This window comes from Sapajus apella, unplaced genomic scaffold (assembly GCF_009761245.1).
Source record: "Sapajus apella isolate SASKATOON/1434 unplaced genomic scaffold, GSC_monkey_1.0 scaffold20, whole genome shotgun sequence".
Classification (NCBI taxonomy): Eukaryota; Metazoa; Chordata; class Mammalia; order Primates; family Cebidae; genus Sapajus; species Sapajus apella.
Genome location: NW_022436960.1, coordinates 11,199,292 through 11,271,106, shown reverse-complemented (window position 1 = coordinate 11,271,106; position 71,815 = coordinate 11,199,292). Strand labels below are relative to the sequence as shown.

Genomic DNA, 71,815 nt, shown 5'->3' with positions numbered 1-71,815 from the left:
TATTTACTGGGGTCCACTTACGTACTAAACACTAAAGAGAATTCAGGAACATCATGACACATGAGGACACAGACTGTATTTTAAGGATTCAGAATAACATTAAACTATATAATAATATCTACTACCAGCACTGTAAGGCAAAGATAAATCAATTCCAAGGCAGCCATTTCAAACTAAAAAAACTCAAAAACATTTATAAGACAATTATAAGTAGATTATAATATACTTAATACTGTTTTTCCATGGAAAATCAAGCACTTGCCAATACAACAAATATTAGGCTTCATAATATCAGAAATTATAAGCAACAGATGCCTAAAGATATTTTATACAAAAACTTTTTCTTCTTCTTTTGGAACGAAAAAATTACACATCACATAGTTTGGTTTATATAATGTAAACTAGCCAGGTGTGTGGCTCACGCCTGTAATCCTAGGACTTTGGGAGGCCGATCACCTGAGGTCAGGAGTTGGAAGCCAGCTTGGCCAACATGGCGAAACCCCGTCTCTACTAAAAATACAAAACATAGCTAGGCATGATTGTGGACACCTGTAATCCCAGCTACTCAGGAAGCTGAGGCAAAAGAATGGCTTGACTGTAAAGCCCCGGGTAGGAGGAACTACTGTTCTATCCTAATTGAACCCGGGAGGCCTGCAGTGAACGGAGATTACACCACTGCACTCCAGCCTGGGCGACAGAGTGAGATTGTCTCAAAAACAAAAAAAAAAGTAAATAACGTAAACTTAATAGAAAACCTTATAAAGTTCTTATTAAATAAGGGATATCAAACTGAATTGAGATTATTAAATTTATCACCTTATTTTTATAGACCTGAATATACCTTGATCTATATTCTAACTCTAAAAACATACCTAAATACATTACAGTTAAATAAATATGAAGTAACTGTGATCACATTTACCTCTTTTTGTTGAAGTTGATTTCGGTAGCTTGTAGATTGTTGCTTTATTTGAAGCTCTGATGCTTCATGTTTCTCTTCTAGATCAGTACACAGTTTCTTAAGTCTTTCATTCTAGGAAAAAAAATGTATTTTCAACAAAAGACTGCAAGTAAAACATGCAATTAGTTATCTGCACAGCATTATGAAAACCATACTGCCTCCCCCTCAAAAAAAGTCAAATACAACAGGTCTCGGACAGAATTCCGGAATTTAAAATATGCTTTCAAAGTTAAAAATGCGCTGACCATGTTTATATAGAATATGCATAATTCTAAACCAAACGGGGAAAAATTAACATTTTGCTCAGATTGATTTTCTGCTAAGAAAAAGCCACTAATCAATGTTTCCCCATCTTTCTATACCCAGTTCTACCACATAGTAGTCAATACACATCTAGTAAATGAATGGAATACGTGTTTGAGCTTTTGTTTTCTCCCCAAACAGAACTTTTTTTTTGTAAGAAATCTTTCTGGTTGAAGTATAGGGAGGAGGCTAAAATCTCACATTGTTTGCTCGTCTTTCAGGCTCCCTGAAGCACCTCTGAAAACTCCAAATTTAAAAACCACTACTGGAACTGTTTGAAAAAAGTTAGAAGTACACAAAATACCCTAATTCAATGAACCTAGACATCACACACAGTCTTTTAAGATGTTGAAAAACATAAAAAAAATTACTCAAATTGTATGTACCTAAATATTAAATTATATTAACCTATTATTCATTCCTTATTTAATTGAAATAGTAAGAACATAATGGGGCAAGAGAAATGGACACTAAAACCCTCTACAGAAAAGAATTTACAAGTCATTGCAGATAACAATTTACTAAGCGTTCTACTAATATAACTACAAACACAGTTTAACAATGAATGAGAAAAAGGAGACTGATGGTGAGACAAAAAGCGCTTGCTAAGAGATGAAGACTTTTTCACTTTGGGGATGTCATTTGTTTTCTTCTTAGATTCTAGGAACTTCTGATGTCAATAGATCTGAAAATAATGATCCAGGGAAGATTACATAAATTCCCAGAGAAAACCAATTGAATAATCAAAGGAATAATTACAACATGTACAAATCCTAGTTTGGGACTCCATCCCTAGAAATCTAATACAGAACTTAATTATCTGGAAGAATCAGTAGTAATAAACAAGACCAATGGTCACAACAGCTGATTATCTTCTATCCTACTGGCTGCTTTTGCATGATTTTCTGTAAATTGTTAATATGAAAAACACCATACGTAACTGGGCAATATAATATACTTAAGTCAAAAACTGGTTGTAAAAGTTTACTTCAGGTTTTTTTTCCCCCCACAAAATTACCTAAGGTTATTTGTTTAACTCTGATTAGTAACTAGAACCTTAAAACTCAGCCAGTTGTGGTGGCTCACACCTGTAATCCCAGTGCTGTGGGAGGCCAAGGTGGGCGGATCGCAAGGTCAAGAGATGGAGACCATCTTGGCCAACATGGTGAAACCCCGTCTCTACTAAAAACACAAAAATTAGCTGGTTATGGTGGCACTTGCCTGTAACCCCAACTACTCAGGAGGCTGAGGCACGAGAATTGCTTGAACCCAGGAGGTGGAGGTTGCAGTGAGCCGAGATTGCACCTCTGCACTCCAGTCTGGTGACAGAGTGAAATTCCGTCTCCAAAAAAAAAAAAAAAAAGAAAAAAGAAAAAAGAAAGAAAAGAAAAGAAAGAACGAAAAAAAAGAACCTACCTTAAAACTCTGAACATAGTCAATATCTACTTGGTTGTCTCCCCTGATCTCCCTAGCCATATGAGAGTCAGAAAGGTTGAGAAAGGGCCAGGTGCGGTGGCTCACGCCTATAATCTCAGCACTTTGGGAGGCTGAGGTGGGAGGATCACTTCAGCCCAAGAGTTCGAGATCAGCCTGGGAAACATAAGGAGACCCCGTTTCTACAAAAAATACAAATATGAAAATTAGCTGGGCAAGGTGGCTTGCGCCCATAGTCCCAGCTACTCAGGAGGTTGAGGAGGGAAGACTGCTTGAGTCTGAGAGGTCATGGCTGCAGGGAGCCTTGATCACACTGCTGCACTCCAGCCTGGGTAACAGAGCAAGACCCTGTCTCAAAAGCAAAAGAAAGGCTGAGAGAGCAAACGAAGGACAAATTATCTTCACGTGGCTGAACTTATATAATACGAAGAGAGTTGCCAGAGACAATATTTTTAATTATGTGGGATATGAACAGAGGGGGCTGGTTTGAAAAAAGAATAAGCATAAATAGAAGACAAGAGAGTACAAATGAAAAGAGAGAGACTCCTGATGGCCTCCAGTTCTAGCTGAGTCCCTCTAAAGTCTGACTACATTTCTGCTGTTGAAGTCCATAGACACTCATATCTAAAATACTCCACCCTGCTTAATTACTTGGTTATACCATCCGGGTCCTCTAAAATCAACTTAATTTCTTTTTTAAGTAGTCCTAACTATTCATAAAACTTGATATTTATTTCTTTTATTCTTTCTTAGGGGTCTACCAACAAAGAGAAAATCTATGTATTTTTCAAAATAGAATAAAATATTCTATCAATCAATTATCATAAGGGTACCCTGAATACTTTCATCAATCTAAGAAAAATCATGGGATGACAATCAACTTGTATTTTCTTTATCTTTTTTATTTTATTATTATTTTTTTGAGACAGAGCCTGGCTCTGTCACCCAGCCTGGAGTGCAGTGGTGCGATCTCACTTCACTGCAACCTCTGCCTCCTGGGTTCCAGCGATTCTACTGCCTCAGCCTCCAGAGCAGCTGCAACTACAGGCATGTGCTACCATGCCCGGCTAATTTTTTTTTGTATTTTTAGTAGAGACAGGGTTTCACTGTGTTAGTCAGGTCAGGTCTGGATGTCCTGACCTCGTGATCTGCCCACCTTGACCTCCCAAAGCGCTGGGATTACAGGTGTAAGCCACTATGCCCGGCCATATTTTCTGTATTTTAAAACATTTTGTCCTTTTACTATCACAGGAATTTTTAAAACTCAATTTAAAAATTATTGGCAACTATTCTAAAACTGACAATAAGAAAATGGAAAACTTATGAAATCACCTAAGAGAATGAACTAGAAAATAACCAGTTTCCTAACTGGACTGCCCAAAATATTAAATCATCCTTTTTTTTTTTTTGAGACAGAGTCTCGCTCTGTTACCCAGGCTGGAGTGCAGTGGTACAATCTTGGCTCACTGCAACCTCTGCCTCCTGGGTTCAAGTGATTCTCCTGCCTGAGCCTCCTGAGTAGCTGGGATTGCAGCCGCATGCCACCATCTCCAGCTAATTTTTGTATTTTTAGTAGAGATGGGGTTTCACCATGTTGGCCAAGCTGGTCTTGAACTCCTAACCTCAAGTGATCTGCCCACCTCAGCCTCCCAAAGTGCTGGGATTATAGGACTGACCCACCATTTCCAGCCTATTACAAAAAATTTTTTAAAATTAGCTGGGTGTGGTGTCCCAAGCCTGTCGTCCCAGCTACTCAAGAGGCTGAAGCAGAAGGATAGCTTGAGCCCAGAAGTTCAAGGCTACAGTGAGCTATGATTCTGTCACTGTACTCCAGCCTGGGCAAAAAAGCAAGACCCTGTCTCAAAACAACAACAACAAAAAGAACTAGATGTAATAATAACGTGAAATCTATTAGGGAAGTAACTGAAATTTGGAATCAATTTTGACAAGATGGCCGGTTGCAGTGGCTCACGCCTGTAATCCCAGCACTTTGGGAGGCCGAGGCGGGTGGATCACCTGAGGTCAGGAGTTCAAGACCAGCCTGGCCAACATGGTGAAACCCTGTCTCTACTAAAAATACAAAAAATTACCTGGGCAAGGTGGCAGGTGTCTGTAATCCCAGCTACTTAGGAGGCTGAGGCAGGAGAATCGCTTGAACTGGGAAGGCGGAGGATGCAGAGAGCCGAGATCGCACCACTGCATTCCAGCCTGGGCAACAAGAGCAAAACTCCCGTCTCAAAAAAAAAAAAAAAATTACCAGATAAAGATATTCCAGGTTGTGCAATTAAGAGTTAAAAAGCAATTAACTAAATTCAAAGAACATTGCTTATTTTGAGTCTTTATGCTTTCAAAACCAGAAAAAAAAATAGAAATAAAAATTTGGATTTGCTATATTTAAATCATTAAAGTGTCTTTTTCTATTTTTGTTACAGGGTCTTTCTTTGTCGCCCAGGCTGGAGCACAGTGGCAGTAACACAACTCACTGCAGCCCTGACTTCCTGGGCCTTAAGATCGGGTGATCCTCCCACCTCAGCCTCCTAAGTAGCTGAGACTACAGGTACCCACCACCACACCTGACTAATTTTTTTATCTTTATTTTTTGTAATACGTCTCAAATTCCTGGCCTCAAGCCATCCTCCCACCTCCACCTCCCAAAGTTCTAAGATTACAGGCATGAGCCACTGCGCCCAGTCTAGACACTAATAATAAATAAAACAGTAAAATTAATTTGCTATTCCTATATTCTTTTTTTTTTTTTTTTGGAAAGAGTTTTGCTCTGTCACTCAGGCTGGAACACAGTGGTGTGATCTCGGCTCAATGCAATCCCTGCCTCCCAGGTTCCAGCGATTCTCCTGCCTCAGCTTCCCAAGTAGCTGGGATTACAGGTATGCACCACCATGCCCAGCTAATTTTTTGTATTTTTAGTTAGAAAGGTGGTTTCACCATGTTGGCCAGGCTTGTCTCGAACTCCTAACCTCAACTGATCCACCCACCTTGGCCTCCCAAAGTGCTGGGATTACAGGCGTGAGCCACTGCACCCACCTGCTATTCATATATTCTAAACTTCTTTGTATCCAAACATTATTATTTTAGTTAGGGAATTTAAAATCTCCAGATTAAACAGAATTGCATTCTTCATATTATACTTAAATGAACCACTGCAATTTAGTACACTGTTGGAACACAGTAAAGCCTGGATTATGATAAAGTATTGCTACTATTAATTTCTACATTTGGTAGTTCTCCTACTCATAGCATACAGAAATAAGAGATGGGAATATTAAAGAATAGGAAACTGCAACAACATGTAAATATATTTTTGATATACATAAGGTTGATAAAATCTCAAAAAACAACTGAGATTAAACAGGAAGTGAGAAAAAGTGATAATGCAGTACCTTTAAAAAGAAAGGATCAAAATAATATTTGAGTAACTTTCATGACTTCAAAAAAAGAAAAATTTATGTAGTTTTTTATTTTCCTTACCTCTGATCTCAAGATTACATGAATGGCTTCAATTTCCTTTGTCCTAGAATCAGGTAATTCTGCTACAAAAGAAAGAGCGAATGTTGAATATTTAATCAATACCATATGAATAAACAGGTATTTTCAGGAAAATATATTTCACAGAGTTTACACAGAATAGTAGGCTGATATAAGGGCATTCAGAAAAAATTCATCACTTCAGTCTCAAAAGAAAAAAAAAGCGTTCATTAAAATTTTGTTGTGGGAAATTAAGCTCTGCAAATTAAAACTATTTCTCTGTGGGCTTATGCTGCTATAATTTTAGATGAAACTTATTCAACTGTGGCTTCAGGCCTTATTTCTAACTTTAAGAATTAAAGAAAGAGGAGAGAAACACATAGGGTAGCTTGTCAGTTAAGACAGGTTTATTTTTGAGAAAACAAACCTGAGAGGGGCTGTTGGCTGAGTTAGGTTAGAGGCACACTCTTTCCCGGTCTAAGAGTTTTTAAGGATTTAGGGTGGGAGAGTTCATTAGAGGCTTGAGCTGCTTCTGTTTTTCTATAATGCTTAAGTGGGAGGGAGAGTTGTCTGTTTATTTCACATTTTCTGGAGCTGCAGGAATACCCCCCAAGTCTCCTTTAGTTTCCCGATTTTAGTATACCTGAAGGGAAAGGAATGTGCCTATTAAGGCCCACTGTTTTACTGGGGCCCACTGTATGAGAGTGAAGTTTGGCAGTTACCCAAGAGACTTTCCCCCCACCTCCCTTTGTGCCTGAGCTATCTTACTTGTGTTTTACTGTCTGCTTTTTCGGGCTGCTTATAGTTAGAAGAGAAGTGACTTCCTTGAAATGTGTGAGGCCAGAAAGGAAGCTGGAACTAGGCCAGGCGTGGTGGCTCACACCTATAATCCCAGCACTTTTGGAAACTGAGGCAGGCGGATCACTTGAGATCAGGAGTTCAAGACCACCCTGGCCAATATGGGGAAACCCTGTCTCTACTAAAAATACCAAAAAAACCCCAAAAAACAAAAAAACAAACAAAACAAAAAAAACTAGCCAGTTGTGGTGGTAGGCATCTGTAATCTGTAATCCAGTTACTCAGGAGGCTGAGGAAGGAGAATCGCTTGAACCAGGGAGGCAAAAGCTGCAGTGAGCTGAGACCATGCCACTGCAGTCCAACCTGGGCGACAGAGCATGACTCAGTCTCAAAAAAAAAAAAAAAAAAAAAAAAAACAAAAACCCAAAAAAAAAAAAAAAATTATCTAGAGTTTTGCTTTTTTTTTTTCCTAGGTACTAGTATTTTTTTCATTACAGCACCTTAATATGAAAATAACTTCTCTGAACTACAGTTTATTAGGAGTGTCCAATTTTTTGGCTTCCCTGGGCCATACTGGAAGGAGAACTAACTGTCTTGGGCCATAAATAAAATACACTAACAATTGCTAATGAGCCTAAAAAAATATTGGCAAAAAATCTCTCTCTTTTTTTTCTTTTTTAAGGCTGAGTCTTAGTCTGGTGCCCAGGCTGGAGTGTAGTGGCACAATCTCAGCTCATTGCAATCTCTGCCTCCCAGGTTCAAGTGATTCCCCCACCTCAGCCTCCCCAGTAGGAGGGACTACAGGCCTGTGCCACCATGCCTGGTGAAACCTCATCTTTACTAAAGACACTTTTTTTAAAAAAAATTTTCGTAAAAAATACAAAATGTTTGCGTTTTTTAGTAAAGACGAGGTTTCATCATGTTAACCAAGCTGGTCTTAAACTCCTGACATCAGGTGATCCACCTTCCTCAGCCTCCCAAAGTGCTGGGATTACAGGTGTGAGCCACCATGCCTGGTCAGAAAAATTCATAATATTTTAAGAAAGTTTAGCCCGGCATAGAGGTATGTGTCTGTAATCCCAGCTACTCGGGAGGCTGAGGCTGGAGAATTACTTGAACCTGGGAGACGGAGGTTGCAGTGAACCGAGATCACACCACTGTACTGCAGCCTGGATGACAGAGCAAGACTCCATTTCAAAAAAGAAAAAAAAAAACTTTACGAATTTGTGTTAGGTCTTATTCAAAGCCCATCCATCCTGGGCCACAAGCAGCCTGCTGACCACAGGTTGGACAAGCTTGGTTGAAATCAAAAGAAGCATGCAATAATTACAGTGACAAACACTCTTGTTTAGAAAATCACCATGTAAGGTTACATTTGTGGTTGTTTATAATCTTGCTTGAAACTATGAAAAGAGTGTTTAATTGCTTCTCTGAAGAGGACCAGGTATAATCTAATCTATTTAGAAAGGTAATTATTAAAAGCAGCAACTGTTTCAGAGAAGGATTTTACAAGTTCATGCAAACTCCATACCTCCCCCAAGAAAAAACTTGGCTTTTTTAAGTACAAAGAGGAGATGTTATGCAGACAAAAATACTCTGACTTTGTCAATGAGGGCAAATATGACATTTACCATTCATTAATGTTTACAATTTGCTAGCCACAGTTCCAGGCATTTTACACTCATGATTTCATTTAATCCTCTTAAACTCTCAATGGGTATGATTATCCCTGTTTAACAGATAAGGAAACTGCTTTTTGAAGGTTAATTTCTGATAATTTGCCAAAAATCCCACAGCTTATAATGCACAAAAGCAGAATTTCAACGTATGTCTATCTAATTTTAAAGCCCAAGCTTCTAACCTTGAATAAATCAGTAGTGTTGGGTAAAACTGCAACCTTCTGATATTGTAAATATGGATGGCTTTCAAGTTGTCCCTATAGTGCTATTTTGGAACTGCTTTATTTTTCATTGCTGACACAGGCAAAACACTAATACTTGTTCATTGAATAAAAGAACTGTACTCTGACCCTCCTTTCATTTTATTTTTTTGAGACAGGGTCGTCTGTCACCCAGGCTGGTGCAATCACAGCTCACTGAAGCCTTGAACTCCTGGGCTCAAGGAAACCTCCCATCTCAGCCTCCCAAGTAGGTGAGATTACAGGCACATGCCACCATGCCCAGCTAAAAACTTTTTGTAGAAATGAGATCTCCCTATGTTGCCCAGGCTGGTCCCCAACTCCTGTCTTTAAGCTATCCTCCCACTTTGGCCTCCCAAAGTGCTGAGATTACAGGTGTGAGCCACTGCACATGCCCAGACCCCCATTTTAAAAATTTACAAAATCAGTAAATTAGGTGTTAAGCAAGTCCAACTGGAATACAAAGGGAAAAGAATAAAAGCATTAAGCAACTTTGCAGATTTCTAATCATCTACTTGTGCCATTTTTATTGAACATCTACTATGTGCCAAAAGGAAGACACCATATATTGGTAATATAAGGAGGATTCAGTCCCCGCCCTGGGCATCAAGAAAACAGATAAATTATAACTCAACATGTTAAGTGCGGTCAGGGAGCGATCCACAAAGTTCTGTCAGAACACAGGTTACCAACATTCAACTTAACTTGTATGGGAGTCAGAATGGTTTACCAAGTACTTAAGTATCTGACATGTGAGCAGGGATGTACAGGAAAATTGTTTTCTGGGTGAAGGAGGAAATAGAGAAGAAAGGGCTTTCCATGTAGATGCTTGAAGTTGAGTAAGTACCTGACAAAATCTCAGGACAGGGGCTCTGTGTATGAGCAAGCATGTGTATGCGCATACGTACAGCAATTGGTATAGGAACTAGAAAAGGTACATTGAAGGCCTGTAATCTAAACACTTTGGGAGGCCAGGGCAGGTGGATCACCTGAGGTCAGGAGTTTGAGACCAGCCTGGCCAACACGCTGAAACCCCATCTCTACTAAAAATAGAAAAATTAGCTGGGTGTGGTGGCACGTTCCTGTAATCCCAGCTGCTTGGGAGGCTGAGGCAGGAGAATCACTTGAACCCAGGAACTGAAGATTGCAGTGAGCCCAGACAGCGCCACTGCACTTCAGCTTGGGTGACAGAGTAAGACTCTCTTTCAAAAAACAAAATAAAACAAAAAACCCAGACAGATGGTTCTTGGCCTTCCAAAACTAAGAGGTTTGGATTTTACCCTGTAACAAGGTCAAAACAGTTTTAAGCACGTTTGTTTTTAGAAAGTAACTGACAATAGAAAATTGATTGGAGGCCAGGTGTAGTGGCTCACGCCTGTAATCCAAGCACTTTGGAGGCCAAGGCGGACGGATCACCTGAGGTCGGGAGTTCAAGAACAGCCTAACCAACATGGTGAAACCCTGCCTTATATATATACACACACACACACATATTAAAATATTTATATATAAAGAAAAAAAGAAAATTGATTGGAGTAGGGAGAAATGGGTGACAGGACACGAAAGAGAAATAGTCCCTGGGAAAGATCATAGGGATCTAAAGAATAAGGAGTAATAAAGGAAAGGACAATTCTGGCATAGGATAAACAAGATTTGGTGACCAACTGGAAATAGGTGATGAAAAAAGACACAAAACAAAGACATGAAGATTTACACTTTAGGCAACTGAGCTGAGAGGGAAGCCATTAAGATTGAGAAACAGGAGCACATTGGGCAGAACAAAATGAATTCCACCTTCAACCTGGAAGACATCCAGGTTGAGGGATGCATATTCTCTGGCTTAGGGTCAAAGGAACAGTCAACCATTTTCTCCTATCTAGGATACAAGGAGAGACTAGTCATTTCCCATAGTTATCCAACCCTTCCGAGCTTCTGACTGCCCTCAAGGTCCCATGCTTTCCCCCCACACATAAAGAAGCCGTTTCATTTCCCTCCCCAAACCTGTCTCACTGATGCACTTTTATAGCATGGGGAACCTCAAGCAGTAAAATGGATTTCGGTAGCTCACCAGGCTATTCCTCCTTCCATCTAAACAGACCGCACAGAAACTCAAAACATAAGCATTATCTTTCTATCAAACTATCTTTCCCGATTTTAACCAAATAAATATGAAGAATCTGTTAAATTAGCAATCAAAAAAACTAAGCCAGAATACTAACTTACTACATTTATTTATAAGAAATACAATTGTCAAAGGAGCAGCTCTCACCCAAAAAAATAGCCCATTATCTCCCTGGAGCAGACTTAAACTGAAACTTAAATACTGTTTTGATCCCAACAGTGCTTACTGAAATGCCAAGAAATTAAAATAGTAATTAATGTTGCCACTGATTACTATGTAACTCTGGGTCACTATTTATTAGTAACACAAGAATGAGGACTTCAAAAATGAGTGAAGATTGCTAAGGGTACCTTAGGGTTATCTTCCCTATTCTACTTTCGAAATATGGGAGAAAAGGGCGATTATACACAAAAATACATTCTCAGCTGGAAAGCTACAATATATCATCACAATAAGCAAAAATAAAAATAGAAAAACATGCCCATGTTTCGAACACACTCAAGACAAAAAGAGCAAAACTCACTGTTTAAATTATGAGTTATTTCAACTGTTACAAAAATAGAAAACACACATACAATTCTTTAAACTGTGTCAAAATACAGGAAGATAAGAATGAGATCAGCCCCCAAGCTGAGGGCAAAGTAAGTGGTGGGCATGGATAAACCAAACAAAAACAAACTCGACTTAATGTAGGAACAGTTTCACTCTAGTGTACTTTGAATGTCCAGAGTACTTAAAGGGAAGGGAACCAGGACTCTTCCCCTGGCCCTCAGTGGTCTTTCGTCTTAGAAAATCTGTTGAGAAGAGGCAAGAGGACGTGTGTGAAGAAAAAAGGGAGGAGCAGTATTCCTTTGCGACCTGTCCGCGTCTCCTGACTGATGGAAGCAGGGACCAAACGCACTTTCCCAGGGTCTTAGAAAAGCCCTCCCTCCCTCGGTCCAGCTGTTACCTTCCACTTCCTCCGTGCCCTCCATCAGCATATCCTTTGTAAAGTTTGAAATCTGGCCAGTGAGAGAAGCCAGGCTGCCCCCGACTTGACCTAGAGACTGGCCTAATCCGGAGCCGAGGCCCCCAAGCCAGGACGACATCGCGGCGAGTTTATAGAGAACGACCTAATCCGCTCGGAAACAAAAAAACGTTTAGCGCCGTCGAACGATCCCACCAAATATCCTTGGACGCCTGCCTTGGCGAGACTAGTCGAAAACACTCAGGATTCGATAACACAAAGCGGGGTTCTCAGGCAACGCCGGCTCCGAGTTCTGCCTAGAAACGCGGAGGCCTGGCCTGGAATTTTACCAGGGGCCTGCCTCTAGTGACACAGTCACCCATGGAGGGCCTTCTGCTCATTCCCACGAATTCCCACCGTCCAGATTGGGTCACTTCTTCCTCTGCTCTAGTGAGTGTCCCCAGTTTCGTGGTCTACTCCTGCCAACTCGATCCAGACCGCCATGACACTAGCTCAGAAAGCGGCAGAGGATCATAGAAAGGCGCCACGGTGGCGTAGACAGGCCCCGCGACGCCGCCGGATGTGTCCTTGGCGCAAGGGAGGCTGGGAGCGTGGAGGACCGAGCGCGAACTGGACTGAGAGCTGCCGGCGCCCTGCGCAAGGTTAGGCCGCGAGTGGAATAGCCGGGGGAACCCGGGCATCACGGCGCTCCTCGGCCTCCTGCGGCTGCGTTTCAAAGCCGAGCCGACACTTGGTGGGTATCCCGGGGACCCTGCGGACCCTCCTTGTGTTGTTGAAACCGAGTGTTTTTAAAATTTATCTTTTTCTTTTTTTTCTTTCTTTTTTTTTTTTTTAAAGACGGGGTTTCACCATCTTGGCCAGGCTGATCTTGAACTCCTGACCTCAGGTGATCCGCCCGCCTCGGCCTCCCAAAGTGTTAGGATTACAGGCGTGAGCCACCACACCCGGCCCAAACCGAGTGTTTTAATTGGGACTACACCCAGCGAAGCCGGGAGACTTGGCGGGGACGTTCCACTGTGCAGGAAGCGGCTTCAAATAACTCGCACGCGTCACTGTATCGATTAGCTGCTCTGTGACAGGCGCTATGGTAGGAACTGAGGCTACAAAGATAGAAAGGGTGGGTTGCAAAAAAATAAAATAAAGGATCGGTTGCAAATTCAGGTGTCCAAGCAGGAAACACACTTGCCCTCTATAGGAGAAATCTCCTCTGGTGGCTTTCTAGCTCACAATTGAAACCCTTCCTTCTTTGACATACGATGAGCTTTTTTCGTTAAGCTGCCCTCACCCAAGTAGTTGAAAAATGGACAACCTTTTTTTCAAAATGACTCGTTAGAGGACAGCAGGGCAACTTGATAGAGAAGTGCCGTTTAGTGTCAACGCACCCATGGTATTGGCCGCACTAGCTATGCAGATACCCACACTGTGGCTGTAACACAGTGTCCTGCCTGGCCTGCCTCCTTCCCTAGAGGAAGAAAAGCTGTCATGTGACTTTCAAGCAATTGGTGCATGATACGTGGACACACAGCATCTAGCCAGGGAGGCTTACACATATTTTGGTTTCAAAAGGATGTGATTGGTCTGCAGTTCTTTTAGCATAGCAATAAGTATGCTGGCATCTTTCACTTTGATTTTATTCACAAGGCGGGCTACCACAGATAGCACAGTTTGTGAATAGAACACTGGGAATGCCTCCAGTATTTGGGATCTGATGGCACTGGGCAATAGTTGTTCTCCCTGAAAGCTGAAATTATTTATTTTATTTTTTTACATTCAGGAGTCACCCTGGATATCTGAATGTGCTTAAAATCAAATTTACATCTCATTCTGAAAGTGTTTATTAAATGCTTTCCCTGAATTCATGTGAAAGACATCATAGCCCAGTGGTTAGATGTGCAGACTCCGAGGCCTGACTGCTTGGGTCTGTCACTTATTAGCTGTTTGACCCTGGATGGGTTACTTAACCTTTCTGTGCACTGGTTTCTCAAAGTAAAGTGGAGAATGGTAATAGTAGTGCTTAACTAGGTGGGATTGTATCAGGATTAAATGAGGTAGTATTTGTAAGTACTTGAAACAGTGCCCGGTATATGGTGACTTCTATTTAAGTGTTTGCAAAGCTTTTTAAAATGTGGCATGCCAATGATAAGCAACTTGTTAATGTGCTTACCATTGTTCTGGGAACAGGATACAGCAAGAGGAAAAAAAATTCAGTACTTCATCTTATGAAGCTTTCATTCTACTGGGAAGGTATAGATACTAAATAAAATGAAATAAATTTAAGACAGGTGGTGATGGCTACTGTCAGGCTATAAGTGGGGGCAAACAAATAAAACAGGGTGAGGCCAGACCTGATGGCTCACACCTGTAACCCCAAGCAATTTGGAAGGCCGAGGCAGGAGGATCACTTGGGCTCAGGAGTCGGAGACAAACCTGGCCAACATGGCAAAACCCCATCTCTACCAAAAAATACAAAAATTAGCTGGGCATGTTGGCACCCAGCTGTAGTCCCAGCTATTAAGGAGGCTGAGGTGGGAGGACTGCCTGAACCTGGGAGGTCGAGGCTGCAGTGAGCCATGATCATGCCAGTGCACTCCAGCCTGGGCAACAGAGCAAGAGACCTTTTTCAAAAAAAAAAAAGAAAAGAAAAGAAAGCAGGTTGAGGATGACATAGGAAGGATGTGTGGAGAGGGGATACTTGTAATGTTGTAGAGGGTGATCAAGGAAGGCCTCACTGATAAAGTAATCTTTGCACAGAAACTTGAAGGAAGCAAGAGAGTCAGACATCTCGGCTGCTTATGCCTGTAATCCCAGCATCTTGGGAGGCCAAGAGGGGAGGATCACTTGAGCCCAGGAGTTCAGAGCCCAGGAGACCAGCCTGGGTAACATAGCAAGACCTCATCTCTATGAGAAACTAAAAAAAAAAAAAAAAAAAAATGCTGGGGTGCAGTGGCTTATGCCTGTAATCCCAGCATTTTGGGAGGCCAAGGTAGGTGGACCCCCTGAGGTCAGAGTTCAAGACCAGCCTGGCCAACATGATGAAACCCCATCTCTACTAAAAATACAAAAATTAGGAGTGGGGTGGCGGGCATCTGTAATCGCAAGCTACTTGGGAGGCTGAGGCAGAAGAATCACTTGAACCCAGGAGGCAGAGGTTGCAGTGAGCGGAGATCACACCACTGCATTCCAGCCTTGGCAACAGAGTGAGACTGTGTCTCAAAAAAAAAAAAAAAAAAGAACGAGACATGTAGGTATTTGGGAATCCAGGCAGAAAGAAATAGCTGATGCAAATATCTTGAGACAGGAGAATCCTTGGCAGATTAGAAACTTAGAAGGAAGGCAAGGATGGCTAGTACAGAATGGGCTGGAAATGGTTTGCAAGCAATGAGGACCCAGAAGTAAGGGTGTTAAAGTGAGGAGATCACATAGGGAAACTCGGTCTCAAAAAAAAAAAGAAAATCAAGAATTCTGTCGATTGGCTAGACTCAGTTCTCTCTACCCAAGACCCTATTTTCCTGCTGTAATCTCCGATTATTTGCTGTGCCTTGTTTTTTTCCAAGAAGCTTGTCATATCTTATCTTTATATCTGATTCTCTGAAATTAATAATGATGTGCTTTGATGTGGCTTTTTGTTTCATACATTATGCTGGGCACCGTGAGCCCTTTCCAAAAGAGCTTTTAGTTCTGCAAATTATTTATTTATTTATTGAGACAGAGTTTTGCTCTGTTGGGATTACAGGTGCCCAACACCATGTTCAGCAAATTTTTTGGTATTTTCACCATGTTGGCCAGGCTGGTCTTGAACCCCTGACCTCAGGTGATCCACCCGCCTCGGCCTCCCAAAGTGCTGGGATTACAGACATGAGCCACCTCATGGCCACAAATTATATATATATATATATACACACGCATATATACATATGTGATGAATGTTTCCTTTCTAAGGAATCTGCTATTTCTATTTCTTTTTCTTTTTTATTTTTTTAAAGATGGGGTTTCACCATGATGGCCAGGCTGGTTTTAAACTCCTAACCTCAGGTGATCCACCCACCTCAGCCTCCCAAAGTGCTAGGATTACAGGTGTGAGCCACCGTGCCCAGCAGGAATCTATTTCTTTTTTTCTTTTCTTTTCTTTCTTTTTTTTTTTTTTTTTTTTTAAAGACAGAATCTCACTCTGTCACCCCAGGCTGGAGTTCAGTGGCACAATGCGGCTCACTGCAATCTCCACCTCCTGGGGTCAAGGGATTTTCCTGCCTCAGGCTCCCGAATAGCTGGGATTACAAGCACCCATCATCATGCCCGGCTGATTCTGCTGTTTCTTTCATAGAGTTTTAGCCACACCTCCTGATTTCAGTCTACATCTAACCCTCACCTCCCAGGATACTTGTTGCTGTCCTTTCCTGCATACTGCTAGAAACTCTTGAACACCAGTATTCAGCTTCCATTACCTTTCAGTAATGGTTCTGCTCATTCCTACATCAACTTGTCATCTTCCAAAAAAAAAAAAAAAAAATTAGCATGTCTCTTCTGTCATCTCACCTGGAAATGACTGCTAATTGTTCCCCAAAGTCTGTTCTCCCCTTCGTATATAGTATTTGAGCCCCCATTTTTTACCTGGATGCATGACAGCCAAGACGCCAGTGCCCCTATTGCACCCCTCATCCCTTTACCACGTTTGTGCACACCAGCCAGCACGTGTGTCATTGTCAGCAGACTGCCTCCAGGCTACTGGAGCCCATACTTTCTAGGTGCCCAGAAAGCTGAAACGCAACCTTACTCAGCAGGTGCTGAAAATTATATGCAGTTTGCCTGTCCTGTTTTGGACTAAGATGTGAATATCCTGCCTCCGGACTGTCTGCAAGACCGAGTCTTTGCTTGATATGATCCCCTTGCTTGGCTTCCTCCCTTCCTATTTCCACTTTCTTACTCCCCTGTGTCCTTTCCGCTTCTTCCTGGAGTACTTTTTTTTTTTTTTTTAATACCCGCTCCCCTTCCTGGAGTACTTTTAAAAAATTATTTTCAACCAGACACAGTGGCTTATACCGGTAATCCCAGCACTTTGGGGGGCTGAGCCAGGCAGATCACTTGAGGTCAGCAGTTCGAGACCAGCCTGGCCAACATAGTGATACGCCGTCTTTTCTAAAAATAGAAAAATTAGCTGGGCATGGTGGCAGACACTAGCTACTCAGGAGACTGAGACAGGAGAATCACTTGAACCCGGGAAGTGGAGGTTGCGGTGAGCCGAGGTCGCACGACTGCACTTCAGCCTTTGAGACAGAGCAAGACTCTGTCTTAAAAAAAAAAAAAAAAAAATTAAGTGGTATGCACAACTTTGAGAAAGTAACCCAAAAGAAAAGACACATAGCCTTTTTCTGATCTTCTTTGTTTGTTTGAGATAGGGTCTTACTCTGTTGCCCAGGCTGGAGTTCAGCCTCCTGAATAGCTGAGACCACAGGTGCACGCCACAACGCCCGACTAATTCATTTTTATTTGTTGTAGAGATGAGGTCTCCCCATGTTGCTCAAGCTAGTCTCAAACTCATGGGCTCAAACGATCCTCCCACCTTGGCCTCCCGAAGTGCTGGGATGACAGGTGTGAGCCACCAAACCTGGCCTCCTTTCTCTTTCTGCAGCATGGGCACCAGCACAGCCATATTAGATCCATGAGCTGACCTTAGCCATGGAAGCCGTGTTATGTACAGCCATTATGTCAGAGGTGTGTAAACCAGAGCAACTCCATCTTAAATAGGAGCTGGGTAAAATGAGGCTGAAACTTACTGGGCTGCATTCCCAGATGGTTAAGGCATTTTAAGTCAGAGGATGAGATACAAGGTCAGCACAAAACACAGGTCATAAAGAACTTGCCCATAGATCAGGTTGCAGTAAAGGAGCTGATCAAAATCCACCAAAACCAAAATGGCCATGAGACTGACCTCTGGTCTTCCTCAGTGCTATACTCCCACCAGCGCTATGACAGTTTGCAAATACCATGGCAACATCAGGAAGTTACCCTAAATGGTCTAAAAAGGGGAGACATACATAATCCACTCCTTGCTTAGCATATCATCAAGAAATAACCATAAAAATGGGCAACGAGCAGCCCTTGGGCCTGCTGTGTCTATGGAGTAGCCGTTCTTTTATTCTTTTACTTTCTTAATTCCTTTACTCTCTTAATAAACTTGCTTTCACTTTGCACTTTGGATTCACCCTGAATTCTTTCTTGCGTGAGATTCAAGAACCCTCTCCTGGGGTCTGGATCAGGACCCCTTTCCTGTAACAATTACAGAGAAAGAGCAGATTCCTGACACTGTGATGCTATATCATCCCTGGACTGGCGGTCTCCACATTTTTTGAAGATTGGAGGAGAAAAAAACCCGTAGCACATAAAGTCACTGTTATATTAGTTTTTATGATTACAACGGAACCTAATACAATGAATGCATCTCCTCTCCTGGTTCCTGTATTCTTATATATTTTTCTTTACTTTCACCTAGGTGGGATTTTGGAAGGGAGCAAATACAGTGATCAATCCTCTGTACTTTTTATTGTGGTAAGATATACATAACACAAAATCGACCTTTTTAACCATTCTCAATTGTTAGATGGTTATACAGTTCACTGGCATTAAGTACATTCACGTTGTATAGACACCACCACTATCCATCTTCAGAACTTTTTTCATCTTCCCAGACTGAAACTCTATATTCGTTATTTTTTTTCTTTTCTTTTTTTTGGTTATTTTTGTTTATTTTTTCCATATTCGTTAAATGACTCCCAATTTTCCCCTCTACTATCCCCCTGGCAACCACCATTCTACTGTCTTTATGAATTTGACTATTCCAAGGATCTTATATAAATGGAATTATACAGTAGATATCCTCTGTGTTTAACTAGAAGCCCCTGGAAGATGTGTGAGATGGTGGTTCAAAGCAGTTAAATTAAGTCAGGCATGGTGGCTCATGCCTGTAATCCCAGCACTTTGGGAGGCCAAGGTGGGCAGCTCACCTGAGTTCAGAAGTTCTAGACCAGCCTGGGTAACATGGCAAAACCTCGTCTCTACTAAAAATACAAAAATTAGCTGGGCGTGGTGGCCCACGCCTGTAATCCCAGCTATTCGGTGGCTGAGGCAAGAGAACTGCTTGAGCCCAGGAGGCAGAGGTTGCCGTGAGCTGAGATGATACCACTGCACTCCAGTCTGTGCAACAGAACAAGGCCCTGTCTCAAAAAGCGGGGCGGGGTGGGGGGAGTTCAATGTTGGAGACAGAGGTACCCCTGTGCAGAATTCAAACACAGCTTTTGGAAAAAATGGATCTGAAGAAGGCACAAAAGCAATGAAAGTGGCATAGAATCTGCTCCCTCCTGGCCTCCTGCACTAGTTTTGAGCCACTTTAGAGGGATGAAGAACCTGGCTGAATTTTCTAAGAGACTTACCAGGACTCTGGGCACAAGAAGAGCTGCTTGGGGCCATGTGGTGACGTGGCTCAGGGCTGAGACAAGGAAGGGCCATTCCTCTGTGCTCAGCTTGGATTATAGTACCTCTCTGGTGTTTAAGAATTGGACATTTTTGGGCTTGGTATTTTTCCGTCTTATTTTTTAACCAGGTTAATGCTGGTATGTGTTAAAACGTACACTTTGAATGAAAAGACTCTCCAAATAGGCTTTGTGTGAGCAACATGGCTGTTTATTCACCTGGGTGCAGGTGGGCTGAGTCCAAAAAGGAAGTCAGCAAAGGGCGGTGGGATAGGAGTTGGTTTTATAGGTTAGAGCAAATCTTTTGGAGACGGGGCAGGGGTGTAACAGAGAAGATCAGTTACAGTGTTGGGGGTAGGGGCAAGGAGTATCATTACCATAAGTTCAGTTACAATGGCGGGTTAGGTAAGGCATAAGAGTAGTTAAGATGGTAGGGTGGGGTGGAGGGGTATTCACAGAGCAAGAACAGTAAAGGTGGCAGGGTGGGGTGAGAAGCTTCATGTCCAGGGGAAGCTCCACTGGGCAATCAGGGACAATGGTGAATGCAAGGGGATGGGGACATCAGCCGAGGCAGGCAGGACTTCAGACTTACTGCGTCCAGGCTTGCACATGGAGGCCTGACAGTATGTATAAAAGCTATTGGTTTTCTTTGATGTATAAATGAATAAGCAAAATGTGTATATATCATACAATGGAATATTACTCAGCTTTTAAAAAGAAAATTTGGACGTTTACTACAACATGGATGAATCTTGACATGCTAATTGAAATGCGCTAGTCACACACGCACACAAAAAAAACGTACAAATACCGCATAATTCCACTTATATGAGATACTTAGAATCAAAGAGACAAAGTACAATGGTAGTTGTCAGGGGATGGGGAAGGGAAGAAGGACAGGGAGCCGTACTGACTGATTGAGCTCCTCTCTACCCTAATACAAGAGACTCTCATAGTTAGGCAGGAATATTGTCACCCTTATTCAGCCTGACGAAGTTACAGAAGATGGATCTTCATCTTTCTGCAACTCTTAGGATTAAGGGTTTTCTTATAAAAGGGAGGTGGGAAAATGTCAGAGGTGTTTGAAACAGAGCAACTCCATCTTGAATAGCGGCTCGGTAAAATGAGGCTGAGAACTACTGGGCTGCGTTCCTAGATGGTTAAGGCATTCTAAGTCACAGGATGAGACAGAAGGTCTGCACAAGATGCAGGTCATAAAGACCATCCTAATACAACAAATTGCAGTAAAGAGGCCAGCTAAAACCCACCAAAGCCAAGATGGCGATGAGAGTGACCTCTAGTCCTTCTCAGTGCTACACTGCCATTAGCACCATGACAGTTTACAAATGCCATGGCAATGTCAGGAAGTTACCCTAAATGGTCTAAAAAGGGGAGGCATGAATAATCCACCCCTTGTTTAGCATATCATCAAGAAGTAACCTGCTGGGCGTGATGACTCATGCCTGTAATCCCAACACTTTGGGAGGCCAAGGCAGGCAAATCATGAGATCAAGAGATCGAGACCATCCTGGCCAACATGGTGGAACCCTGTCTCCACTAAAAATACAAAAATTAGCTGGGCATACTGGTGTGTGCCTATAGTCCCAGCTACTCAGGAGGCTGAACCAGGAGAATCACTTGAATCTGAGAGGCAGAGGTTGCCGTGAGCCGAGATCATGCCACTGCACTCCAGCCTGGTGACAGTGAGACTCTCAAAAAGAAAAGAAAGAAATAACCATAAAATTGGGCAACCAGCAGCCCTTGGGGCTGCTCTGCCTATGGAGCAGCCATTCTTTTCTCTACTTTCTTAATAAATGGGCTTTCAATTTAGGGACTTGCCCTGAATTTTTTCTTGCACAAGATCCAAGAACCCTCTCCTGGGGTCTGGATCCGGACCCCTGTCCTGTAACATTATCATGTTTCAAAAGTTTTGCCCAATCCTAATTAAAGCTAAAATGAATAACAACCCTCATAAAATTTGAGGACAATATATTCCTCTATCAGTCTAGGTGGATTCCAATATTACATTTGGATTTTGGTGTCCAGAGTTGGATAAAATCAAGAAAAGCAGCACTCTTAAAAATTGCTACTAATGTTTTGTTTGGCCCTAAGGGTTAAAAATCAATTGAGCAAACATTTATTTATTATTTATTATTTATTTATTATTTTTTAAAGGCAGGATTCTGTATTTTTTTTAATAGAGATGGGGTGTTTCCCTATGTTGCCCAGGCTGGACTCGAACTCCTGGGCTCAAGGGATCCTTCCACCTTGGCCTCTCAAAGTGCTGAGATTAAAGGCGTAAGCCACAGGCACCGGGCCAATTGAGCAAACATTTTTTTTTTTTTTTTTTTTTTTTTGAGACGGAGTCTCGCTCTTGTTACCCAGGCTGGAGTGCAATGGCGTGATCTCGGCTCACCGCAACCTCCGCCTCCTGGGTTCAGGCAATTCTCCTGCCTCAGCCTCCTGAGTAGCTGGGATTACAGGCACGCGCCACCATGCCCAGCTAATTTTTTGTATTTTTAGTAGAGACGGGGTTTCACCATGTTGACCAGGATGGTCTCGATCTCTTGACCTCGTGATCCACCCGCCTCGGCCTCCCAAAGTGCTGGGATTACAGGCTTGAGCCACCGCGCCCGGCCTTTGAGCAAACATTTAAAAATCAGATTGCAAATGAAAATTTGGAATTCCTAGCTTCTCTTGCTAAAGACTGGGGATCCAGTAATAATGGACCTTTTGGCAGCAGTCAGCTGGAATAGATTATCTATGGACTGTGCTGGCCTGCATTATTCATATTCATCACCACAGCTGGTTAAAAACAATCCATAAAATGGTGCTTCTCACGCTTCACTCTACACTTTAGTCTCCTGGGGATCTTGTAAAACGTCAAGTTCTGAGGCCAGGTACGGTGGCTCACGCCTGTAATCCCAGCACTTTGGGAGGCCGAGTCGGGTGGATTACCTGAGGTCAGGAGTTCAAGACCAGTCTGACCAACATGGTGAAACCCCGTCTCTTAAAAAAAAAGTGTACAAGTTCTGATTCAGTAGGTCTGAGTGTGGCCTGAAACTGCATTTCTGAAAAACTCACAGGTGATACAGATGCTGCTGGTCCTCCATCCATACTTTTTTCCTGCTTTGTCACCCAAGCTAGAATTCAGTGGCAAGATCATAACTCACTGCAGCCTTGAACTTGTGAGCTCAAGCAATCCTCTTGCTTCTGCCTCCTGGGTAGCTGGAATTTCAGGCGCAAGCCATTGAGCCCAGCCCTCATCATACTTTGAAGAGCCAAGCTATGAATTAAAAATAAACACAAATTCAAAAGGAAATAGAAAAGCAAACATTATCTTTATTTAATAATCTTTGATATTTAAAATACAACTCATTGAACATCCACATTAACAACAGAATCCTCAGCGTTCAACAGTGCTTTGGAAGCCCGGCTTTTCTAAGGACCAGACAGGAAGGCCTGTGTGTGTAATAACGGCAAACGAACTTACGAGGGAGCATACACAGAAGGGCTGCAGGGCTGGGTCCTGAGCAAGCGGCACTGCCACAGTGCACTTTTATCATGGCCAAACAACAATGCTTTTTGTTTCAGATATTTTCTGTACTTGAATTTCAAATATTTTACTTATACAGAACAGTAATTTTTAATAAGTTATTCCTAATATCCCAGTGTTGTAGAAATTAGATAATAACATTTAAAAGGTATGTTTTCCTCTTTCAAAAAAAAGCATTAAAAAAATTCAGAAAACATTCCTTAAACTATGCAAGAGACAACTGAGAGCTTCCTAAATGCATCAGCAATACCCATGTATATTTCACTAATGTTTCCCATTGCTTTGTCTATGAATCCACAGGCTTAAAATAAAATGTTTTTTGATATGCTATTAAACATGCCAATTACCATAAATTTAGAAGTTAAGTTATTAGCATTAATTCTTACAATGCAAGACCATTTTGGAAAAAATTAAAATAGCAAAAGTTTTCTTCAAATTAAAAAACAAAATCAAAATTCTAGAATTTACCAACCATGTCAATAATCTTCATTCATGAAAGCAGACTCGAACAAAAATATTTTTATTAAGACTTAAAAAAATACAAAGGCGCTCATTTTTTAAAGCAAAAAGATGCTGGTTATAAAGGGACCAAGATTAAAAGATGTTTTTACTTTGAATATGAAAAATAAAGTTATTTACATTGCCGACATGATTAGTTAATCCAATCTGGTATTTCCTAATTAGGGTTACATATGTATGTCCATTCTTGTTAAGGCCTCGATACAGCAAACAATCCACTTTGAAAATAGTGGCCCGAGGTTGGGTGCAGTGGCTCACAACTATAATCACTTTGGGAGTGATTGCACTTTGGGAGGCTGAGGTGGGTGGATCACCTGAGGTCAGGAGTTTTGAGACCAGCCTGACTAGCATGGTGAAATCTCCATCTCTACTAAAAATACAAAAATTAGCTGGGTGTAATGGCAGCATCTGTAATCCCAGCTAATCGGGAGGCTGAGGCAAGATAATTGCTTGATCCCGGGAGGTGGAGGTTGCAGTGAGCCGAGATTGCTCCATTGCACTCCAGCTTGGGTAACAGAGCTAGACTCTGTCTCAAAAAAAGAACATTAAAGAAAATAGTGGCTAGAGGCCTCTTCAATTCCAGGTAAAGTTTGTTTCTGTGTTGTTTTTTTAAGATGGAGTCTTGCTCGTCGCCCAGGCTGGAGGGCAATGGCGCAATTTTGGCTCACTGCAACCTCCACCTCCTGGGTTCAAGCAATTCTCAGCCTCCTGAGTAGCTGGGATTACAAGTGTGTGTCACCATGCCTAATTTTTGTATTTTTAGTAGAGATGAGGTTTCACCATGTTGCCCAGACTTGTCTCAAACTCCTGGCATCAAAGGATCTGCCTGCTCCAGCCTCCCAAAGTGCTGGGATTATAGGCGTGAGCCATCCCACCCAGCTGAATCGATTTTTTATTTGTACAAGTCCAATGGGCCGGTTTTAATAATTTAGTAGCTCTTGGCACTTTTTTTTTTTTTTTTTTTTTTGAGATGGCGTCTCACTTGGTCGCCCAGGCTGGAGTGCAGTGGTGCGATCTCGGCTTACTGGAACCTCTGCTGCCCAGGTTCAAGCAATTCTCCTGCCTTAGCCTCCCAAACTGCTGGGATTACAGGTGCCGGTCACCTCGCCCAGCTAATTTTCATAGTTTTTAGTAGAGATGGGGTTTCACCATCTTGGCCAGGCTGGTCTTGAACTCTGACCTCATGATCCACCTGCCTCAGCCTCCCAAAGTGCTGGGATTACAGGTGTGACCGACCACACCCAGATAGCACTAGCATGACTTTAAAAATAGTATCAAAAATTCAGACATTCAAAACGTGACTTAGGCTCTGACTGGAATAAAATTTATTTTATTCAACTTAATATTAAACAATATGGACTACTGGTAATTTTGTCTACAATGATACTCAACCAGTTTTGAGATTTTAATTCCTCATTAACTTTGGCATCATGAATAAAGCCTTAAGAAAAATCAAGCTTTAAGGACAAAAAAAAAAAAAAAAAAAAAACAAACAAAAAAAACCACCTCCTTAAATAAAATATTCTGTGAATTGTAAATTATTTGGCCAAGATCTTAGAATTTAAGTATAGTTTACCTGCAGCAACCTTTGCAAACAGTTTATATTACTGAAATATTTGTATGTTGATTACTGTAAAAAACATACATTGATGATTTTAGATCAGAGGTTAACTATTCTGAATCTTAAAAACATAAATTACTCATTAAATCCATGACATCTGAAAATATGAAAGTGGTATTTCCAAGGCTTATTTAAACTTCTAGCATCACCACTGTAAATACTTGATCCCAGTAATACAAATTATACATTAGAAAAATGATACCAATAGTTTAAATATTAAACATTAAGATGTTCCCAATTAGTAAAACAGAATGGAAATCTTTAATACAGTTCTTAGCAGGACAGTTCTTGTGAATTTAGTTGTTCCTGACTTTCTTGCAGGTGGTTTACAGTAAATGGCAGTACCTGATGGATAAACTATAGCTTTGTGTAACTTTTAGCTTTTTTGATACTACGGTTATTTGCACTGGCATCTTTTCATACTGGCCGATGAATTAAGAAATGGAATCTAAACATTCAATTAAACGTAAGCCAACCCCACCAAGATAGCAGTTCACTAGTGATTCTGGGTCTGCCTGCTAAATGTAACAATTTCACAATAAACTACACAAACACATTCAAATGTATCCAGTGTGTGCTCAGCTGTGCTTTAAAAACTCTCTAGTTGGCCAGGTACAGTGGCTCACGCCTAAAATCCCAGCACTTTGGGAGGCCAAGGCAGGCAGATCACCTGAGGTCACGAGTTCGAAACCAGCCTAGCCAACATGGTAAAACGCTGTCTCTACTAAAAATACAAAAATCAGCTGGGCGTGGTGGTGGGTGCCTGTAATCCCAGCTACTCTGGAGGCTGAGGCAGGAGAATTGCTTGAACCCGGGAGGTGAAGATTGCAGTGAGCCGGGATTGCACCACTGCACTCCAGCCTGGGTGACACAGCGAAAGTCCGTCTCAAAAAAAAACCAAACAAACAAAAAACAAAACAAAACAAAACTCTCTAGCAACTAAAAGTCAAACACACCGTATTTTCTTAAGTGCTTTAGGGTATATAATATATGAACTTTACAAACTCACTTTAAAATGCATGTTGGTTTTCTCATTTTTGTATTAGGTAGCTCGTCAATTCAAGTGTATAAAGTTTAATGTAACTTTTCTTTTCTTTTTTTTTTTTAAAGACAGGGTTTCACCATGTTGGCCAGGCTGGTCTTGAACTCCTGACCTCAGGTGATCTGCCTGCCTCAGCCTCCCAAAGTGCTGAGATTACAGGCGTGAGCCACCACACCTGGCCCCTAATGTTAACTTTTCAATGGAAAAAGTAATGAACAAATATCCATGGAAAACAGGACTAACACACTGGTAATAATTACATAAATGTTCAGTCTTAAAAATATTTAGCTTTTTAAATCTTGAGGGAGTAGTACTAAACTCCAACATCCCTTGCAGTTTTAAAGTTTTATAATTCTTCGGAAACATTTTCAACTATTAAAGGAAAACTTTTGATTTTAAAATAAAACTATCCTTTTGTCTAAGGGAAAGTTCAGAAAACTTTGACTGGCACAAAATAATGACTTAAAAAATCTGTTCTATCCAAGAAAAAACTATTTCATAATAATAAATAAAAGATATTTTTTCTTCTCTTTTCAGTTAGCAATAAATCCTAAATCAAAAAGGTTTCCCTGATAAAATGTGTGCAGCCACACACCTGTAGGGTAATACACCATACTTCAATTTTCTAAGTTGTCAGCTAAAATTTCTTCTTGGATATTATCTTATGAACAATTCAACATTCAAAAGAGCTTCCAAAGGGGATAGAGAATGAGGGATGGGGAACACAAAAACTAAAACATCAACTTCAGAGAGACATGGTTTTCACCAAAATCATACCATTCTATTGACCCAGCAAGAAACTCTCTGTACATCTCAATTAAAGAAAATATTTATCAAAACTATGGACTTTCTTATTTACAGACCCACTAAGTACTGTGACTTCTACAGTTCTTAAGTTAGCTAAACATGATGCAAGTGTCAAATCACAGTATAAATTTAAAACATATTTTCATTAGTAAATTATTTTCATGTTCCAGATCACCATCTTTGACAAGCTATACCTACTAAAAGATGTGAAGCAGACACCTATATTCCATGACTCAATTGTAAAGAGAACAGAAAGCTCCAGTCATCGGAGAAAAAATAAAACTGCTATTAAAATTGAAGGCCAAATTTCATGTATCATACATTCATGGTGGGTACACACGTTCAGTCTTCTAACAGAAGGAAACCTGCCTGCATACTACGCTTCTCCTAGTTTTCTCAATTGGAGAAGAAAAGAAATAATGAGGCACAGGAAGAAGGGGTGGCAACAAAGCTGTAGGGTTTTGACACAAGTGAGAAGACACTCATAAAGCATCTGGGAAAGCACATGCTCACACATTTAAAAAAATGCTCACTTATTCTCAAGTTCTTGTGCAGGGCTGTTTTCAAAGTTAAGGAATGCACCAGTCATAAAGAATGATCCCAACATAGGGCTTAAAACGCTAACCCCTGGCTGGGTGTGGTGGCTCATGCCTGTAATCCCAGCACTTTGGGAACCCGAGGCAGGCAGATGGCCTCAGGTTAGGAGTTCAAGACCAGCCTGACCAACAGGGTGAAACCCTGTATCTATAAAAAATTAAAAAAAAAAAAACAAAGCAAACAAACAAAATGTCTAAACCTCAGAAAAGATTACCATCTTTCAAGAGTTGTGGGAAAATAATAAAAGCCAGGTAGCAGGAAAGTTGTGATCAGAGAAAACACCACAAGAAAACACTTGAGCACATGATATACAGTTGAAGGGAGAACCGTTCATCCTTCTGGAACCATTACTTTGATCAACACAGACTAGAGATACTTTCCTGAAAGATTAATTTGGTTAATGAGAAATGAAAGTGACTATTAGGTGATGTGAGCCAAATTATCTACCAGAGAGAAAAAGAAAACAAACTATATGGAAAAAGCCTGAGGCAAGAGCTTATTAGCTGGTCTACAAAAAGATCCTAGAAAAAAAATGCCCTAATTTTAGACATGTTAGATATTGCACACTCAAAAAAGAAAAAGAAACATTTAGAAAACTATTTTAAATGTCTTTAATTGCTGAATGCCTCTTTGGCTAATATTTGGAAGATCATTATTTAGTCCTACAACTGACGCATTGTTCCACTTTCCCATCATTTTGTTTGCAAACCACGAAAAGTCTCATTTCCTCATCTTTTTGACACATACCAAAATGGACCCTATGCTGTAATCACACAGGATAATGTTGCAAAGTATGAATATCTAAATTGTTTTTAAAAGATATTATTTTTTTCCTTCTGTTTTCAAATCATTTCTGACAGTTTCTAAAGACATGGTCACAGCTGCCTGAAGCATATCTTCTTCACTCATGGCATCATCTGTTGGGAAACAAAACACACATTTCTGGAAAGTCATCAAAGGGTAAGCTCTTAGAAAATGTATTTCTATTTGATCACACGTTTCTTCTTTTTGTTTAATTCATATAAAGCAAATTTTGCTTTTATAGTTGTATAAATTTTGACAAATGCACCATCAAGATACACAACCATTCCATTGCCCCAGAAAATTCCCTCATGCTGCCCCTTTGTGGTCAATTCCCAATTCCTAATCCCAGATAGCCACCAGTACATATTCTCTGTCCAACAGTCTTATCTTTTCCTGCCTGCCATATAAAAGGCATCAGCATGGTATGGAGCTAAAAGGTATGGAGCCTTTTGCATATGGCTTCTTTCACTTAGCTAATGCATTTGAGATTTGTTGTGTATATCAACAATTCATGTATTTACAAAAACTCAACTTTCTACTTTGAAATAATTGTCAATTCAAAGGAATTTGCAAAAATGTTTCAGACAGGTTTCGTGTACCCTTTTGCCCAATTTCACCCAATAGTTACATCTTTTGTAACTAAAGATCAAACTAAAACCCAGATATTGACATTGGCACATGTTGCATGTGGTTGTACATGGCATTTTATCACAATGTGTATTCATGTAACCACCACGACCACCACAATCAAGACACAGAAGTGTTATAATACCACAAAGATCTCCCTCCTATCGATTTATATTCACATCTACCTCTTTCACCCACTTTCTCTAACTGGTGGCAACCACTAATAGGTGTTCTTTATCTCTATACATCTGTCATTTTCAGAATGTTGAACAAATGGAATCATACAGTATAAGAGCCTTTGAGGCTTTTTTGCACTCAGCATAATGTCCCTGAGATCCAGCCATGGTGCTGCATGTGCCAACAGCTGGTTTCCCTTTCATCCTGAGAGTAGAGTACTCCATGCTATGGATGTACTACAGCTTGTTTCACAGAGGACATGTTGGTTGTTTCCAGTTTTTTATTATGACCAATAAGGCTGCTATAAACATTTGTATATATGTTTTTGTGATAATATAAATTTCTATTTTTGGCTGGGCACAGTGGCTCACGTCTATAATACCAGCACTTAGGGAGGCCGGGGCAGGCAGACTGCTCAAGCCCAGGAGTTTGAGACCAGCCTGGGCAATTGTGTCAGTGGAACAATGCGTCAGTTGTAGGACTAAATAATGCTCTTCCAAATATTAGCCAAAGAGGCATTCAGCAATTAAGAACATTTAAAATACTTTTCTAATTTTTTTTTTCTTTTTTGAGTATGCAGTATTGCCCAGGCTGGTCTTGAACTCCTGGGCTCAAGCATTCTACCTACCTTGGCCTCCCTAACTGCTGGTATTACAGGCATGAACCACTGTGCCCAGCCAAAAATAGAAATTTTGCCTAGGCTGGTCTTGAACTCCTGGGCTCAAGAAATCTGCCTGCCTTGGCCTCCCTCCCTAAGTACTAATATTACAGCACTTAGGGAGTGTAATAATAAAAAAAAAAATTAAAAAATTTATTGTTGCCAGGCGCGGTGGCTCAAGCCTGTAATCCCAGCACTTTGGGAGGCCGAGGCGGGTGGATCATGAGGTCAAGAGATTGAGACCGTCCTGGTTGACATGGTGAAACCCCGTCTCTACTAAAAATACAAAAAAAAAAATTAGCTGGGCATGGTGGTGCGTGCCTGTAATCCCAGCTACTCAGGAGGCTGAGGCAGGAGAATTGCCTGAACCCAGGAGGCGGAGGTTGCGGTGAGCCGAGATCGTGCCATTGCACTCCAGCCTGGGTAACGAGAGCGAAACTCCGTCTCGGAAAAAAAAAAAAATTTATTGTTTTTCTAGGATAAATGCCCAGGAGTACACATGCTATCTCATATGGTCAGGGTTATGTTCAGTTTTTAAACAAATAGTCAAATTATTTTCCAAAGTGGCTGCATCAGTTCAAATGAAATACAGAAAGCTTACCTCCCTTTATATTCCTTGACCCTCCCCTTCATTTGTAATATAATTGCCTTAAATATTTCCTGTATATATACTGAAAACCAAATCAGTGCTATTAATTCTTGCTTCAACCATCACACAATTTAGAAAATTCAAAAGGAGGGGAAAACCTATTGTGTTTACCCCAATTTTACTCTTTTTATTGTTCTTTCTTCCTTCCTGATGTTCCCAAATTTCTTCTTTTATCACTTCTCTTTTTAGAGAAATTCCTTTAGCCATTCTTTTAGGGTAGGTCTACTGGAGACAAATTGTTAATTTCCCCTTCACTCCTGAAGGATATTTCACTGGATATATAAATCTGGGTTTAGAGTTTTTTCCTTGGGTTTCTTTTTTTTGTTGAGACAGAGTCTTGCTCTGTCACCCAGGCTGCAGTGTAGCGGCATGATCTTGGCTCACTGCAACCTCCGCCTCCCGGCTTCAAGCGATTCCCTTGCCTCAGCCTCCCAAGTAGCTGGGACTATTAGGCGCCCACCACCACGTCCGGCTAATTTTTTCTTTTTTTTTTTTTTTTGAGATGGAGTCTTGCTCAGCCACCTAGGCTGGAGTGCAGTGCCGCAATCTCAACTCACTGTGGAACCTTCGACTCCTAGGCTCAAGCAATTCTCCTGCCTCAGCCTCCCAAGTAGCTGGGATTACAGGCACACACCACCACACCCAGCTAATTTTTGTATTTTTAGTAGAGACGGGGTTTCATTGTTGGCCAGGCTGGTCTCGAACTCCTGACCTCAGGTGATCTGCACACCTTGGCCTCCCAAAGTGCTGGGATTATAGGCGTGAGCCACTGCGCCTGGCCTAGAGTTTTTTCCTTTCAGCACTAGAAAAAATGTTGTATTTACCTCTTCCTTCTGGCCTTTATGATCTCTGATGGGAAATCTGGCTGTCATTTAAATTGCTGTAGGTAAGGTCATTTCTTGGTAATTTCAAGATCTTCATTCTTTATCTTCAGTATTCAGAAATCTGACTATCATGCGTCTATGTGAATTTCTTTGGGTTTATCGTATTTGAGCTTCACTGAGCTTTTTCAATCTGTACGTTTCTGACTTGTGCCAAATTTGGGAAACTTTCAGCCATGACTTCTTCCTCCAGTACTTTTTCAGCCACACCCTCTTTCTCATCTCCTTCTGGGACTCCATGACACAAATTTAAATCTTTTGTTAAAGCACCATAGGTCTCTAAGGATCTATTAAATTTTCTAGTCTATTTTCTCTCTGTTGCTCAGAATAGGTAATTTCTGTTTTTCTGTCTTCAAGCTCACTGATTCTTTCCTCTGTCCTCTCCATTCCACTGAGAGAGGACTTAAAAACTCCGAAAATTTCGATTACTACTATTTTCCAATTCTAAAATGTCATGGGGTCTTCTTTGTATCTTCTATTTCTTTGCTAAGGCATTCTATTTTTTCATTTTTTAAAGTGTGCTCACTGTAATTGCTCACTGAAGCATTTTTATGATGGCTACTTAAAAAACGCTTAGCAGGTAGTTGTAACATCAGTGCCATCTAGGTGTGTCTACTAACTGTCTTTTCTCATTCAAGTTGAGATTTTTCTGGTTCATAAGTGATTTTCTTTTTGTGAGATGGAGTCTTGCTCTGTTGCCCAGGCTTGAGTACAGCAGCGCAATCTTGGCTGGCTGCAACCTCCACCTCCCAGGTTCCAGTGACTCTCCTGCCTCAGCCTTCCCAGTAGCTGGGATTACAGGCACAGAGCACCACACCTGGCTGATTTTTGTATTTTTAGTAGAGATGAGGTTTCACCATGTTGGCCAGGCTAGTCAAACTCCTGACCTCAAGTGATCCACACACCTTGGCCTCCCAAAGTGCTGGGATTACACGTGTGAGCTATTGCACCCTGGCTTAGTGATTTTCAATTGAATCTTGAAAATTTGGAGCATTATGTTATGAGACTGTGAATCTCATTTTCATCTTCCAATTTGGCAAGCCTCCTCTGACACAGCACTGCCAGCAGGGAAAAGCGAGTGCCACCTTGCCACAGCCAGAGGGAGGTGGAAGTCTAGGTTTCTTCAAGGCCTGTGATGACAAGGAATGGTGTTCATGGGGAGTATTGCTAAACACACATGGGAATTGTAGCCCCCTAGTCCTCTGCTGATCTATAACTGACTGGGAGGGAGAAGAGTGCCTTGTTACTGATCCCCCTGTGGCCTCCACGGATATTGTGGAGGTGTGCCTGCTATTGTTGGGTATCAGCAACAGTCTGGATTCTCTACTAGGCCTCTTTTCTGATATCACCCACATAGGAGCCAGAGAGGTGCCTACGTATTATTGGGTAGAAGTTCAGGCTTCCTGTGACCACTAACACTGTGGGTTAGAAGTGCTATCACCTTCCAGAAACAATGAAAACCCCAGCTCCCCACTCAGCCTTCTCTGACACCACCTTGGCTGGGGAAGGGGAGAAGTGTACCTCATGACTTCCAGGTTGGGGTACATATCTTGGCTCTCACTCGGCCTTTCCTGACAGGGGTGAAGGGGCCAGTTTATTCTGTGGTATTTAATTAGAGTGCTTGTTATCTAAAAGTGTTTGTCTTGTTAGGCTGCCTCTTTTGGCTAGAGAGCAGGCTTTTCAGGGGGTTTTCTCTTGGTCTTCTCCAGCACCAAGTCCAGGATAAATGAGGCAAAAAGAAAATCCAGGCTACTCCCCACCACGCTGCTTCTCTGGTTCTAAGGTCCCCAGCCAATCTGTCTTCTCTGTGCCTTTGACATTCAGCTTGTTTTATACAAATGTTCAGTTGTTTTGGCTGTACATAAGAGGAGGAATAGGAAAAAGTACCAGTTCATCCTGTTTAGTATTTAATTGTTTGGATATACCACAGTTTGTGCATTTATTAACCAAATGAAGGTCTACATTTAGGCAGTTTGTAATTTTTGGCAATTATGAATAAAGCTGCTATAAGCATTTTTTTTTTTTTTTGAAGACTGAGTTTTACTCTTGTTGCCCAGGCTAGAGTGCAATGGTGTAATCTTGGCTCACTGGAACCTCTGCCTCCTGGGTTCAAGTGATTCTCCTGCCTCAGCCTCCTGAGTAGCTGGGATTACAGGTGTCTGCCACCACACCTAGCACATTTTTATATTTTTAGTAGAGATGGGGTTTCACCATGTTGGCCAGGTGGGTCTCGAACTCCTGACCTCAGATGATCCACCTGCAAAGGCCTCCCCAAAGTGCTGGGATTACAGGTGTGCACCACCACACCTGACCAGCTATAAGCATTTGGTGTAAATTTTTATGTGAACCTAAGTTTTCTTTTCTCTTGGTTATATATGCATGATTGGGATTGCTGGATCACATGGTTAAGCAGACATTTAAGTTTATAAAAAAATGCCAAACTGTTTTCCAAAGCTGTACACTTTTACATTCCCATTAACAGTGTATGAGTCCCAGCAGCTTGGATCCTTGACAATACTTGGTATTGTCAGTTTTATTCCTTCATTAAGCCACACTTACAGGGGTGCCGTGGTATCTCACTGTGGTTTTACTGAGCATTTCCCACTGACTAGTGATGCTGAGAGTCTTTTCATGTGCTTATTTGTCATCCCTGTATCTTATTTGGTGAAATATCTTTTCAAATCCTTCATCCTTTTATTGAGTGGTTTTCTTATTGTTCAGTTTTAAGAGTTCTTTATATATTCTGCTTACAATTTCTTTGTCAGATACAGTTACCTTTTCACTCAACTTCTATTACTAACTCGCCAAAGTTTAAGACATATTTAAACCAAGACCTGGAAACTAACTCTGCACATCCCATTGTGAATATGGTTGAGTATATTTAGATTAAACTCAAGTATTTTTCATTTTCCAGGTGGTAGAATGTATTTCTTTTTCACCTACTAGTATTTACGATTTCTAAGGAATTTTTGGAGACTGTACAAATCACCGTGAAGTTGATATTATGTTGAAGTGTTCATTAAATGTTCTAGCATTCCGCCTGCCTTAGTTTCCCAAAGTGCTGGGATTACAGGTGGGAGCCACCACATCTGGATTTTTTTTTTTATAGTAACTACTCCTTAATCTAGGGAAGTTTAGTAGATTACAAATTTATTTCAGAGTCTTAATATGATTAAAGAGGGGAAAAAGAATAATATAAAGCAAAAATCACAGGAAGCCTATGGTCAGATAAAGCGTGAAGGTAACGAACATGATGAACGGTGAGCAGGCCTTACCTAGATCACTCCCAAGAGCTCCTGAACTGGTGGCTGGCCTTTCACATGGATGTGAACTCTGTCCTGATGGGTCCCCCTGCTGCTGCTGCTGCTGCTGCTGTTGTTGCTGCTGCTGCTGTTGCTGTCTGAAACGTTCAAAAGTGAATGTACATTTAAAAAACAAAACTTAACAGGCCAGGCACAGTGGCTCACGCCTGTAATCCCTGCACTTTGGGAGGCCAAGGTGGGCAGATCACAAGGTCAGGAGATGGGGAGCAGCCTAGTCAACATGGTGAAACCCCGTCTCTACTAAAAACACAAAAATTAGCCGGGTGTGGTGGTAGATGCCTGTCCTCCCAGCTACTTGGGAGGCTGAGGCAGGAGAATCGCCTGAGCCCTGGAGGCGCAAATGAGCCAAGATCGCGCCGCAATCCAGCCTGAGAGACAGAGTGAAACTCCATCTCAAAACAAAAAAATCAAAAAACAAAAAACAAAACTAAACTAAAGAATAAACACCATGAGAAAAACTATTCATGTGGAAAATACATTGTTCCACAAATCAAAGTAGTCACTGGCATGAAAAGAATGCAAGAGCAGTTAGTCTGATATATATTACTTTAAAATATAGAAGCGCTGATCCTAGGAATCCCAGACATAAAATTTAAATTCATCAGACAAATTAAGAGATAGGTATTTTCACCATAAAATAAGTTATCATGGCTGGGCACGGTGGCTCACACCTGTAATCCCAATAGTTTAGGAGACTGAGGCAGGTGGATTGCTTGAGGTCAGGAGTTTGACACCAGCCTGGACAACATGGTGAAACATCATCTCTACTAAAAATACAAAAATTAGGTGAGCATGGTGGTGAGCACCTGTAATCCCAGCTCCTCAGGAGACAGAGGCGGACAATCATTTGAACCGGGGAGGAGAGGTTGTGGTGAGCCAAGATTGCACCACTGCACTTCAACCTGGGCGACAGAGCAAGGCTCCGTTTCAAAAAAGAAACAAAAAACCTATCATACAAAAAGATTCACTGGTGGCTATTCTTATGTGAATGAGTGTTGGTTTACAGACCCTTATTATTGTTGAAAGTCACCGAAAATAATACATTTGAGCAGATAAAGCATCTTGAACTACCATATGAGTTAACATAATGTTTCTGTAACTGGCTCATTCTTTTCATTCAGGTCTGAGTTTAAAAAGCTCCCCAGAGATGCCTTTCCTAACCACCCCACCAAAAGTAGCCACCTGACATTCCCACTACCTCATCATTTCATTTTAATTCTCAGCATAAACTTATCATCATCTGGTGTTCTGTTTATTTCCCTTTATGGCGTGTAAGCTCGGGAGAGGGCAATTTTTTTTTTTTTGAGACAGAGTCTTCTTCTTGTTACCCAGGCCAGAGTGCAATGGCACAATCTTGGCTCGCTGCAACCTCTGCCCCCTGGGTTCAAGCAATTCTCCTGCTTCAGCCTCCCAAGTAGCTGAGATTACAGGCATGTGCTACCACAGTCAGCTAATTTTGTATTTTTAGTAGAGTCGGGGTTTCTCCATGTTGGTCAGGCTGGTCTCAAACTCCTGACCTCAGGTGATCGGCCGGCCTTGGCCTTGCAAAGTGCTAGGATTATAGGCGTTAGCCACTGTGCCCAGAGAGAGCACAAATCTTATCTCATTCATCGATTTCCCCCAGGGCTGATAACTGTGCTGTTACACAGTAAGCATAGTAAGCATTCACTGAACACTTGATAAATGAAAGAAATGAAAACTGCTACTACATTGTCAGATATTAAGTAATAGCTATTGCATTAAGTTCCTCTGTAATTTTTTCAAAAAGAAAAACAATGTAATACAAATCCCCATTTCTGTTTTTTTTTTTTTTTAGATGGAGTCTTGCTCTGTCGCCCAGGCTGTAGTGCAGTGGCACGACCTCCGCTCATGGCATCCTCTGCTGCCCAGATTCAAGTGATTCCCCTGCCTCAGCCTCCTGAGTAGCTGGGACTACAGGTGTGCGACACCATGCCGGCCAATTTTTTTTTTTGTATTTTAGTAGAGACGGGGTTTTACCATGTTGGCCAGGATGGTCTCAATCTCCTGACCTTGTGATCTGCCCACCCTGGCCTCCCAAAGTACTGGGATTACTGGTGTGAGCCACCACTCCTGGCCACAAATCCCCATTTTTAAAATGTTTAAAGATGATGGTTATGATGCAAATATGTATCAATATATATCTTTGTACTTAGAAAATATACACTGAACAACTGAGACACAATGGAAAGTCATATCTGCAAATTATTCCCAAATGGTTCAGAAAGGCCAACTATTGGAGATTATGGGTGAAAGATATAAGGAGCTCTGTGTACTATTTCTGCTTTTATATAAATCTGAAATTACAGGTCAAGCATCCCAAATCTGAAATCCAAATGCTCCAAAATCAGAAACTTTTTGGGCACCAACAAGACACTCAAAGGAGGTACTCGGTGTAGCATTTGAGATTTGAGATTTTTGGATTTGGAATGCTTAACTGGTAAGCATAGTCCAAATATTCACAAATCCTAAAAAAGAAACCCAAATCTAAAATACTTCTGGTCTCAAGCATTTTGGAGAAGGGATACTCAATCTATATTCTTTTTTTTTTTTTTTTTTTTGAGGCAGAGTTTCACCTCAAAGTAGCATGATCTCAACTCACTGCAACCTCCACCTCCCAGGTTCAAGTGATTCTCCTGCCTCTGCCTCCTGAGTAGCTGGGATTACAGGCATGTGCCACCATGCCTGGCTAATTTTTGTATTTTTAGTAGACATGGGGTTTTACCATGTTGGTCAGACTGGTCTTAAACTCCTGACCTCAGATAATTCACCTGCTTTGGCCTCCCAAAGTGCTTACAGGCATGAGCCACTGTGCCCGGCCTCCATCTGTATTTCATATACATAAATACAAATACAGAAAACCAAAAACCAAAAGTCACAAACAGCTGACAATCTGAATGAGAAGCCATAGGTTTAAAAAAAAAAAAAAAAGGTACATAAGAATTTGAAAAGAAGCCAGAATTTTTAAACTACCTGCAACAATTAAGAGAATGGCACACCTGTTTCTAGAGTTCCTCTTAATTTTGTGTTTTAAAACTGTGAAGAGTAAAGAAAGTTCAACCAACGAAAACTGCAATTTCTCCCTGTTGGTCTGAGCCAGAATACAGACCTGTGTGTAAGTGTAAGACTTTAGTGTGCACGGGTAATGAAGCACACAAGGGCTGTGTCCTTCCATTAGCATATCCTGATGCTGTGACATGGCACAAGACAGACTGAGTTATGGAGCATTCCTGCCCATGCCCTCTTCCCCTCCACTCAAGAAGGTAGGTGAGAATGCAAGGGAGGGACAGGTGATCTAGCAACTTTAGAGGGATAGCCTTTATTCTACTTTTAGTTTATGTAAAATGAGAAGTAAACCAATTACTGATCTTGAAACAATGTTGACACTTTCCAGCTGTGAAGACACTGAGATGGAACATGTCCAAGAGGCACTCAGCATCCACCCCACTGTGCTCTCAGCATTATAGAGGTTACAATGCTAAAACCTACATGTCTTAGATTCTTTTACAAGTAGGATTCTGGTTACAAATTAAGTGCTCACATGAGCTTTAAAAGGCAGTAATGGGTTGGGGGCACTGGCTTACACCTGTAATCCCATCACTTTGGGAGGCTGAGGCAGAAGGATCACCAGAGGTCAGGAGTTCAAGACCAGCCTGGCCAACATGGCAAAACCCCATCTCTACTAAAAATATAAAAATTAGCTGGCACTGCGGTCAGTGCCTGTAATCCCAGCTTCTTGGGAGGCTGAGGCAGGAGAATTGCTTTAGGCTGGGGGGCAGAGGTTGCAATGAGTCAAGATCACACCACTGCACTCCAGCCTGGGTGACAGACAAGACACTGTCTCAATAATAAATAACTAAATAAGGCCAGGTGCGGTGGCTCACGCCTATAATCCCAGAACTTTAGGAGGCTGAGGCAGGCAGATCCCCTCAAGTCAGGAGTTCGAGACCAGCCTGACCAACATGGAGAAACCCTGTCTCTACTAAAAATACAAAATTAGCTGAATGGGGTGGCGCATGTCTGTAATGCCAGCTACATGGGAGGCTGAGACAGAAGCGCTTGAACTTGGGAGGCGGAGGTTACAGTGAGCTGAGATTGCACCATTGTGCTCTAGCCTGGGCAACAAGAGTGAAACTCTGTCTCAAAATAAATAAATAAATAAGGCAGAAATGAGGCCTAGTCATCTCCCTACTACTTGGTGGTTGTCTGGTGGCAAGCAACGTCATGGAGATGCCAGTCCTAAAATTGTGCTTCACTGCTGTTGCAGTGGGGGCCAGACTTCATGTTCCATGTCTAGGCAATTGTGGTAGCAGCTTTCTAATCCCAGGATCATCACTATAGCAGTGTGTTCTTAAATGTGATATCCTCATTACCCATTGTCCCGGTTGGGACAGTGGTTACAGCTCTTCCTACAAGTTGGTTTCTCTAGATGCCCGGCTAAGAGCTGCACCTTCATCTTAAGATTATGTAAATTCCTAATTTCTATATTAAGTACTTTTCTCCTTAAAACATCCCCAGTAGTTTCTGTTTCTCAACATTGTTTGATAAACCATGGAATATCACTGAAGAGGTGGCTTCAGTATTAGGCAATCAAAAACTCATAGCAATCGATGCCCATGAAGATATTTGTTTCCTCTCGTTATAAAACATTTGTAACTATGTTTTTTGTAACAGAAAGAATCTGCATCCATTTCAAAGCCACATCTAGAGAAGATATTAATAACTGCCAACATGTATCTATGGAATATTTCACAGTTTATAAAATAGTTTCACACATATTGCTTAATTTCATGCTCATAATGTATGAGTTAATGCAGGTTTTATAGTAACATAGCTGATGTAGTAGAGTTCTGTTGGGGTTTTATGATGGTAGAACAGATTTAGAGATTACTGCTGGAAAAAATGTCATGGCTTGAAAATATTATTATTATTTTGAGATGGAGTCTTGCTTGTTGCTCAGGCTAGAGTGCAATGGCGCAATCTTGGCTCACGCAACCTCAGCCTCCCGGGTTCAAGCGATTCTCCTGCCTCAGCCTCCCAAGTAGCTGGGATTACAGGCATGTGCCACCACGCTCAGCTAATTTTGTATTTTTAGTAAGACAGGGTTCCTCCATGTTGGTCAGGCTGGTCTTGAACTCCCAACCTCAGGTGATCCGCCCACCTCAGCCTACCAAAGTGCTGCGATTACAGGTGTGAGCCACCATGCCTGGCCTGAAAATATTATTTAATGACTCATAAACTGTGAGTCTGTAATAGGGCGATTTTTTTCTTTTTTTTTTTTTTGGAGACGGAGTTTCGCTCTTCTTACCCAGGCTGGAGTGCAATGGCGCGATCTCGGCTCACCACAACCTCCGCCTCCTGGGTTCAAGCAATTCTCCTGCCTCAGCCTCCCGTGTAGCTGGGACTACAGGCACGCGCCACCATGCCCAGCTAATTTTTTGTAGTTTTAGTAGAGACGGGGTTTCACCATGTTGAACAGGATGGTCTTGATCTCTTGACCTCGTGATCCACCCCCCTCGGCCTCCCAAAGTGCTGGGATTACAGGCTTGAGCCACCGCGCCCGGCCTTTGTGAAGTATGTCTTTAGACCATTATAGTTTGGCAAAAAAAAGTCTGAAATAAACATGACGGAAGTATCACATGGGAATTATTCTGTAAAGCAATTTAGAAATCTGTACCAAGGCCTAAGAGTGTTCATATCCTTTAACCCAATAATCTGACATCCTCAGAAAAATTAGAAGAAATGATGAAAGATTTAAGGCATAGAGGCAATATAAGAATTGTTCATTGTAATATTGTAACAGCAGAATTCAAAAAGCTCATATATAAATTATGCCACATCCATTCATTTTATGAAATATCATGCAGCCTGCTACAAAGACTATTTACTGTCATGGGAAATGGGTACAATCCTTACAAGGCAAGTGTCTATGTGTCACAGAAAGAGAATGTGCCAAAACACTAACATTAGTTACTGAAGGAGGTGCGAGTATGCCTTCTTTTTCTTTCTTTTTTTTGAGACAGAGTCTTGTTCTGCCACCCAGGATAGAGTGCAGTGGTGCAATCATGGCTCACTGCAACCTCCACCTCTGGGTTCAAGCAATTCTCCTATCTCAGCCTCCAAAGTAGCTGGAATTACAGGCGTGTGCCACCACGCCCAGCTGTTAATTTTTTTGTATTTTTAGTAGAGATAGGCTTTCGCCATGTTGGGCAAGCTGGTCTTGAACTCATGGCCTCAAGTAATTTGCCTGCCTTAGCTTCCCAAAGTGCTGGGATTAGAGGCATGAGCCATTACAACTAGCCATGTATGCTTTCTTTTAATTTTGATATTTCTTAAAATAAATTTTTGAGAATGTTAGTTTTTCTAATTAAGTAGATTTATTTTTTACATTAACTAGATAATTGATGATACAGAATTACAATTAATCATTATCATGATTACTATTTTATGACAACAGCATTTAGCTATGTTAAAAAAAAAAGCTCATATATTTTAGAGACACATTAAAATGGTTACAGACAAATGATATAATTGAGATTTGTTACACGATAATCCAAACTTGTAGGTGGGTCAATGGAAAGAAGGAAGATGGGAGTATTAAGAAACGAGACTGGGCCAGGTGCAGTGGCCCAACACTTTGGGAGGCCGAGGCAGTGGATCACTTGAGGTCAGGAGTTCGAGACCAGCCTAGGAAACATGGTGAAACCCTGGTGCTACTAAAAATATACGAATTAGGCCAAGCGTGGTGGCTCACTCCTGTAATCCCAGCACTTCAGGAGGCCAAGGCAGGTGGAACATGGTCAGGAGATCGAGACCATCCTGGCTAACATGGTGAAACCCTGTCTCTAATAAAAATACAAATAATTAGCCGGGCATGGTGGCATGCACCTGTAGTCCCAGCTACTTGGGAGGCTGAGGTTTTAGTGAGCCGAGATCACACTACTGCACTCCAGCCTGGGTGACAGAGCTAGACTCCAAGTCAAAACAAAACAAAAAAAAGAATTAGCCAGGCATGGTGGTGTGTGCCTATAATCTCAGCTATTTGGGAGGCTAAAGTGGGAGAATCACTTGAACCCAAGAGGCAGAGGTTGCAGTGAGCAGAGATTGCGCCACTGCACTCCAGCCTGGGCAAGAGAGCAAAACACTGTCTCAAAAACAAAAAAAAAAAAAACAGGGAGATTGACTATGTGCTAGTATTTGTTAAATCTGGGTGATAGATAAACACAAGTTCATTTTACTAGTTTTTCTACTTTTGTATAAGTTTGGAGTTTATTAAAATAAAAAAGTTACTTTTGAAACTTAAAAGTAAAAAGCACTAATAAGCACTACTTTGAAATTTAACATATAATTAGCCACTAATCTATGCTGAATAAAGACTAGAAATATCTCACATTAGGAAGATGTCAGCTGATCAGAATTTTCCTTCATTTACTTCTGAGCTGTGACTTAAACAAAACAGAAGAAAAGGTAAATATTTTCTTCATTATACCATCAAATGTAAAATGCTCTAATATTTTTAGGTGCTGCTAAAATACAGTCAATAACAATGTAAGATGCTGCTTAATTTCAGAGACATTGAAATGTGAAAGTATGTGCATCTTAGAATGTATGAAATACAACAAATAGTAGCTCAGATTCAGCTATGAGCCTTTTGTTTTCTGACCTAGGATCAGAGGGACTGATTTTTAAAATATTTTATTTTAAAATGAAAAAAAATACCCTCTCATCTCTCTATGATACAATAATATACATTTAAACTCCTAATGCACTGATGACTTATCACAGTATCACAGGAAATATAGCACCTGTGCAAAATGAAGTGTGATACTGAAGTGGCACTGGGAAGGAGACGACTCTAAGGCAAGATTTTTCTTTTTTTTTTTTTTTTTTGAGATGGAGTCTCGCTCTGTTGCCCAGGTTGGAGTGCAGTGGGGTGCAATCCCAGCTCACTGCAACTTCCACCTCCCGAGTTCAAGCCATTCTCCTGCCTCAGCCTCTTAAGTAGCTGGGATTACAGGTGCATGCTACTACGCCCAGCTAAGTTTTTTGGTATTTTTAGTAGAGACAGGGTTTCGCCATGTTGGTCAGGCTGGTCTCACACTGCTGACCTTGTGATCCGCCCACCTTGGCCTTCCAAAGTGCTGAGATTACAGGCATAAGCCACTGCTCCCAGCTGATTATTTATCTTGCAATCTTTAACATGGAGTTTTATTTTTCTTTAAAAAAAAAAAAGGCAGGAGACAAAAGTCTGAATGCTAGTTACTTGAAAAGAAGGGATTTTCATACGGTGGAATTCTATTTAGCAAGCCCTTACAAGGCTGGCTACAGGCAAGGTTTTAGGAGTTGACCCAGATTTATGGTTTGCATCCATCCCCCTGATGTAACAGGATTGTAGGACCCCTGAAGCATCCATGAGCAGCTAAATGACCTACCACGTCTATCTGGGAATGTGCTCCCATACCTCACAAGCTGTTCTTCTTATAGACTGGTAGAGGAATCTTGCAGGGTTCATTAGGTAAGCAAGAAGCACATCCAAAGGATCAAGAGGCATTCTTCTTGCCTTGTCCTAATTCAATTTTTCTTTTAATAAATGAAATTTTACAAGGTTTTCTTCACTCACCTTCAGGTTTTTGTTTTTTTTTGGTTTCTTTTTTCTTTTTGAGATGGAATTTTGCTCTTTTGCCCAGGCTGGTGTGAAGTGGTGCAATTTCGGCTCACTGCAACTTCCACCCCCTCGGGTTCAAGTGCTTCTCCTGCCTCAGCCTCCCAAATATCTGGGATTACAGGCATGTGCCACCACGTCTGGCTAATTTTCAGATTTATAGTAGAGATGGAGTTTCACCATGCTGGCCAGGCTGGTCCCAAACTTTTGACCTCAGGTGATCCACCCACCTCAGCCTCCCAAAGTGCTAGGATTATAGGTGTAAGCCACCACGCCCAGCAATTTAAGGTAATTTATCCAGTATAGGGGCAAAGTTTTTCTTTAAAACTACAGTTTGTTTCATACATTATTAGCTGTAAAGTTTTAAAAAATACATTCAAATGGCTAGGCATGGTGACTGATGCCTGTAATCCCAGCACTTTAGGTGGCTGAGGCGGGCAGATCACCTGAGGTCAGGAGTTTGAGACTAGCCTTACCAACATGGAGACACCCTGACTCTACTAAAAAAAAATACAAAATTAGCTAGGCATGCTGTAATCCCAGCTACTTGGGAGGCTGAGGCAGGAGAATCACTTGAACCCGGGAGGTGGAGGCTGTGTTGAGCTGAGAAAAAACCAAAACAGGATTCAGGCAGTAATCATTTATGAATAGACAAATTAGCCAAAGCAAACATTAAACACGTTATTTTAATTTGTACCAACTACTTTACTTTTCAAAGTAGGCTTCTCGTCTCTTCCGAAGCTCTTCTGAAGTAAGATTTGTACCTGATGTCTGTGGAATATCTTGAGATATATTTCTGGAACTACCTGAAAACAAAACACAACAGAACAAAAACCGATCATTGTATTTACCAATTCAAGTAACAATATGTTTGTTTATACTCATTTGAATAAGCTTTTAAAACATTTAAGAATATTCTATTCTGGCTGGGTGTGCTGGTTCACATGTGTAATTCCAGCACTTTGGGAGGCCAAGGCAGTGGATCACCTGAGGTCAGGAGTTCAAGAACAGCCTGGCCAACAGGTTGAAACTCTATCTCTACTAAAAATACAAAAAATTAGCTAGGCATAATGGCAGGCACCTGTAGTCCCAGCTACTCAGGAGAATCGCTTGAATCTGGGAGGCAGAGGTTGCAGTGAGCCAAGATTGTGCCATTGTACTCCAGACTGGGCAACAGTGAGACTCAGTCTCGAAAAGCTGGTTTCTGTCCCTGCCAATCCAGCAGGGTTCTATTAGTCAAAAATGGGATTGCAAACCATATGGAGTACTCAGAGGCGTGCCTAGAGGCAAGAAACATTCAGAATAAAAATAATCTTCCTATTAATGGAATCTCAATTTTATTTAGATATCTAAGGAAATCAATTGATACATAATTTCATTAGAAAGTAGAAGCAAATACATATGAGTTAGAGAAAAATAAAACAAACAACCCACTTTAAACTTTTAATTAAGCTACTTTGAGCTATGCCTTAACATTTTTCTTTGCCTAGATTGTCTAGGGGAGATGTCTTCGCTTTTCTCTATTGATGGTTTATATCACCAAAAAACTGGGTCCACCAAAGTGGGTTTTAGCTTTAAATTACATAGCCAATAAATGTTGGATTTTTGTAAAATCAGTTTAAATTCCCTGTCCAGGCCCTTCCATAGTGTCTAATGGCATACATTCATGAAATAGCTAGTTTGGGTAACGGTCAACTGATACCCACAAAGATTGACCTCAGTTTACTACTGTGTTAGTAGAGGATTGAAACCAAATAAAATAACCAGAAGTAAAAATGTAACTACTCCTAATATAATATAGGTTGTAAAAAGTGATTTCCATTACAAGAAATCTAAAGGAAAAGCCCACTATATAGCTATTGCTTCTGCAGTAATTGTCGAAAAACTTCTAAGAGTACATTAACTTCCAGGAATCCTAAGAATAATTGAAATTGATTCTTCAGCAATGAATAAAGCACACATCAGAATGTCTTTACCTTGCATACTTAGCTGAATAGCCCTGCGGAGATCTGCTTCCTCATCTTCCATGTCAATTTCTTGGCGGCTTAGTGCCAGAGCCCTCTGCAAATCCTCCTCATCTTCATCTAACATTCCTGAGCCATCATTTGCTTCTAACACTCGTTCCAGGTCTGTTTTATGGACTCTAAAGAACAAAAGCACTGGTATTAACTGCAACCAGTCTTCTATTTTAGACAGAACACAAAGGCATTTGTAATGTAAAGCTTTTATGTAAGTCAAAATTTAAAATGTTTTCTGGAAAATAAACTCTATTAATATAATGATTGTGTTGTAATTTGAATCCAACTAAGTGTTTTTTTTCTGTTTCTTTCCCTTTTTTTTTTTTTTTTTTTTTGAGACAGGGTCTGACTCTCTTGCCCAGGCTGAAGTGCAGTGGTATGATTATGGCTCACTGTAGCCTTGATCTCCCCAGGCTGAAGTGATCATTTCACCTTAGACTCCCAAGTAGCTGGGATTACAGGCATACATACACCACTACATCTGGCTAATTTTTGTGCTATTTGTAGAGATGAGGTTTTGCCACATTGCCAGGCTGGACTCAAACTCCTGGTTTGAAGCAGTCAGCCCGCCTTGGCCTCCTAAAGTGCTAGGAATACACCATACCTGGCTAAGTTAATATATTTAAGTATTTAAAAGAGTTGATTCAAGTTTGAACTAATAAACTTTGCTAAAATATAGGGTCTAAAATAGTCACCAACAATACAAGAACCACATATTCAATGTAAGCATGAAAATTTAGTTCTTATAATGAAATACTATCACATATTCCATACTGCAGGCTTTATTTTTACCTTTGCTCTTTTAGTTGTGCTAATTCTTCTCCAATAAGTTTTGGTCGATGCATCTGTTGGACCCTAATCATCTGCAGAAGTTGGTCAGCTTCACAATCTGGCAGATCACCCTTAACAACAAATATAGAATAACCTAAAAAAAAAAGGGCAAAAGTCAACCTAAACAGCTAGAAAAAGATTCAAAATGGATGCAAAAGGCTGGTGAAGAGGCAGCACAGTATACTGCAAAAAGAAATGCAAGCTGAGGGCCAGGAGCAGTGGCTTGTGCCTGTAATCCCAGCACTTTGGGAGGCCAACACGGGTGGATAGCCTTAGGTCAGGAGTTTGAGACCAGCCTGACTAACATGGCGAAACCCTGTCTCTACTGAAAATACAAAATTAGCTGGGTATGGTGGCGCATGCCTGTAATCCCAGTTACTTGGGAGGCTGAGGCAAGAGAATTGCTTGAACCTAGGAGGCGGAGGTTGCAGTGAGCTGAGATCACGCCATTGTACTCCAGCCTGGGCAACAAGAGCAAAACTCCATCTCAAAAAAAAAAAAAAAAAAAATGGAAGCTGAGGATTCAGAAAGATCTTGATTCAAATAATGATTCTCATACTCACTAGTAAAGTCATCTAGGATAAGTTACCTAAAGTCTCTGAGCCTCACTTTCTCCACTGTGCAGCTGGAACAGCCATCTTATCAAGTGACTGTCAGAACTACATAAGGCTATGCACTAACTGGTATCAGAGAGATAATAAAGGAATGGGTAAGAGCAAGGGATTTAGAATCAGACTGCCTGCATCTGATCCCAGTTCTCCCACCTCCTAGTTGCATTTGTCTTGGTTTACTTTACCCATTACTATTGGTTTCTCCTCTTAAATATATGATACTGCTACCTTCCTTAGATGGTTGATATTGCGTACCAACTTGATTGGATTGAAGGATACAAATTATTGTTCCTGGGTTTGTCTGTGAGGGTGTTGCCAAAGGATATTAACATTTGAGTCAGTGAACTAGGAGAGGCAGACCCACCCTTGATCTGGGTGATCACCATCTCATCAGCTGCCAGCTCGGCTACGATAAAGCAGGCAGAAAGAGTAGCATGGAAGGACTAGACTTGCTGAGCCTTCATCTTTCTCCTGTGCTGGATGCTTCCTGCTCTCAAACATCAGACTCCAAATGCTTCATCTTTTGGACTCTTGGACTTACACCAGTGACATGCCAGGGGTTCTTGGGCCTTTGGCCATGGATTGAAGTCTGCACTGTCGGCTTCCTACTGTTGAGGTTTTGGGACTTGGACTGGCTTCCTGGCTCCTCGGCTTGCAGACAGCCTATTGTGGGACTTCACCTTATGATCATGTGAATCAATATTCCTAATACATTCCCCTTCATATATATCTACTTATCAGTTCTATCCCTCTAGAGAACCCTAATACACTTACTCACAGGGCTGTTGTGAGGACACAGTCAGATAATGTGTGCAATAGCTAGTAACATGGCTAAAACGAATCATCTGTGGAAAGAGCTACCCCACCCTGACCCACACATGTATACCCCTTGTAACTGAAAATAGGAGCTGGGAAGCCAAATACCAAAAAGCTAATTAAGGTGTCAAATGTGTGGTTTGCATCCCAAAAGAATTACATTAGTCTAGTGTAACTAGTGTATAAATACGATTCCAGAAATCCAGGGTTTCCCAAGCTAGATGCTACACTAAGAGAGGGGTATATCTAAAGCAGTCTAATTGATTTAAGTTTTCCTATCATATATATATTTTAATTTGAGATGGAGTCTCGCTCTATCGCCCGTGCAGTGGCGCAATCTCAGCTCACTGCAACCTCTGCTTTCCAGGTTCAAGCGATTCTCCTGCCTCAGCCTCTCAAGTAGCTGGGATTACAGGTGCCTGCCACTACGCCTGGCTAATGTTTGTATTTTTAGGAGAGACAGAGTTTCACCATGTTAGCCAGGCTGGTGTTCTTTTTTTTCTTTCTTTTTTTTTTTTTTTTTTTTTGAGAGAGAAAGTCTCATTCTGTTGCCCAGGCTGGAATGCAGTGGTGTGATCTTGGCTCACTGTAACCTCTGCCTCCCAGGTTCAAGTGAGTCTCCTGTCTTAGCCTCCTGAGTAGCCGGGACTACTGGTGTGCACCACCACGCTGGCTAGTTTTTGTATTTTTTGGAAGAGACAGGGTTTCACGATGCTGGCCAGGCTGGTCTCGAACTCCTGACCTCAAGTGATCTGCCCCCTCAGCCTCCCAAAGTGTTGGGATTATAGGCATGAGCCACCATGCCCAGCCTAAGACTTCAGATAGTATTCTAAGTATGCTGGGAAACCAGTGAAGGACAAAGAGTGAGGGTGGGACATAACAGGCATTATACTGTTTCTGTTTCTTTTTTTCCCCCCTCCCTCCCTCATATTACGCTGTTTAAGAAGCATTCTGAGCTGCTCTATCAGTATAATATGTAGGAACCAGAGTACAAGAAGAGTCACCCATATGGAAATGGAAAACCTGATGGATAGCATGGATAGAGAGAGAAAAAAAAGTCTTTTGTAGATATGTTCAATTTGAAATGCTTTTTGGACTTCCAAGTGGAGATGCCAAAGCTAGCAGTTAGTCAAAGCTAGGTGTTCAGGGTAGATACCAAAACTGAAGATAAAAATTTAGTAATTACTGACACGTAGATCTTAATTAGAGATGATATTTAAAGGAATGCAGTGGCACATAATCAAGTTGTACAAGACTTAAATTCTAGGTCACTTCAATAGTCAGAGATTGGAAAGAGTAAGATCCATGAAAGGAATCTGAAAGATGCAGGGTTTCAAAGAAGGGATATTGTTAGGAACCACGGTTTTAAATAGAAAAAAGATACAAGTATCTAAAATCAAAGAATTAAAAACACTATATTCCTAACTGTGAATTCACAATAACATCATAAGAAACCTAGTAGCAATAAGCTGCCAGCACTCAGATTGTGATCTCTAAATACCATTGTTAAAAGGTAGTGGAGCACGGTGGCCCATGACTATAATCCCAGCACTCTGCAAGGCTGAGGCAGGTGGATCACTTAAGGCCACGAATTCTAGACCAACCTGGCCAATATGGTGAAACCCTGTATCTACTAAAAATAAAAAAAATTAGTCAGGCGTGGTGGCGCACGCCTGTAATCCCAGCTACTCAGGAGGTTGAGGCGAGAGATTCGCTTGAACCTGGGAGGTGGAGTTCAAGAAAAAAAAGAAGGCACACTAGAAACAATTCTAAGGCAAAAATAAAAACAGGGAAGCAGCTGGAGTTTCATGGAATTAAGAGAGGCTTTTTCTTTTTAATCAATGGAGATACAGCGCTTCTTTTTCTGCTTCTAGGAATACTACAAAAAAAAAAAAAAAAGGAGGGAAACTGATTATATAAGAGAGTGGAGAGATGAAAGCAGGAACATCTTGAGTAGGTGACAAGAGCTGGGATCCAGCCCACCAGTGAGGGGCTGGTCTTGGCTAGAGGTAGGGGACCACTCATCTATTTTAATAGGCTCAAAGCACAAGTGGAGATAAAAGTAAATTGATAAATGTGCTGACAGAAAGATAACACAATTTTAATTGCTTCTCTATTCTCAGCAGAATATAACAGAAGGCCATAAGCAAGGTTTGTAAATAAGGGAGAGGAAAGTGGTTAAAGGTTTAAAGACATAAGCTGTGAAATTACTCATCTTGGCAAGTGGTACATGTTTTTTTATAAACATCTTGGAGGGTGGTACGAGGATTTACTAAGAAAACATAGTAGAAATATCAGGCAGCACTAAGGACTCATTTGAATTTTGTGATTATAATAAACTTGAAGTAAAACCTTTGCTAGGTGTGGTAGCATAAGCCTGTAGTCCCAGCTACTCAGGAGGCTGAGGCAAGAGGATCACTTGAGCCCAGGAGTTTGAGGCTGCAATGAGCTTTGATTATGCCGCTACACTCCAGCCTGGGCTTCAGAGAGTGGCTCAGTCTCTTCAACAGATGGATGGATGGATGAATAGATGGATAAATCATTTAAGAAAAAAGTAAAACCAATCATCATGTTTTATGTTATTTTTTAGCCATGTCCAGCTACTCTGGTACAGGAATGAACAAGGTCAAGATTTGGTGTTAACCAGGGTTGAGATTTTTGTTATTTAAGTATGATGCAGAGAGGGAAGGGGAAAGAAGTTGAAGAATGCAATGGAGTGATTATAATGATGGATTATAGAAAACAAGCAATATAAGAAAAAGAATGCATATAAGGAAGATGCTTGGGCCCCATGGTAGGGTTTAAAGAATGGTTGGAATAAAAAACCAGACAAAACATGGTTGAAAAGATAGGAGGTGGAGGCCAAGCACGGTGGCTCACGCCTGTAATTCCAGCACTTTTGGGAGGCCAGGCCAGGCGGATCACAATGTCAGGAGATCGAGACCATCATGATCAACATGGTGAAACCCCGTCTCTACTAAAAATACAAAAATTAGCTGGGCGTGGTGGTGGATGCCTATAATCTCAGCTACTCGGGAGGCTGAGGTAGGAAAATTGCTTGAACCCAGGAGGCAGAGGTTGCAGTGAGCCGAGATCGTCCCACTGCACTCTAGCCTGGCCAACAGAGTGAGACTTTGTCTCAAAAAAAAAAAAAAAAAAGATAAGAGGTATGGTGGTTATGATTACTAGTAATAGCTAAGCAAGAGTAAGTGATTTTGAAACTAAGAAGCAGGTACTGGATTGATTGGATTGATTAATGATACAGGAATCATTAAGAAGAATAAAAGAAGCTGAAGTAGAGAAAAAGACAGTAAGTCAGATCCTAAAAATCACTGATGAAAAGAGACTTGTGGATGAGTGCAAAAGGGCAAAGGATAGTTTAATCTAGGGGCAGTATTTCAAAGATACTGGAGTTTATAGGGAAGAACAGTGGCCTAGAAGAGGCAAAGAAGAACACAAATATCTATCTCTCCTCTCAGGTATGTGATGTATAGAAGAAAAAGCCATTACTTAGAAGGGCTGCAAAGAAGGCAGCATCCTCGGAAGAGGGATGGCCAGGTGTCATCTAACTGAACAGCCTAGACAACTCTAACTGAATAGCCTCACCCAAATCACAGCCTAACATTCACCACGTCAAACCTAAAGATTAGTTCACTGCCACTGCCAGAAAAACAGTATTGTCACGCTCACAATTAAGGTGCCTGTTTAACTACTTTGAAGGATAACTTTACAAAATTTTCAGCCTTTACTTACCTTCCTGTTGTAACTGAGCCAAGAAAAGTGCAAGATATGTATCTGATATTAATTCTGGACCCGTCAAGAGAGAATTCAAGTTAAACCACTGAAAAAATAATTGTCAATATTTTAGTGTACATTACAGGTAATAAGGAAATAAGAATAGGTATAATCCATCTAAGCTTAGTAAGATTGTTTAAACTCTAGAAATATGTCAAGTTGAGCTCTTTTCTTTAACTGAATAATATGATCGTAAAAACTACAATAGAGGCTGGGTGTGGTGGCTCACATCTGTAATCCTAGCACTTTGGGAGGCCGAGGCGGGTGGATCACAATGTCAAGAGATCGAGACCATCCTGGCCAATATGGTAAAACTCCGTCTCTACTAAAAATTACAAAAAATTAGCTGGGCGTGGTGGTGAGCACCTGTAGTCCCAGCTACTTGGGAGGCTGAGGCAGGAGAATTGCTTGAACCCGGAAGGCGGAGGCTGCAGTGAGCCGAGGTCGTGCCACTGCACTCCAGCGTGGCGCCTGGTGACGGAGTGAGACTCTGTCTCAAAAAAAAAAAAAAAAAAGGTAGAAGTAGGGTTTTTGTTTTTGAATTATCTTTTATTGATTTAATTCAATATACTCTTTTTTGGCATTTACTTTTTTTTTTTTGAGATGGAGTCTGCTCTGTCGCCCAGGCTAGAGTGCAGGTGTGATCTCTGCTTACTGCAACCTATGCCTCCCGGGTTCGAGTGATTCTCCTGCCTCAGCCTCCTGAGTAGCTGTGATTACAGGCATGTGCCATCATGCCCTGTTAATTTCTGTATTTTAGAGGAGATGGGGTTTTATCATCTTGGTCAGGCTTGTCTAGAACGGCTGATATCATGATGCACCCATCTCTGCCTCCCAAAGTGCTGGGATTACAGGCATGCGCCACTGCGCCCGGCTGGCCTTTACGTTTTATTTAAAAAAAAAAAAAACAGCTTCATTGAGGTATATGTGACATTCAATAAACTGCAGATATTCAAAGTGCATAATTTGAAAATTTTTTTTTTTGAGATAGGATCTTCTGTCACGAGTGCAGTGGTGTGATCATCACTCACCGCAGCCTCGACCTTCTGGGCTCCCACCTCAGCCTCTCTAGCAGCTGGGACTACAGGGAGGCATCACTGCGCCTAGACAATTTTTTTTTTTCATTTTTTGTGTGGAGATGGGGTCTTGTGACATTGCCCAGGCTGGTCCTGAACTCCATTAGCTCAAGCGATCATCCTGCCTTGGCTTCCGAAAGTGCTGGTATCACAGACGTGACCCACCGCATCTGGCTTAGAAATGTTTTGACGTTTGTATACTGTACTCCCATGAAACCATTACTACAACCAAGATAGTGAACACATCGATCACTGCCACGTTTCCTGTGCTTCTCTGTAACCCTCCCCTCTAACTCCTCCTTAGACTTCTCGTCCCCAAGCAACCACTGCTCAATCTGCTTTCCATCCCTACAGATGAATCTGCACTTTTCTAGACTTTTATATAGATGGTACCATACAGCATATAATATTTTGTTTCTGGGTTATTGTCTCAGCATAATTATTTTGAGATTCATCCATGTTGCTGCATGTATCAATAGTTTATTCTTTTTTACTGTACTAGCTGCTTTTCAATAAACCTCTTTCAAAAGTTCAAAATTCTAATAAAAAGGATGTTAAATGATTTTGTTTCTTAAATAGCTTGCTGAAGACATATTTCATGTTTCTAAAAAAATATAGAAGTGATTTTATGTAGATGGTATTACCTGGCTTTTGGAATCATATGAATAATCTTGTAACACTAAAGCGAACATAATTGAATGCTTTTATTCATGCTTGACACTACTTCAGGCTTTGTGACAGCACTATGCTAAATACAAATCTGTAAATGTAATAATTAACTGACAGAACATAGTCATCACATAAAAACCCACTTAAAAGTAACCACATTTGTATTGTCTTTAATAGAGAATTTTTCAGGCCGGGTGCAGTGGCTCACACTTGTAACCCCAGCACTTTGGGAGGCCAAAGCAGGCAGATCACCTGAGATCAGGAGTTCAAGACCAGCCTGACCTACATGGAGAAACCTCATCTCTACTAAAAATACAAAAAAATTAGCCAGGCATTGTGGCGCATGCCTGTAATCCCCAGCTACTCAAGAAGCTGAGGTAGGAGAATCACCTGAACCCAGGAGGTGGAGGTTGCAGTGAGCTAAGGTCATGCCACTGCACTCCAGCCTGGGTGACAAGAGTGAAACTCCCTCTCAAAAAAATAATTAAATAAAAATAAATATATAGCCGGGCGCAGTGGCTCACGCCTGTAATCCCAGCACTTTGGGAGGCCGAGGCGGGTGGATCACAAGGTCAAGAGATCGAGACCATCCTGGTCAACATGGTGAAACCCCGTCTCTACTAAAACTACAAAAAATTAGCTGGGCATGGTGGCGCCTGCCTGTAATCCCAGCTACTCAGGAGGCTGAGGCAGGAGAATTGCCTGAACCCAGGAGACGGAGGTTGCGGTGAGCCGAGATCGCGCCATTGCACTCCAGCCTGGGTAACAAGAGTGAAACTCTGTCTCAAAAAAATAAATAAATAAATATATATATATATATAGAAAGAGAGAGAGAAGAGAGTGCATGAGGGAGGGAAACGGAATTTTTCTTATGATATAGTTAAACTGCATATACTTGTCACAAATAAATTTACAAGAAAAACTGATATTACGTTTTAAAATGACAAATTTTCAAAAAAAAATAAAAATGAAAAATAAAATAAAATGACAAATTTTCTATCTATCAAGATCAAAACCATGCCACATACACACATTACTGGTCAGTTTCCTAATTTTAAATGCAAAAATCCTTTTTAAAAAATTTTTTTTTTCCTTTTTATGTTTTATAAAACAGATTCTCACTCTGTCACCCAGGCTGGGGTACAGTGGCAGAATCATAGTTCACTTCGGCCTCGAACTACTGAGCTCAAGTGATCCTCCTGCCTCAGCCTCTGAAGTAGCTGGAATTACAGATGTGAGCCACCATGCCTGGTCTTTTTTTTTTGTAGAGACACTTTGTTGCCCAGGCTGGTCTCAAACTCCTGGCTTCAAGTGATCCCCCCACCTCTCAAACTGTTGGGACTATAGGCATGAGCCACCATATCTGGCCTAGTTTTAAATGGGATACAGAATAAGAAAAAAATACATGGAAGGATAAGAAGTCTTACCTGTTTTCCTAATTTTCTAACTGTAAACCAGTGTTCCTTATAATTGCATATAAATGATCTTTCATTTCTAAAAAAGAAAACACACACAATATTAACTTGAAATACTGAATTCATATTTATTTATGTTGTCTACTGGCAAATATTATATAAAATTTGTGATAACAAGATTATATTTACAGTTAAATATCACTGATGTTTTGAAAAGATCACACAACCATACGAACGTCTCTACAGCAGCTTAGTGATGCCGTGCCAAAAGATGGCCTCACACACCACTCAAGGGTCAGCTCTGTGCTGCCATGGACACTGGGGTGCCAGGAGGGCTAGAGGGCAGATGCTCATGGACATCACAGAGGTGAACTAGGAAAGTCTGAGGGAATGAAACAGGGAACATCGAAAGTATTCAAAATATATTTCTCCTTTAAGAAATTGTAACTTTAAAAATCAAATTTGGGAAAAGAAATGTATGAAATGCGAAACAAAATCTTACATAGGATCGATCCTGAGCCTCTGATACTCGGGACTGTTGAACAGGATTAGTTCTAAACCCCAGACTTTCAAGGCATTGCTTATAACCTGTTAAGAAAAATAGCAACTTTCCATAAGCTAAACCACTCCATTCCAAATTTAAGAAGTGTAGCTATATTAGTTGTGTAAACACTTTAAGAACTGTAGCTATATTAGTTGTGTACTTCATATATAAATTCCTCTAGAAGGCTATAGGTTTGTTTTTGAGATGGAGTCTTGCTCTGTCACCCAGGCTGAAGTGTAGTGACACAATCTCAGCTCACTACAACCTCCTCCCACAGATTCAAATGATTCTCCTACCTCAGGCTCCCAAGTAGCTGGGATTACAGGCATGTGCCACCACGCCCAGCTAATTTTTATATTTTTAGTAAAGGCCTTTCACTATGTTGGCCAGGCTGGTTTCAATCTCCTGACTTCATGATCCGCCCGCCTCAGCCTCCCAAAGTGCTGGGATTACTGGCAAGAGCCACTGTGCTACGCTACTATAGGTTTTAAAAAGTGTGTGTGTGACTTTGACAGGCCGAGGTGGGTGGATCACCTGAGGTCAGGAGTTCAAGACCAGACTGGCCAACATGGTGAAACTCCATCTCTACTAAAAATACAAAAATTGGTTGGGTGTGGTGGCCAGTGCCTGTAATCCCAGCTACTTGGGAGGCTAAGGCAGGAGAATCGCTTGAACATGGGAGTTAGAGATTACAGTGAGCCAAGATTGCACCACTGCACTCCAGCCTGGTGATAGAGCAAGACTCTGTCTCAAAAAAAAAAAAAGAAAAAAGAAAATACAAACCTGATTATTTCAATCTGTCTGACAAAAAAAAAAAAAAAAAAAGGGAATTTCTGAAAATTCACTATCTACCCTCCAAGATAGCCAACAAAGCAGCAAGTGAGCCAGGTACCAGCAAAGACAAAAAGTGAGTGCAAGGCAGCATGAACAGGCACCAAGAGCAGCAAGGAAACGCCAAGTGCTGGGCCTGCTCTGACCTCTGATTCTAGCCCTGCAGCAGCCATCACCTGCTAACAGTGGCACGGTAAAGCACTAGATGGATGTGTTGGTGGATGAGGAGGAGTCCAGGAGGGTAGCACAAATAAACAAAGATATCTGCAGAGATAGGTCGCTCAGGAGAGGTTCTGAAAGAACTCTGGATACAACTTACAGTGTTAGATGAAGAATGAAACACCCACAGAGAAAAGAATCTTCCAAGTACGTATGTATAACCACCACAGAATTCAAAGAGAGCTATACATTAAAAAAAAAATCAAAAGCCACAGACCATAATAAGGAAACCCAATCTGGTAGGCTGATTTAAAAGGAAGGTTGCAAGGTACTGCTTTTTCTCAAATTTACCCAACAGATGGTAAGTTTGAGCATTGTGACTTCTTAGAATTAAGGTTTTTCTTTTGTTTTCTTGTTTTTGAGACAGAGTCTCGCTCTGTTGCCAGGTTGGCATGAACCAGGGTGTTGGAGGCATGATCTCGGCTCACTGCAACCTCCAATACCTTGGTTCAAGTGATCTCCTGCCTCAGCCTCCCAACTAGCTGGGATTACAGGCATGCACCACCTTACCCAGCTAATTTTTGTATTTTTAGTCAAGATGGGGTTTCACCATGTTGGCCAGGATGGTCTCGATCTCCTGAGTTTGTGATCCGCTCCCCTTGGCCTCTCAAAGTGCTGGGATTACAGGTGTGAGCCACCGCACCTGGCCAGAATTAAGGTTACTATTAACATCCAGATGCAAATTAAATAATCTTTCTCAAAAAAGAATTTTTAAATGCCCCATTCTAACATGAAGATTCTACAATCCTTTCATGTTTATCTATATAAAAATCCAGTATTCTAATTGGCCAGGCATGGTGGCTCATGCCTATAATCCCAGCACTTTGGGAGGCTGAGGGAAGATCACTTGAGGTCAGGAGTTCAAGATCAGCCTGGCCAACATGGTGAAACCCGTCTCTACTAACAATACAAAAAGTAGCCAGGCATGGTGGTGGGTGCCTATAATCTCAGCTACATGGGAGGCTGAGGCAAAAGAACTGCTTGAACCTGGGAGGCAGAGGCTGCAGTGAGCCGATACTGTGACACTGTACTTGCCTATGTGACAGAGCGAGACTTCATCTCAGAAAAAAAAAAAAAAAATTACCTAGTACTTTAGAGTATAATCTTATACTCTGTAGACATGATCTATTAGAACTTCTGAAGGTCACATTGCTGCAGTGACTACTGAAAGGCTGTGAAACAGTGCCTGGATATAAGCAACACATGGTACATGCTCGTGACTACTTACCTGAATAGAGAAGAAACCACTGTCATCCATATTTCCAGAAGGCTGCTGTTAATTTTGACAGGTAGTTGAAGCAAGGGTGGGGGTGGGGAAAGAAGGATACGAACTGTCATCAGCGTGCATATTTAAAATAAAATCTCATGCATTCCCGTTTACAAAGTTAAAGGCACAGTCAGAATTCACCAGTCAGATCCCTATAGGAAGAATGGCCCATTCTTTTCTAAATTGTATCCATGTTTTTAAAAGAAATGTGGGCTAGGCATGGTGGCTTACGCCTGTAATCCCAGCACTTTGGGAGGCCAAGGTGGGTAGATCATGAGGTCAGGAGTTCGAGACCAGCCTGGCCAACATGGTGAAACCTGTCTCTACTAAAGATACAAAAAATTAGCCAAGTGTGGTGGCGTATGCCTACAATCCCAGCTACTGGGGAGGCTGAGGCAGGAGAATCACTTGAACCCAGGAGGTGGAGGTTGCAGTGTGCCAAGATCGTACCATTTTACTCTAGCCTGGGTGACAGGGTGAGGCTCTGTCTCAAAAAAAAAAAGTGACTTAGTGATTTTAAAATCAGTACCTGTAAAAATGTGCGATAATCTTCACTAGTAACTCCTCCTTCTGCCATTCTCATCCTTTCTTCCTCATCCAGCTGATGTGCAATTGAGGATAATTCCACAGGGCTAAAATATTCTCCTTGCAATAAATTATTCAGGCAATGTTGAGCACAAAGTGAGCCTTCTTGCTAATATTTCCAAAAAAAAAAAAAAAAAGTAAAATGTGACTTACTGAACAGAATTGTGTAGTATCTTCCCCTGAATAATTTAATCATCAACTTTTTAAATTTTGTTTCTTTTGAGACAGAGTCTTGCTCTGTTGCCCAGGCTGGAGTGCAGTGGCGCAATTTTAGCTCACCACAACCTCCACCTCCCAAGTTGAAGTGATTTTCCTGCCTCAGCCTCCCGAGCAGCTGGGACTTCAGGTGCCCACCACCACGCCTGACTAATTTTTGTATTTTTAATAGAAACAGGGTTTCACTATGTTGGCCAGGCTGGTCTCCAACTCCTGACCTTGTGATCTGCCCGCCACAGCCTCCCAAAGAGCTGGGATTATAGGCATGAGCCCCCATGCCCAGGCAACTTTTTTTTTTTTTTTAACATAGTTGAACTGGGGCTGGGTGCGGTGGCTCATACCTGTAATGCCGGCACTTTGGGAGGCCAAGGCGGATGGATCATGAGGTCAGGAGTTCAAGACTAGCCTGGCCAACATGATGAAACCTTGTCTCTACTGAAAATACAAAATATTAGCCGGGCCATGTGGCGGGCGCCTGTAATCCCATCTACTCGGGAGGCTGAGGCAGAGAACTGCTTGAAACTGAGAGGTGGAGGTTGTAGGGAAGAGAGATTGCGCCACTGCACTCCAGCCTGGGCAACAGAGTAAACCCTGTCTCAAAAAAAAAAAATAGTTGAACTGAACTTTCAGCTTTGGATAAGCATAAGTAATATAGGTGTATGAATTTTCATTTAACATTTATTTTACAAATCTACCATTAATAAAACTATAATTACATGATCAAAAATTTAAGAATGATCTTAAACAAACATGATCATCTGTCAAATGCATCAAATCTTTTTTTTTTTTTTTGTAAGGCAGGGTTTCACCATGTTGGTCAGGCTGGTCTTGAACTCCCGACCTCAGGTGATCCACCCACCTTGGCCTCCAAAGTGCTTGGATTACAGGCGTGAGGCACCACGCCCAGCCCCAAATCTCATATTTTACTGAAAACTACTATATAAAACATTTAGTCTCCCTCATTTTCAGTACCTAAGATAAATTCATTCTTGGAGATTCCATAGTAAATTACTAACGGTGAAAAAAAATTTCAGTCCCTATAACAGTTATTTATTTATTTAAAAAACAAGGTCTCACTATGTTGCTCAGGGTGGACTTGAACTCCAGAGCTAAAGGGATCTTCCTGCCTCAGCCTCCTGAGCAGCTAGGACTACAGAAACATGCCACTGTATCCAGCTCCCTAGAACATTTATTCTTTTTTTTTGGTGGTGGGGGGGGAGGGAGGGGGGAGGGGGGAAGGGGCGGTGACAGAGTTTCACTCTTGTCATCCAGGCTGGAGTGCAGTGGCGCGTAGCTCACGGCAACCTCCACCTCCTGGGTTCAAGTGATTCTCCTGCCTCAGCCTCCAGAGTAGCTGGGACTACAGGCACAGGCCACCACACCCCGCTAATTTTTGTATTTTTAGTAGAGATGGGGTTTCACCATGTTGGCCAAAATATTCTCAATCTCCTGAACTTGTGATCCATCCGCCTTGACCTCCCAAAGTCCTGGGATTACAGGCATGAGCCACCGTGCCCGGCCAACATTTATTCTTTTAACATGATAATCTGGGCCAAGCATGGTGGCTCACATCTGTAAACCCAACACTTTGGGAGGCCGAGGCAGGTGGATTGCCTGAGGCCAGGAGTTTGAGACTATCCTGACCAACATGGCGAAACCCCGTCTCTTCTGCTAAAAATACAAAAATTAACCAGGCGTGGTAGTGTGCACCTGTAGCCCTAGCTAATCAGGACACTGAGGCATAAGAATTGCTTGAATCTGGGGAGTGGAGCCTGCAGTGAGCCATGTGCCACTGCCACTCCAGCCTGGGTGAGAGAGCAAGACTTTGTCTTAAAAAAAAACCCAAAACCAAAAAAAATCCTCCACTCAATCTAAACGCTTGTTGATAGAATTTTAAATCTTAAGAATTAATACAGGTGAGAAAAATTCTGTTCCATGTTAAAACTTGCAGTTACAGGACTGAAGTTCTCTTCATGGAACTCTACAGATAATGTACACACAGTGTAGTGCAACGAGCAGAAGTGTCCCAAACAACCCTGGAGCTCACTCCTGGACCAGCCAGCAGGAGGGACTGCAACCAAGCTCAGCTCCCATGACAGCCTTCCTCCTTGTAGGAAGTAGGTACAACTTCCCATGGGTTCAAGCCATGCAGGTACTGGGCAGCTGGCTTTCTCACACAACTGGCACTCTGAATCCAAGTCCGGGCTGCCTGGCACTGAGTAGCCTGCGTATGACCCTACTTCCTACAACAGTGTAGCTTTCCCATGCTATCTGATAAGAAGGTAGACTCATAGGATGGATCTGTCCCTGTAAACACCAGGTTTGCCCCTCCCTGAATTGATGGTAGATGAGAGAACATTTCCTTTTCCTGCTAACCTTGGCTCTCCAAGTGCTCTCTTTCCCCAATAAGATCTATTCCTTAACCCAACCTATCTGACATGCAATTTGTCCCAAGCTGTGTTACACAGTAGACTCTAAAGAGAACCACCTTGCAAGATGGATATTTTTCCTGATGAATAAATGTTCTAGGAACAAAATTCAGGCGGTGAAAAAAATGCAGGTTATGTGTATAAAATGGAATAGGAAGACTGCATTGCTACAGGAAATATCAAGTTCGGACATTGAGACAGCCTATGTCTGAGATAAGTTTACCTTCATCTTTTGGAAAGGAATAAGTAGCTTGGAGCTACAGAGAACACTATCCCTCAAGTCTTTTCATGAGAATAGACTTTTTATTTCCACTTCTTTCTCCATCTTCTATATTTCTACTATCAGAGTGCAACTCTTACTGATGCAAATTGAAGGGATATACAGATGTTCTACTTATATCCTATTGAAAAACAGCCAAGCCTGGCTGCAGTGGCTCATGCCTGTAAGCCCAGCATTTTGGGAGGCCACGGCAGGAGGATTATTTGAGCCCAGAAGTTTGAGACCAGCCTAGGCAACATGGTGAAACCCCATCTCTACAAAAAATAAAAAGTCAGCTGGGCGCAGTGGTGCATGCCTATAATCCCAGCTACCTGGGAGGCTGAGGCAGGAGAATCACTTGAACCCGGGAGGTGGAGGTTGCAGTAAGCTGAGATGGCACCATTGCACTCCAGCCTGGGCAACAAGAGCAAAACTGCGTCTCAAAAAAAAAAACAAAATTGGCCAACCCTTCCGCCACGGTCGCCATTGGAGAGTAGCAGCCATGGCTCTTCAGTATCCTATGGCTGTGGGCCTCAACAAGGGCCACAAGGTAACCAAGAACGTGAGCAAGCCCAGGCACAGCCGCCGCCGCGGGCGTCTGACCAAACACACCAAGTTCGTGCGGGACATGATCCGGGAGGTGTGTGGCTTTGCCCCATACGAGCGGCGCGCCATGGAGTTGCTGAAGGTCTCCAAGGACAAACAGGCCCTCAAGTTCATCAAGAAAAGGGTGGGGACACACATCCGGACCAAGAGGAAGCGGGAGGAGCTGAGCAATGTCCTGGCCGCCATGAGGAAAGCTGCTGCCAAGAAAGACTGAGCCCCCTCCCCTGCTGTCTCCCTGAAATAAAAAACAGCTGTACCCAAAAAAAAAAAAAAAAAAAAGAAAAAACAAAATTAGCTGAGCATGATGGTGCATGCTTATAGTCCAGCGTCTTGGGAGGCTGAGATGGGAGGATAACTTGAGCCACAAAAAGGCCGAGGCTACAGTGAGCTAAGATGGTACCACTGCACTCCAGCCTAGGTGACAGGGCAAGACCCTGTCTCCAAAAAAAAAAAGAAGGAAAGAAAAAGAAAAGAAAAGCAGGCAAGACAAATAAGCACTTCACAAGACAGACAAATGGCTACAAAGAACACAAAAATGGTACTCAACTTCATTAGTCATCAGGGGAATGTAAATTAAAACCACAATGTGTTATTACTTTTAGAGAGTTTGTGTTATTACACAAACTCTCTAAAATAGCTAAAATGTTGGAGAAGATTAGAGATTTAGAAACTGTTGTATACTACTGGTGAGAGTAAACTGGTATAACCAATAATTAATAATTATTTAATGCATCTACTAAAGATTAACACATACATCTATGATCTGGCAATTCCATTACTACGAACATAATGTAAACAACAGAAATGCAAACATACGTTCATCAAAACTTATGTATAAGAATATTCACGGCCGGGCGCGGTGGCTCAAGCCTGTAATCCCAGCACTTTGGGAGGCCGAGGCGGGTGGATCACGAGGTCAAGAGATCGAGACCATCCTGGTCAACAAGGTGAAACCCTGTCTCTACTAAAAATACAAAAATTAGCTGGGCATGATGGTGCGTGCCTGTAGTCCCAGCTACTCGGGAGGCTAAGGCAGGAGAATTGCTTGAACCCAGGAGGCAGAGGTTGCGGTGAGCCGAGATTGTGCTATTGCACTCCAGTCTGGGCAACAACAGCGAATCTCCGTCTCAAAAAAAAAAAAAAAAAAGAATATTCACAAAAGCACCATTTCTGTGCTACAAAATAGCATTACTATGTGTAGTAACACAAAATAGCATTACAGACAGCATTACTATTTGTAATAGCCTCCAAAACTGGAAACGACCCAAATGGATAGCTGGGATCACAGCAGAATAGAAATTGTGTTTACTCACAAAGCAATACTACATAACAATGAGAATGAATTAACTACAACTACCTGGAACAGTATGGATAAATCTCTCAAACAATGGTAAGCTAAAAAGGACACAGTCAAAAGGGTATATACGCTGCATAATTCCCGTCACAAAAGCTCAAAACCAGGCCTGGCATGGTGGCTCATGCCTGTAATCCCAGCACTTTGGGAAGTCGAGGCGTGTGGATCAACTCAGGTCAGCAGTTTGAGACTACCAGCCTGGCCAACATGGGAGGCTGAGGCAGGAGACCTGGGAGGCAGAGGTTGTAGTGAGTTGAGATCGTGCCACTGTACTTCAGCCTGGGTGACAGAGTGAGACTCCCTCTCAAAAAAAAAGCTCAAAACCAGGCAAAACTCATTTATGATGTCAGAATTCATGATAGTGGTTATTTTTGGTGGGAGTGTGCAGGAAGAAGAGTTAGTACCTAGGAAAGGGAGGTTATAGGATGTAGGTAAATCTTCTGTTCCTTGCTGTTTATACATATTCACTTTGGGAGAACTCACTGAGCTGTACTCTTAATGATTTGTGTGCTCCTCTATACCTAATTTTTCTTTCTTTCTTTCTTTTTTTTTTTTTTTTTCCGATACGGAGTCTCACTCTGTCGCCCAGGCTGGAGTGCAGTGGCATGATCTCAGCTCACTACAACCTCTGCCTCCCAGGTTCAAGCAATTCTCCTGCCTCAGCCCCCCAAGTAGCTGGGACTACAGGTGCGTGCCATCACCCCTATTTTTTTGTATTTTTAGTAGAGATGGGGTTTCACTGTGTTAGCCAAGATGGTCTTGATGTCCTGACCTTGTGATCCTCCCGACCTTGTGATCCTCCCACCTCGGCCTCCCAAAGTGTTGGGATTACAGGCATCAGCCACCAAACTTAGCTTCTATACCTATTTTTAAAAAAATTCAAACAGTAAGACAAAAGCCCCTGCTAACACAAATTTTCTGTCCTGCTATCAGATTGGAGTTTACAAGCTATGGTTCACCATAGTTTTTTACAAGTAGTAAAAGGCAGAGCTGAGACTCAAACTCAGGCAGAGGTTTCAAAATCTGTGCTATTAGCACTTCAAGTCACACAGAATTTGGCTTCTCCTAAAGCTCAAACATCCTAAAGATGGCTAAAAGCCAGCAATCACAAAAGGGCATAATGAATGCCACAGCGTCAAAGCTCAGTATCTTTTCAATCTTTTTGATAATTTTATGTACAACCCCAGCAAGTTTAGTCAGTATTCTCAGTGTGCATTACATTAAAAGCACCAATACAACTGGCACAGCAAGTGAAGTGACTTAAAAACATGACAGAAAGCAGGCACCAGAACGAAAACAAAGGACAAAAATCCAGTAGTTAGTGGTCATAAAGTTGGCATGAAGGTTTAAGTTAGGGATTGGCAAACTCTAGCCCATGGGCCAAATTCAACTTGCCCAGTAGCTAAGGACGCACTTTACATTTTTGGATCATTGGGAAAAACGTGCACATACACAAATAAGAATGTGTGACAGAGACTAGAGCTGGCCTGCAAAGCCTTAAGATATTTATAGAAAAGTTGTTTACTTTAGATAAACAGCACCATATACATATCAGAAAATCAAAGACCTCTATCCATTCAAAAATATATACTTTTTTTTCTTTTGCGACAGGATCTTGCTCTGTCCCCCAGGCTGCAGTGCAGTGGTGAAATCCTGGCTCACTACAGCTTTGACCCCCGTGACTCATGCATCCTCCCACCTCAGCCTCCCAAGTATCTGGGACCACAACATGTGCTAACATGCCTGGCTAATTTTGTTCATTCTTTGTAGAGACAGGTCTCACCACACCCCACCCCATTCAAAAATTTATTGAGTACTTACCCTGTGCCAGGCCCTATCTCAGGCACTGTAGATGTATCAGTGAGAAACTGCTTTTACATTCTAACTTAATAAAGGGTATTCAAAGTGATCACTCAGAAAGCGGAAACCAAGGTTCCAGAGCAAGTGGTTGCAAGGCCCTCTGTAGGCAGATATTCCTACCTGCACAGCTTCTTTAGGGCCAGAGTTGGTTTTCTGGCTCTCCAAACCCAGGACCTAGCATGGGTTAAAGGTATATTGCAGAGAGGAAAGGAGTGAACTGAAAAATGGCAGAGTAAACCCAAACATTTCCAGAATGGACTATACAGGAGATTAACAATGGGCCCTATGGTTAGAGGTGCATACTCTTGAGTATGCCCAAAAAACTAAATTGTTGCCGGGCACGGTGGCTCACGCCTGTAATTCCAGCACTTTGGGAGGCCAAGACAGGCGGATCACTTGTGTTCAGGAGTTCAAGACTGGTCTGGCAAACATGGTGAAACCCTGTCTCTACTAAAAATACAAAAAATTAGCCAGGCATGGTGGTGGGCACCTGTAATCCCAGCTACTTGGGAGGCTGAGACAGGAGAATCGCTAAAATCAGGGAGGTGGAGGTTGCAGTGAGCTGAGACTGTGTCATTGCACTCCAGTCTGGGCAACAAGAGCAAAACTCTGTTTCAACAACAACAAAATACAAAAATTAGCCGGGCATGGTGGCGGGCACCTATAATCCCAGTTACTCAGGAGGCTGAGGCAGGAGAATCACTTGAACCCAGGAGGTGGAGGTTGCAGTGAGCCAAGATCACGCCACTGCACTCCAGCCTGGGCAGGAGAGACTCCATCTCAAAAAAACAAAAACAAAAACAAAATCTTCATTTGCTATGTACATACAACTTGATGATAATGTTAAATGTATTCCTGAAGAATCTGTAGGCCTACACACATGCTAACAATTAAGAGGGACTTCTTTCAGGTAAGTAGATTTTCTTTTTTTTTTTTTTTTTTTTTTGAGACGGAGTTTCACTCTTGTTACCCAGGCTGGAGTGCAATGGCGCGATCTCGGCTCACCGCAACCTCCGCCTCCTGGGTTCAGGCAATTCTCCTGCCTCAGCCTCCTGAGTAGCTGGGATTACAGGCACGCGCCACCATGCCCAGCTAATTTTTTGTATTTTAGGTAGAGACGGGGTTTCACCATGTTGACCAGGATGGTCTCGAGCTCTTGACCTCGTGATCCACCGGCCTCGGCCTCCCAAAGTGCTGTGATTACAGGCTTGAGCCACCGCGCCCGGCCTTGAGGTAAGTAGATTTTCACTAGGCTAGCACTCAGCTATTTTTCATCCCATGGTTCAGTAGAAATGTGTCCCAACTAGTAACAATCAATATCGTTGAAAACCTTGTCTAATTCTCAGGAAGTAGTGTGGAACATATTTAAGGCCTTCCATGTTGAGATGTGGTCCCACATCAAAGCCTTTGAAAGTTAGTAACAAAAATATGGTCGGGTGTGGTAGCTCATGCCTGTAATCCCAGCACTTTGGGAGGCCAAGGCAGGTGGATCACCTGAGGTCAGGGGTTCAAGACAAGCCTGGCCAACATGGACCCTGTCTCTACTAAAAATACAAAAATTAGCTGGGTGTGTGGTGGCAGGCACCTGTAATCTCAGCTACTCTGGAGGCTGACGCAGGAGAATCCCTTGAACCGGGGAGGAGGAGGCTGCAGTGAGCCATGATCATGCCACTGCATTTCAGCCTGGGTGACAAGAGCAAAACTTGGTCTCAAAAAAAAAAAAATTTTTTTTTAAAGTACATGTGTATTTTTCACTCACTCTAATGAGCCAAGTAACTAAATCTCTATTGTCTATGATTTGTCATGTCAATCAAGTCAAAAGATTAATGACAACTATAGGACTGAGTCTTTCCTCCCCCACTCTAAATCAGTCTATTTTAAAAGTTTCCGAGATGTTTTCTACAATTTGAAGTATTGTACTTAACAGTTTGTTCCAGGCACAGTGGCTGGCTAATGCCTGTAATCACAGCACTTCGAGAGGCTGAGGTGGGAGAATCACCTGACTCCAGGAGTTTGAGACCAGCATGGGCGACACAGCAAGACCCTCATCTACACACACACACACACACACACACACACACACACAAAATTAGCTGGTCATGGTGATATGCACCTGAAGTCCCAGCTACCCTGGAGGCTGAGGCAGGAGGATTGCTTGTGCCTAGGAGGTCAAGGCTGCAGTGAGCCAGGATCTCTCCACTGCACACCTGCCTGGGTGGCAGAATGAAACCCCATCGCTAAAATAAAAATTTTAAAAATAGATTCATACTACAGATTTACATCTGGTAAATTTATTGTCTTTGCTTTATTTGTTGTATGTGAATTTTAAATGTCTGGGATAATTAATGATGATAATTACTGATCATTTACAAGTATTTAATAAAACAAAAACCCTTTGCTCCTCCTATTAAATAACAGCCTTACCAGCAACTCCAAACACGAAACTATTATGAAACAAGATATCATATGCCGAAGTTGTCCTGGGGGAGGCTTCACTCACACACAAATAGCTGGATTAATAGTATGTGAGTAAAGACAAGTTTCTCCACTTATCACAAACAGTATCTTCAAGTGCATGGTCACTGAAGAGTTAAAGTGACAGCAGGCTAGGCAGGCCACAACAAAATCATTCCAATCCACTCCTAATACCCAAAAACAAAGCTGGCCGCCTGCTCCGGAAAGATGGGAGTATCCAAAGAAACCAAACCCAAACATCCCGTAATAAAAACTCTTGTGACGACTTCCCGGTTAAGGGACACGCCGGGTTTCCTACTTCACTTCCTAAGTGTCAGGCCCCAGTGTGGGCAAGCCAAGGTCCCCTCCCTAGGGAGGCTTGCGGACCCAGTGCAGGGGAAAGACATGAACAAGACCCCAAAGATCTAAGTGTAGGGAAGACTCTACACTCCAAAATAGAATTGAGCAGTCTGGAAAAGAAAAAGTTAATTCTGCCAGGAGGGGTCGCGGGAGATGTCCCAGAGGTGACTCTAGCTAGACGTCAGGGAGAGGGAAGCCTTGCGGAGGTCAAAGAATCCTTCGAAAAGAGATGGAAAGTGACGGAGAAAGGCAGAAGCGAACCCACTGGGCGCCACCCCACTCCCGTGTCCCGAGACGCCCCGGCCCCGCCCATACACCCTCCCGGCTTCCCCGGCGGGGGCCTCGGAGGTAGCGGGGGAAGTGGGGAATTCGGTGATGCTCCCCTTTCAGAGCCGAGGAGGCGGGAGGGTGCGGCGTCGCCCCTCGCCCGGCGAGATCCGGATGGGGGCGACTCGGGTCCCACCCAGCCCCCTGGGAGGCTGTGATGCCGCGCTCCACGCCCGCCACCGCGCGGCAGACAGCTCCCCACCGAACGCGGACACTCACTTTCTCGTGGAAGATGGACTCCATGTTTATTTGTCTGGAGCCAACTGCCCCCGCGCGGCACCACCCCCTCCAGCTCCGCCCCCTGCCCCCTCTCCTCCGCCCACCCTGCCCCTCCCTGGCCCGCCCCGGTCTCCCCGCCCACGTGCAGTATGTAGACCAATCAACCGTGAGGATGCGAGTCACGTGGAGCAGAGAGCTAGTGAACGCCGGCGACACGTGACCTTGGTAGCGCGTCCTCCTATCTTCTGTTAGCGGGCCTTCTGGGGGATGCTACAGCGCCACCTGCTCTCTGGAGGATCTCTTCCGCTTCCCATCCATTTCTTTTTTTTTTGAGACGGAAGTTACCCAGGCTGGAGTGCAATGGCGCGATCTTGGCTCACCGCAACCTCCGCCTCCTGGGTTCAGGCAATTCTCCTGCCTGTCTCCTGAGTAGCTGGGATTACAGGCACGCGCCACCATGCCCGGCTAATTTTTTGTATTTTTAGTAGAAACGGGGTTTCACCATGTTGACCAGGATGGTCTCGATCTCTTGACCTCGTGATCCACCCGCCTCAGCCTCCCAAAGTGCTGGGATTACAGGCGTGAGCCACCGCGCCCGTCCATTTCTATGGATTCTTAGATTTCTGGCCGGAGATTTGGACCACTCACCCGGGTTCTATGTTCTTTTTGTTTTCCACTTTATTCGAACTTTCTACTGTGTTCAAATAACTATTATCTTTCTCCTCCTCCTCCAATGAAAGTTTGTTAAGCAAAAGGCATCATTACTTTCTCCCGAAACCTAGCACTTGTATAAAAATGTTAGCTAGGCCAGGGGTGGTAGCTTACACCTGTAATCCCAGCACTTTGGGAGGCCGAGGCAGGCAGATCACCTGAGGTCGGGAATTCGAGACTAGCCTGACCAACATGGAGAAACCCCCGTCTCTACTAAAAATACAAAATTAGCTAGGCATGGTGGCACATGCCTGTAATCTCAGCTACTCGGTTGGCTGAGGCAGGAGAATAGTTTGTACCCAGGAGACGAAGGTTGGGGTGAGCTGAGATTGCACCATTGCACTCCAGCCTGGGCAATAAGAGTGAAACTCTGTCACACACAAAAAAAAGAAAACAAAAAAGACAGCTAATATTCATATAGGGCTTTCTATGAGCTAGGCACTTTTCTAAATGCTTTACATATATTATCAAATTTAATACGGCAAACTTTGATGTCGGTGTTGATGTTATTCATACACATGAGGAAACCAAGGCACGGAGAGATTAAGAATAGTACAATGTCCATGGTCAGGTAGTAAGTTATGTTGCCAGGATTCAAATTCAGGTGGCTTGTTACCAGCATAGGTGTTCTGGTCCCTTAGAGGGAAATTAGAAGTGCAGTGAATTATGTGGGAAACGGGGAGGTAGCAGCGGTTTGATGAAGCTTAAATGGAAGGATAGGTGCAGATCTTGCACCTGAAAACCAGATTAAGGTTCACTTTTTTTTTTTTTTTTTTTCTTTTTGAATTTAGCTTCTCTCTGTCGGTCTCAAAAAAAAAAAAAAAAAAAAAAAGGCCACTCATGGTGGCTCTCGCCTGTAATCCCGGCACTTTGGGAAGCCAAGGCAGGCGGATCACCTGAGGTCAGAAGTTCAAGACCAGCCTGGCCAACATGGTGAAACCCCGTCTCTACTAAAAATACAAAAATTAGTCAGGCGTGGAGGTGCGCGCCCGTAATCCCGGCTATTCAAGAGGCTGAGGCAGGAGAATTGCTTGAACCTGGGAGATGGAGGTTACAGTGAGCCGAGATCTTGCCACTGTACCGTAGCCTGGGCGACAGAGCGAGACTCACTCTCAAAAAACAAAACAAGGCCGGGCGCGGTGGCTCACGCTTGTAATCCCAGCACTTTGGGAGGCCGAGGTGGGTGGATCACGAGGTCAAGAGATCGAGACCATCCTGGTCAACATGGTGAAACCCTGTCTCTACTGAAAATACAAAAATTAGCCGGGCATGGTGGTGCGTGCCTGTAGTCCCAGCTACTCAGGAGGCTGAGGCAGGAGAATTGCTTGAACCCGGGAGCGGAGGTTGCGGTGAGCAGAGATCGCATCACTGCACTCCAGCCTGGGTAACAAGAGCAAAACTCCGTCTCAAACAAAACAAAACAAAACAAAACTGGTCTTCCCACCCAGCCTTTTAATATGCAACTACTGGGCACCAGGAGGTTCTACGCATACGTCGGGATATACTGGGGTGGCCACGTTGCAAGACACATGTGGAGGCAAGGGCAAGAGGACAACGGTGGGAGTCGCCATGTTGGGGGGACCCAGTTTCTAACAGCCTGTATTTGCATATTAAAGGTTGCCAGCCTGGGTCTAAAAGCCAGGGCTTTCATGATACACAGGAAACGTTTCTGGAGCTGCTTTTAAAAGAAAGGAAAACTTTTCAAGGACCCCTTTTCCTCTCTATCTGCCTAAAATAATTTCTTTTTATTTTGTTTGAGACAGTTTCGCTCTGTCCCCCAGGCTGGAGTGCAGTGGCGCAATCTCTGCCACTGCAACCTCTGCCTCCCAGGTTCAAGCCATTTTCCTGCCTCAGCCTCCCAAGTAGCCGGGGCTGACTACAGGCGCTAATTTTTTTATTTGTAGTAGAGACAGGGTTTCACCATAATGACCAGGCTGGTCTTGAACTCCTGACCTTGCCCACCTCAGCCTCCCAAAGTGTTGGGATTACAGGCGTGAGCCCTCACTCCCGGCTAAAATAACTTCTTAATAACTCCTACCAGTGAGGGATTGGGGATTGTAGGAGACAAGTGTGAGGGTGGCTTCTGGGTTTGTGCCCTGGGCAGCCCCTGTGGCAGGAGTAATACTGAGAGTGGAAAACACGGGAGGAGCAGCAAGGTTTGGGGAAGAGAGTAAGACAGAGTTTACATTTTGGAGATACTGAATTTAAAATGTCTATGAGACATTAGAGTAATTATGTTGAGTAATGGTTGGATACTGGATCTAAAGTTCAGGAGGCTGCTTTGCACTCAATGGGGAATTGTCATAAAAAAGGTAACTGAGGCTGAGTATGGTGGTGCATGCCTGCAATCCAAGCACTTTGGGAGGCAGAGGCAGGCAGATCTCTTGAGGCCAGCAGTTCAAGCCCAGCCTGCCAACATGGTGAAACCTTATCTCTACCAAATATACAAAAATTAGCGGGGCGTGGTGGCTCATGCCTGTAATCCCAGCTACTCAGGAGACTGAAGCAGGAGAATGGCTTGAACTCAGGAGGCAGTTGCAGTGAGCCGAGATTGTGCCACTGCACTCCAGCCTAGGCAACAAAGTGAGACTGTCTCCAAAAAAAAAAAAAAAAAGGGGGGGGGGTAACAAATTATAGGGGTGAATAAAATCATCTTAGGGAAAAGGAAGAGATTGAGAAGAGGTTTAGAGCTGAGCCCTCAGGGTAGTGAAGCAATAGCTAAGGAGGAGGGAGAAGCAGCAAGAGACTGTGACATTGTGGAAGGCCTGGGCAGGGACACTTCAAGGAGTAGTTGTTATTTGCGTCCAATAGTACCGAATATTGAACGCATTTAATAAAGAGATCTTCCAAACAGGCTTTCTGTGAGCAACATGGTTGTTTATTCACCTAGGCGCAGGGGGGGCTGAGCCCGAAAAGGGCGTCAGCAAAGGGTGGTGGGATAGGAGTTGGTTTT

At 42.3% G+C, this 71,815-nt stretch overlaps 2 protein-coding genes and 1 pseudogene across 8 annotated transcripts in view; 1 reads left to right on the top strand and 2 right to left on the bottom strand.

Moving 5' to 3' along the window:
- The window catches only part of TRIP11 (thyroid hormone receptor interactor 11), a 74,543-nt gene extending 61,972 nt beyond the window's left edge, over positions 1-12,571 (bottom strand). Inside the window, exons 1-3 of one of the 3 annotated variants that reach the window (XM_032287605.1) lie at positions 11,969-12,571; positions 6,185-6,243; positions 923-1,033 (exon numbers count right to left, since the gene is read on the bottom strand). In XM_032287605.1, coding sequence (XP_032143496.1) covers positions 923-1,033; positions 6,185-6,243; positions 11,969-12,107 — 309 coding nt within the window. In that variant the 5' untranslated portion in view covers positions 12,108-12,571. Of the gene's footprint in view, positions 1-922; positions 1,034-6,184; positions 6,247-11,968 lie in introns of all 3 variants that reach the window. The other 2 variants (XM_032287604.1, XM_032287606.1) reach the window with 2 other exon arrangements.
- Positions 12,572-27,516: 14,945 nt separating this feature from the next.
- On the bottom strand, positions 27,517-68,239 carry ATXN3 (ataxin 3). 4 transcript variants are annotated; one of them, XM_032287608.1, is made up of 11 exons: positions 68,152-68,239; positions 58,012-58,176; positions 57,444-57,488; positions 55,124-55,209; positions 54,634-54,700; positions 51,420-51,507; positions 46,201-46,333; positions 45,367-45,533; positions 44,100-44,196; positions 34,663-34,787; positions 27,517-28,508 (listed from the first exon to the last, which is right to left on the bottom strand). In XM_032287608.1, exons 1-11 carry the CDS (start codon positions 68,173-68,175, stop codon positions 28,414-28,416), a joined length of 1,092 nt encoding a protein of 363 aa, XP_032143499.1. In that variant the 5' UTR covers positions 68,176-68,239; the 3' UTR covers positions 27,517-28,413. The 4 variants fall into 4 exon arrangements, with proteins under 4 accessions (XP_032143499.1, XP_032143500.1, XP_032143501.1 ...); XM_032287609.1 differs by lacking the exon at positions 58,012-58,176 and having other exon boundaries at positions 68,152-68,201; XM_032287610.1 differs by lacking the exons at positions 55,124-55,209; positions 58,012-58,176 and having other exon boundaries at positions 68,152-68,205.
- On the top strand, positions 61,439-61,856 carry LOC116557867 (annotated as a pseudogene). Its single transcript, XR_004271735.1, has one exon. The product of XR_004271735.1 is annotated as a 60S ribosomal protein L36 pseudogene (transcript).
- Positions 68,240-71,815: the final 3,576 nt, after the last annotated feature.

Bases quoted from the DNA above. Each gene is read 5' to 3' on its own strand.
- ATXN3 (XM_032287608.1), bottom strand. From the start codon at position 68,175: ATGGAGTCCATCTTCCACGAGAAA. The intron at 46,334-51,419 runs GTAAGTAAAGGC...TTTTTTTTTTAG, and splicing joins GGCTCAGTTACAACAGGAAG to GTTATTCTATATTTGTTGTT. The intron at 28,509-34,662 runs GTAAGGCCTGCT...GTTTCCCAACAG, and splicing joins AGCTCTTGGGAGTGATCTAG to ATGATGCCATGAGTGAAGAA.